Source organism: Notolepis coatsorum (genome assembly GCF_963971535.1).
Source record: "Notolepis coatsorum genome assembly, chromosome: 13".
Taxonomy (NCBI): Eukaryota; Metazoa; Chordata; class Actinopteri; order Aulopiformes; family Paralepididae; genus Notolepis; species Notolepis coatsorum.
In genome coordinates, this window is record NC_140177.1 from 47,707,537 (window position 1) to 47,779,625 (window position 72,089).

The following is a 72,089-nucleotide window of genomic DNA, read 5'->3' on the forward strand; positions in this document are numbered from 1 at the left end:
ACATTTACATTTACACATTTACACATTACATTTACATCTAGTCTAGTTTGCTTATTTTTTTTTGATATGGTACAGTACTGTAAATACAGACACAGACACACACACACACACACACACACACAGAAACACACACACACACACACACAGGCTAGGCCTCCTGCTGGGTCCATTCACTGGAATAACAAAGGAATGACTGGGCCTTTGCTCCAGGTGTGAAATGGTTCTAGTGACAATGATCACATTGAATTCTGGGAGTGTAGTTCTCTCATCAGATAGCTGAATGAACTTGGATCTACTTCAAGTCCTATACTGAAAAGGTGTTAGGATTTTACCAGAATGTTTGATAGGACATTGATTGAAAACTATCGTCTCAAATTTGACAATTGATGGCTTATTTTGAAGGTATGAATCTGTAATTTTATATTATGTAACAAAAAAAAAGGGGAAATTCTCAGGAGGAGGAGCTCTTTAGGTTAGACTCCTAAGGGTTCAATCTCAACACTCAACAGTCACATAAACATATGGTCCCCAGTACTGCTCCCTCCATACACAATGTCTCTGTCTCTTAGGCAAAGAAAGCACTACGTTACTCAAAATGCATACACAGTGAACGTTCCCTTTAAAGGCGCCCCGTCAGTAGTGGCACGTGTAGCAATGTATGTCCTTGATATACCTTTGCCCTGTGGCGGCACACTAATAATACCCTGCACAACTGTGCTACTGCACGGATGAACACTCACAGCACACACTTTCCATTCTGACAACACTGGTAACACAATTGAAATAAACCAGAATTAAGTGGGGCCCACACTTTAAAAGGAAAACTATACCTAAGCCGGCTGTACCAAAATAACAAACCCCCACGTTGGAGCGCCCTGTCGTGGCTGGGGAACGAGGTGGCCGCAAACGCTATGACCCCTTCACTCTCTCGAGCATGAACAAATAAAAGGGATTTGTAATCCAACAGCAAGAAACAGGGGTGTACCTTTAGCGAGCACGCTATACTTCTTCAGTTCACAGCCACGGCGCTGAGGTCTCGCACATACAATGTCAAAGTCACGGTGAACAGTCTAGCCATGGCTGGCTCCAGCACGCGTGTTCATAACGTCTGTGCTTATTTGACGGTGAAATCAAAATGGTCTCTAGCAACCGTCACCTGGTACACCCCCGCTTGGGATGATGCAGACAGTCAGTTGGTGGTCTCCGTGGCTGCCAGCGACGTCCAGTAGAGCCCCGGCGAAATGTCCTTCTCTTTGACTGCGGGACTCGACGAGCTAAGCTAGAAAGGCTAACTCACAATGCTTGGTATTAACTAGTAGCCGGTGTGGCTACAATAGCTACCAACCTATACTTCTAAAACGCTAAACTCCAGTAGTCTTCTCCCGTAGGTCGGCGACCGTCGTTCCAATAACATAATTAGATATTATTTAATTAGATATCATTTATATAATAATTGAATGTGTGTGTTAAATTTTTTATTCAAACTTACCCTGTTCTCTTCCTCAAGCTTTGTCTTCCTCTCTGACTCTCTACCAGCCTCATTTCTCTGGTTGGGAAGGGTGGGGGGGGGCGCTGGTTCTGGGCTGCCTCTGTGCTAGCTACAAGCTAGCTCGGCTAAGCTGTGCTGGCCGCCTGGAAGCTTCATATGGTATCCTTGACTGGTATTTCATAACAAATCCATGTATGTATAAATTAGTTGGAACAAACAGTAGCAGGCGTCAGTATTGTGTGACATTCCTGGGGAGCCTTCAGGCAAACCCCCTCAGGCTAAGACTATTTACTCAACTGTATTTAGGACACAGCCATTCCAAACCCCCCCCCCCACGCAAGCAACTGCTAATCTATAGAACAAGAAACACCTTCTAGGGTGTGACGGTTGAACCACAGAACAAGAGGCTAAATGAAGCTGATATGCCTCTGTGAAACAAGACCAATGTGTAAAACTGTTTGAATCCATACAATAATAGATTAGAGACAAGACACACAGTTCAAATAATGCCTTAAGTCTGTAGGAAACTAAACCATATCAATTTAAAAGGTAACTTACTCATTAGATTTGAATATCATTTAGGAATGTCAAGCTGGTTAAGTAATAAAGCTATTTCACTCTGGTTGTAAAGCTTGCTAGAATCTAAAACCAAGGAACTATTAATTCAGTATACTTTATATAGGAAATCTGGTATTAAAATATGGACAACTCCACATTGGGTAAATGCTGAAAATATATGTAACTTATTACATTAACCATACAAATATAGAAAAGGTTTTAGAGTTAAGACTCTGTGCTCTTCAAGAAACCACAGCCCACACGATGAGGACACAGGGGGCGGACCGCCACCACCGGAAGACCGCCCCAACAGAGGAGAACGCCATGTATGGAATCAAGAAACCCAATTGGACCAAACGTATTATTAGACTGCTAGGATTGGTGGAAAATCAAAGTATTTAAGAGAGAGCGCGGTGTTTGAGAGGGAGGCCAGCCAGCCAGATATTCCCACCCACCCCAGGGGGTCTGCTGGTCTCCACCGCTGCCACAGACTGTACTGCTATTTGCAGCTACGTGAGTAAACTGTATATGGAATAATCACTGTTTGTGATAAATAGAGTAAAATGCCTATCTTAGACCAGGTTTAATCATGTGGTGGCAAATAGTAAGATAGTCTATTCCATTGATAAACATGACTACTTTTATGTGCAAACCTGTCTTGATGTGAAGAGCCACCGTGAATGGGCTATATGATTATGTAAACCTCATCAATCCTTTTGTACAATCATGTCTTATGAAAAATGATGAATAATCCCTGTATGTAACTGATGCATTTTCACCTTTTGGCCTCTCTGCAATAAATACATGAGTTTGAATTCGAACTCTGTGGTCTGGACTGCACGTTTATTCCTTGCTGGATATATTGGAAGTCAGATGAGGAGACCATTCTATCACTTATGATCTTTCCCTCCTTCCAGATAACAACCTCATTGTACTGTGATTAATCTAATGCAGGGATCGGCAATAGGCGGCCCGCGGGCCGACATTGGCCCGCCAGCAATAATTTCTGGCCCGTCAGATTATTTTGAGAATATGATATTTATGTGACGCGCGGGAAATATTCACTCGGGACGCCAGGGTGTCTTTTATTGTGAAGCTGTATCTATCTACCGGTAGTCATCATGTCTGTCACTATAGCCAATTGAAATGCTAGAAATGGTCACATGGACTGGGAGAACCAATGGAATAGGTTGTGTATATTTCTCGAACGCACGTTCACTTCCGCGTTCGAGATGCGAGCGAGTTAAAAAGAAAACGGGGAAATATAACGCTTCTTTTAATAAACAGGAGCCATACTTAAAATACGGGTTTATCGCAACAGGTCGGTGATTCTTGCGTGCCGAGCCGACGTCCTCTCTGCATGTGGCGACAACAACAACAACAACAACAACAACGAGGCAATGATGACAACTGTGTTCAAGTTGGCAGATAAAGTTCAGATAAAGCATTCTACGCCAATCTGGAATTGGAGGGCGGCGAGTGGATATGACATGTTTCAAACATTAGCAGGGATTTTGGAGGACTTAACAACAAACAAGGTATGGTGAGTCGTGTTTTCATGCATTCTGATCTGTTCATCACCCGCCGCGGTGATCTGCAACAGCTGATCTGCTGTTCATGATGAATGAATGAATGAAGGTGAATAGGGTAAAAAAATGTACTAATAGATATCACAATGAAACTTCCCCAGTTGATTACTTATATTAAGACAATACTTTTTTGTATTACAAGTTTTCTGAAATTGTATGTTTAAATATGCAAATGAGGCATGATCTACTTAAATATGCACTAATTTGCATATAATTCCAGGACAGAAATCTGAACATTGGATAAAGCCGATGTCCGCCTCGTTCTCCCCTGGGCAAACACCGCTTGCGACCGCTGGACTCCGCCTCGTCGGCCGTCTCCGCCCCGTTGGCCGTCTCCGCCCCGTCGGTCATCTCCGCCCTGTCGGTCATCTTGGTTGAGGCTCATCTCCACCGCCGTCGGCCCTCTCCAGACTCTGAAAGCAGAAACACCACGCCGGCAGTTTTTCTGTACACTCGACCCTGTGTTTTCTATTAGTCTACCGTGGCTTTGGGCCTGCAGCTCGTTCTCTATATATTTTTTTCCTCTGCAAGCCCCTGCCATGGCCACGCCCTTTCAGACTGTTGGACGGTGTGAGTGTCCTACAGCCCATGGCGCTATTTGTTCTCTATTAGTCCCCCACCTTCTCAACACCCATATCTAATCCTACAGGGCTGTTCCCTATTTTGTTGTCTTCCGGCGTGACACCAGCAGCTAAACGATACCCACTCGGCGCTCTACGTTTGTCCCACGGGTGACCCCCAGCGCACGCCAGTTCTTTCTGGTGACGTGTCCCCTCAAGACTCTGCCTATTTATTAGGTGTGAGAAGGCCCCACTGGAGATCGAACTCCCTCTTATTTCATAATTAAACTTATTTAATTAAACCGCATCTCATCTCTCTGTGCAATTCTTATTTAACCCATTCAATAATTAAACTATTTAATTAACCTGTATATCGATATTATTATTATGATAATAACATACAACCGAGCATCGCTCTAACATAAAACAGAGCAGGTTGGTTCCCTGCCCCTAACTCACATACGTACTCGTACTATCATCTAACATACAACAGAGCTGTCCGTTGCTCTATACCCTACGGGGCTGTCTACCGTCGCCCTGGAGCTGTCACGTCGCTCTATACCCTACGGGGCTGTCTACCGTCGCCCTGGAGCTGTCCCGTCGCTCTATACCCTACGGGGCTGTCTACCGTCGCCCTGGAGCTGTCACGTCGCTCTATATACCCTACGGGGCTGTCTACCGTCGCCCTGGAGCTGTCCCGTCGCTCTATACCCTACGGGGCTGTCTACCGTCGCCCTGGAGCTGTCACGTCGCTCTATATACCCTACGGGGCTGTCTACCGTCGCCCTGGAGCTGTCACGTCGCTCTATATACCCTACGGGGCTGTCTACCGTCGCCCTGGAGCTGTCCCGTCGCTCTATACCACACTTTGAGTTCCTTTACAAAGTTCTCACATACACCACCGTGTATACACACAAGCAGTTGGTAATTTAGAAAAAATTAAACTCCTTAATTAACTTAAACTCTAAATATTCCCCTATGGGTAATGGAAACTCCCCAGCACTACCCCCCCCCTCCGCAATTAAACTCCTTAATTAAATTAAACTCTGAATATTCCCCTATGGGTAATGGAAACTCCCCAGCACTACCCCCCCCTCCGCCACTAGGTGGCGACCTACTCCTCCTCCATTTGCCTGTATTATCCCACTGCCCCCCCTAGATAGTGGCCAAACTAGAGGATTGGTTGACGTGTCACTTCCCGGTTCTAATCTCCTCGTGGCTCTGCGGCCAATTTCTTCCTTATTTTTTTTCCACCGTCCCTTTAATGCCTCAAACATTCTCTCGCTACCGACCACACCCGTAACGTTTGTTCACTGCTCCCTTCACGCCACAGTCCCGCTTCCCGCTTCCTGCGTTTTGAACAGTAATCAAACTAAATACGATGTTGCCCCTTTAATTGAATGAACATCTCCCCTTTGCCTCCCTTCCCATCTCCTATACAGTGGCTTCTGTGCTCTGTAGATAAGACTCTCGATTTTCAAAACAAAAACCGGTGCCGCTCTGCTGTTATTCAAACACACTATTATAGCTGGCATTCTCTGTGTCAAACTAATTACATTTACGGATACACTATTGTTCGTTTTCTTATTGGCTTGTGAAGTTGTTGAGACTCACTTTATCTTTTCACCGTCAGTTGTTCTGGTCCATGGCGCTGTTTATCTCTCCGGCCTTGCTCGGCTCGCTCGCTGGGTCCATGGCGCTGTTTATCTCTCCGGCCTTGCTCGGCTCGCTTGCTGGGCTCGCGTCCATGGCTACCCCTTCACGCCTCGGCACTGCACACAGTCTCTTCCTTTCAAGCAACTTCAAAGCAAGCAATAATCCGGGTCCAAACGGCATCAACTGTAAGATCCTGATCAAACTGGCCAGTATCACGTCTTCATCTGTTTTGGCTCTCCATCCAATTCCTCTGCGTTGTGTCATTTTAATGGTCCTGACGTCTACGATACCGGTTGATAAGATCCTTATCTCCCCCGTTAGTGCAATCCATAAACCATCCTAATTCTCCACCTCCGTAAGAATTCGACACTCCGACACCGTGAGATACCTTATGAGGAAAAGCGTTGTTTTATTGCTATAAACAGAACCTCATAATCAGATGTTATCAGATGTTATCAAATTGTATCGTCCTTGAAGAGTCTATTCTAATGATCTTTCGGTGTGTTCGTCTATCGTCCTTTTGTTATTCAGTCCAATAGTGGTCAGGCCTGTTCGTTAGCCAAGACCATCCTTGTGGTAGCCGAAGCTAACGCTGATGTGGCATTCTTCCTCCCCCCCCCCCCTCTCTCGTGAGAGGAGAGAGTGTCCTCTGTGTGATCTCAGTCCTACTCGCTCTTGGTCAGATTCTAGTCTGCCTTACACCCAGAAACACCGTTCGACTCATAGATGTTCGTCGTCGCAACGACGGCCCCGCCTTCTGGTTGTCATGCGACGTGTTGTCATGACAACTGCGTTAATAACCTTTACACACATTAAACGTTTCATTCACTGTGAACCGCTCTCCCTCGCTCTGGGAGACACTCCGTCTTATCTCAGATGTTCTTCCAATGAATGTCAACAAACACCCTCGCTGGCAGTGTATTCAATCCACTGGTCACCGTTCTGAACCAACCTCTGCTAAGCCAAACACATTTCTGCCCTCTCTGACCTGGCACCGTTAGATGCTACCATCTTTCCCCAATCTATACATCACATACATTGAAAAAGCACCCCAAATCCCTCACTAGCGTTCTTTGCTAATGGCTAACGTTAACTAGTCGAATTGTTTAGAGACTTGAATAAGGGAATGAAACATTGTTAACTTGGCTATGTCACATATAAACACAATGTAATGTATCACGTTGGCTGCTGGCTGCTAATGCAGCCTGCAGATAATATTTATGTGCACTGTGTTAGTGGTGCTGCCTAAATGAATGAATGTTTGCCGATAGCTTGTGGCTAGGCTAGCGTACGTTGCACTGATCAGATCTAGTGACTAGTGCCTCTGTGGAGGAGGAAGTAAACATTGCCAGGCATTCTGGTCATTGTAGTTCTCCCTCTTTTCACCGACAGTTAAGGGAGACATGACATGCTGGTTTGATGAAATGTATAGTGTAAATGAAATGAATAGTGTATGTATATTCAATAGTAGTATTGATAGTATATTAGCCACTGTATACTGTACATGGTCTGCTTGGTTTGATCGGGCCGCCGAGCCATGGTCTGCTTGCTTTGATCGGGCCGCTGAGCCATGGTCTGCTTGGCTTGATCGGGCCGCCGAGCCATGGTCTGCTTGGTTTGATTTAGGGGAGTGGTCTGCCCTGCGGGGGGGCCCCGACATATTGCGCAACACCACTGCATATCATTGACTCAGAAAGGTCTGTTTTATTGAAATCGTCACAGCAGTATAGTTTGTTTATACTTCAGAAGGATGATATTTAAACATGATCCCCAAAATGAATGGAAGCAAATGAGGAGCCTGACACCTGGGAGAAATGGGGGTGTTGCAGCGTTGGGGATGTTTAAAAAATATAATTTAATATATAATATAATAATTTGTGCTTCACCTAAAAATTTGGTCAGCAGCCTCCACTGAGGTCCAATACTATAGTATCCTACTACCCAGTGTCTGTGTACTACTACTCCCACAAGCAGGGATAATCCACCCTTCTACACATACACACACTTAACTAATACAAACGTAACACACACACATTACTGACTCTTCCACTGTCAAAACAATGTTGAATAAATGCAATTTGCTGCCTAATCCACATTAGGGACAAGCTCGCGAGTCGGGATGGAATGTCGCGCGGCGTTCGCTGTCGCAAGGGTAAATCACGGCTAGAAGCATCGACAAGTAACGTTAGCTAATAGCTAGCAACATACTAGTAACTAGTCACCAACTAACAGACATACGAAACAAACCATTAAAATGCTACACAAACAAACAATCACATGACTGACTTACGTTTCCACTGTCAAAAGACTGCCTCCTGAAATTTGCTTCTTTGCACAGGAAAAACTCTTTTGACTTGCCAAGATGCTGAGGATGCTTCGTTTGGAGATGTCTGTCCAATTTGTAAAATGTTAAGCTCTCATTACTGAGCACCTCCCCACATAAAACACATTGAGGCTGTGAGGGCTCGAGGGGCGAGCCAAATCAATCAACGTCACGCACCTGAGATTGATTCCCAATCAGCCCCCTGGGAGGGTTCATATACGCTGACTGCCTGCCACTCGTCGTCGGGTCGTTTTGTGTTCACTCATCCTTCTGCTGTTACTCCCGAGGTCTGCTGTTACTCCCGAGGTCTCCTGCGCGAGACGCTCGCTTCCCGGCCACCCCGAAGAGGTTTTAGCTGTTAGGTCTCCTGCGCGAGACGCTATCGCTTCCCCGTTGGACCTGTGCTTTTGTTTACCTTTGACGTTGCCCCTGGTGAGTCTTTGATAGGACTTTTTCCCCTGAACATTATCCTGGACTCTGGGCTTTCGTCCGCCTTCGTTTGTTATTCCTAAATCCCTTGGAGGAGGTGTTTAATTTCTTCGTCACTGGACTGGGCCCCGTGCTATTGACATTTTCCCTTAAAGGGGACGTTCCTATTTTTCTCCCCTCAATTCTCTGGACGGCTGTTTTTTCTCGAATGCATTTTTTGTCCTTAAAGGAACTGTTTTGCACATTTCTGTTGTAAAAATAAATACGCCCTTTGTGTTTGGCTAACTCTGATCTACCTGTCTGTGTTGTGCTGTTGGGGTCTCATACAAACCATAACAGAGGCCTCTCCTCTGCATTTCGAATGGCTTTGGTGAAGCCAACGTTTATAAACTCGTCCTTGTATTTTCATTTCGACATCATGCACGCGACAGAAAGTGAGGAAATAACAGAAGTCACACCGTTACAACACACTGCACATGCCCCAACCGGGTCCCATGCAACGTCTTAAGAACACCACTAGGTGTCCCTCTAACACAGACTATAAACATATGCCAATATCATAGAATTGTTATGCATTTTACTCTGCCAATTGGCGACCCAATCAAAATGGGTCCGCGACCCATTTTGGGTCGTGACCCAAAGTTTGGGAAACGCTGAGCTAGACGAATCAGGACACAACAAAAACTGAACACAATACACACAATAAGGGTCACGAACACAAACAACATACTAAGAGAACCAGCTGAAATAGAGAAGATATTTGAAGAATACTATAAGAAACTATACATGCAACCGATAGCGGCAGGAGAAGAGGAGATAGAGACATTCTTAGAAAAATTAAATCTACCATCGATAGGGAAGGAACAGAGCGAAATATTAAACGCAGAGATTACAGAACAGGAAGTGGGGAATGCGATCAGTAAAGCAAAGAACAGTAAGTCATCGGTAGCGACAGATTCCCCTCTGAATTCCACAAAACATTTAGACAGGAACTGAGCCCCATATTAGAAGCAGCATTCAGACACACGATGAAAGAAGGCACAATGTCACCTTCATGGAAAGAAGCCATAATTACTACAATTCCAAAAGAAGGGAAAGATAGAGAACTATGTAGCAGTTTCAGACCAGTGTCCATACTTAATGTAGATTACAAGATGTATACATCAATAATATCCAAAAGATTTAAGACATTTATGACAGATATTATAGACGAAGACCAGACCGGATTCATTAAAGGAAGACAGACACAGGATAACATAAGGAAGACAGTGCAGATAGTAGAGGAGATACAAAAGGAAGGAGGAAGTGCAGTATTAGTTAGCCTAGATGCAGAAAAAGCATTCGACAGTGTAAGCTGGATATTTTTATATAAAGTATTGGAGAAATTTGGATTAGACAAAAACGCTATGAAAACAATTAGGGCATTATATCAAGAACCGACGGCAAGGATTAAGGTAAATGGTAGTCTTACGGACCGGATTAAACTAGAGAGAGCTACCAGACAGGGTTGTTGTCTTTCGCCGACGCTCTTCGATGTATTCATCGAACCACTGGCTCAACTAATTAGACAGACTAAAGACATCAAAGGGGTGAAGATAAGGGGAACAGAACATAAATTGGGACTGTTCGCAGACGACGTGATAGTATATATGAGACAACCAGACACAAGCTTTCCGATACTGATGGATTTACTGACAGAATATGGATATAACTCAGGGTATAGACTCAACGTGACGAAGACACAGACTTTAGCACTGAACTACACTCCAACGATAGAGATCAAAGAAAAGTACAAATTTAAATGGGACATGGACAGGATCGAGTACTTACAGTAGGGGTGAACATTTCAAGAGGGGTGGAGGGGTTATACGCGGCAAACTATACACAGATTAATCAGAAAATCAAGCGAGACCTAGAAAGATGGACAGTAATGCCCCTAGATTTCAGCTCAAGGATCGAAATCATTAAGATGAACATATTACCAAGATTATTATACCTATTTCAGTCTTTACCTATATTAATACCACAAAAACAATTCAGAGATTGGGATAGACAGATATCAAGATTCATTTGGGGGGGGGGGGGAAAGGCCAAGGATCAGATATGTGACTCTACAACTACCAAAGGACAAAGGATGAATGGCAGTACCCAGTTTAGAAGACTATTACTATGCGGCACAGTTTAGAACAGTAGCATGCTGGTGCAATGTGAATTATGAAGCCAAATGGAAAGACATAGAAACCAAAAGAGAGGGATTCAAAGTGCAGGCACTAATAGGAGATAGGGAGCTGTTCAGAAGACAGGAACAACTACTAGACCCAATTACCAAATTCACTATAAACGTATGGAACACAATAGTAAAGAAATACAAGCTAGAAAAATAATCCAAGATACTGAGATGGATAACACACGACAACAAATTCAAACCAGGGATAGACGACCATGGGTTCAAAAGATGGGAAATGGGGGGGGATAACAGCAATATGTACAATGATAGAAGGAGGGGAGATGCAGACTCTAGACTAGAGAATAGAGACCACTTTAGATATTTACCGATTAGAGATTACTATAACAAAGAAATAAAACAAGACAGAGACAAAGAACAGAATGGGGTAATTAAGATAATGGTAAAATCATATGAAGGAAGGAAGGAAGGGGAGGGTTATATCAGCACTATATCAGGCAATAATGGACAGTAAGGGAATTACAACCTTGTATATAAAAGAAAAGTGGGAGAAAGAATTAGAAATAGAGATAACAGAGGAAGAATGGTATAACACATGTAAGATACAACAATCAACCACAGGATCAAGGATATGGAGGGAGTTTGGGTGGAAAAACATAATTCTTTATAACACCAGAAATACAGGGTAATTACACGCCAACACAAAAGCCATGTTGGAGAAAATGTGGGCAAGAAGTAGCAAACCACACACACATATTCTGGGAATGTCAGAAAATAAGAAACTATTGGGAGGAGATAGGAGGGATAATAAATGAAATAGTAGGATATGAAATACCCCAGACAGGTCAAGTACTATACCTAGGGAACTTGTCACAAAAAGAAATTCAGGGAGAAGACAAATATTTGATTAAGATGCTATTAGTAGCAGCCTAGAAAGCATTGACAAAACTGTGGTACAGGGTAGAAGCACCGATGAAGGAACAATGGACAGAGATAATAGAGGGGATACAGGAAATGGAGAGAATCGCACATATGCTGAGGCTGTAAGAGGAGACATTTTAGTAAAAATGTGAAAAGTGGGAGGAATATAGGAAGAAAAGGAACGACATCACAGAAGAATGAAAAGGAAACAGGAAAATAAATTGAAATGTATATAAACAATGTAAAAATAGAATGGACCGAAGGACCCATGTCACCCTTTTTTCTTTTCTCATTTTTGTCAATCTTCTATTTGTTTGTTTTATTTTTTTTATTTTTGATATTATGTATTTATAGTTTTGTATGTCGAAATGTATTGTCTATGTTGTTTACAATCAAAACTGAAAATAAAAATGTAAGTTTAAAATAATTTAAAAAAAGCAATACTCCACTATCCTATGGACAATTTAAAAACATGATCACAAACCTCCCTACCTCAGTATGTAACTGTTTTTAATTAAATTTGATCTCTTTGGGGTTTTCTTCTCTCTCTTTCTACCTGTGTTTTGTCCTATTTATGCAAATGTATTTTTCCTTTTCTTTGAACTTGTAATCTCGACAACTATGCAATTGAGGGTAAAACATCAATGTTTATTTAGAGGTTTCGATCAATCAATCAAGGATCTCTCGCACTCTGGCCCATGTTACAAAATTGTAAGACTAAGAATCCAATTATAGAAAGTATGAACGGCAGCATCATCTCAGTGGAACAGAGCATGCACATCATAGATGTATAGGCCCATCAATTGCTATTCATGAATTTTGATTATGATGGAAATCACAACTCTTAACGAGCAGTATACATTTACATCACTGAATATTTTCAGCATTGATTGATCTCAGTCTATTATGCTACCGGGGGCGGTACGGTGGCACAGTGGCTAGCCTCACAGGAAGAAGGTCCTGGGTTCGAACCCCAGCAGGGGACCTTTCTGTGTGGAGTTTGCATGTTCTCCCCGTGTTTGAGTGGGTTTACTCCCGGTACACTCCTGTTTCCTCCCACACCATAAAGACATGCATGGTAGGCAGGGACTACAGATGAAAACAAGCTCATTAGCTAATTCTGGCACATTTACATTGATGTGGAAACTGAATATGTTGATTCATGTGCATTGTCTCTTGGTAAATGTCACAAACGGGTAATTTATGACAAATAGGGAGTCCACACATGATAACAATTTAACAAAATAATTTATTTATTCCATCTAACACAAAAGCATAATGACAAACAACCAAAATAGTTTGTATAAGAATCTGTGGTGAATGCAGTGTGTGGATGAGTGAGATAGTATGGTGTGATGTGTGTGTGGTGTAAGCAGGGGCTGCGATATAGGCGAGGCAGCCGAGGCAACCGCCTTAGGGCCCGAGGGGGGTCTGGGGGGAGGGGGGGCCCGGGCCCGGGACTGAATGGAGTTGCCGTTCGTGGGACTGGATCGACAGACTGCATTGCGCCATGCCCCGGGTCCTATGTTCCCCCTATGTTTCCCATGTTCCAAAAGGGTTCTATGTTCCCCGGGTCCTATGTTCCCCCTATGTTTCCCTGGTAGCGATAAAGGCTCGCCCCAGGCTCGCCCCAGGCTCGCCACAGCAGTGGATTTCAAAGATAGCCACTTTTATAGATAATTAATTTGTATCGCAACGGAGTCATGGATCTAGTCGGGCCACGTAGCATTATGTCGACAAAATTCAAATAGAATAAACAAGTGTAAAATAAAGAATTTTAAACGAAGTTTAGCCTATTAAATCATTTTATAAGCGTTCGTTTATTTGCGGTCTGTGTGAGAAGCATCCATCTGCAGAACAACAGCCCAGCTCTCTCTGTCCCCATGCTGTCAGGCCGCCACAGGCCCGCTCAGCAGCGCCACCCACCCAATGGCTGAATTGCCAATGGCTGAATTGGAGTATTGCACTGTGCGGGATTGATTGATTGATTGATTGAAAACTTTATTAACAGATTGCAGAATGGGTACAGTACAGTTTCATCTTGTTTACATCAGGGTCCCCCATTTTCAATTCATAATGACATTTATGACATACTCAATGCAGTACTGTTACATTTGTGACATACAGTAAATATATACAAGGGGGAGGGAACTACATTTATGATGAATTGAAAATGGGGGACCCTGATGTAAACAAGACAGAAGTCTTTCTCTGGTCTGCATCCCCTTAACAATTGTGTGTATTGAGCTGTACTGTACTGTACCCATTCTGCAATCTGTTAAATAAAGTTTAAATAAATGCATCGTGGATCTGCCCGCAGGAACGCCCTACCCAAAGCTGTAAAGGAATGTGAATCACTACCCACTTTCAAAAACACTCAAAGAACACCTACGGGAGACTGCAATTCGAAACTGGCCCCCACAAATGTCCTAACCCAGTTGTACAGTAAATGACCAAGTATGGCTTTGTCAGTATTCCACTGTACAGTGTACAGTGTCCCCCACCCACCCTCTACTCATCCCCCCCCCACCCCCACCCACCTCCAATGTACAGTCCCCCCCCCCCACCCACCCAACCCCACCCCACCTACCCAACCTCCTCCAATGTACAAATGTATATACACTCTTTTCTGGACACTTTGTATCACAAACAGTACTGTATTTGCAAATCTGGTATGTCATAAATGTATAGATGTAGCAGTACTGTCTATCTGTATGTCATATGATTAATTGAAAATGGGGGACCCTGATGTAAACAAGACGAAAGTCTTTCTCTGGTCTGCATCCCCTTAACAATTGTATGTATTGAGCTGTACTGTACTGTACCCATTCTGCAATCTGTTAATAAAGTTTTTAATCAATCAATCAATCAATCCCGCACAGTGCAATACTCCAATTCAGCCATTGGCAATTCAGCCATTGGGTGGGTGGCGCTGCTGAGCGGGCCTGTGACGGCCTGACAGCGTGGGGACAGAGAGAGCTGGGCTGTTGTTCTGCAGATGGATGCTTCTCACACAGACCGCAAATAAACGAACACTTATAAAATGATTTAATAGGCTAAACTTTGTTTAAAATTCTTTATTTTACACTTGTTTATTCTATTTGAATTTTGTCGACATAATGCTATGTGGCCCGACTAGATCCGTGACTCCGTTGCGATACAAATGAATTATCTATAAAAGTGGCTATCTTTGAAATCCACTGCTGTGGTGAGCCTGGGGCTTTATATACCGCCGCGGCCTCAGTGATTGTGGCCCAAAGGATCAAATGGTGCTGGTAACCTGTTCCTAGGAGTGGAGAACAGAGGGGATTAGACAAGGAAACATATATACATAATGTGCAGGCAGCTGCACAGATGAGACCAATTGGGCTAACGACCCACCCACTCCACCATGCTCTCTGGGTCAGCAGACTCACCCATTTGCAGGTAGAGTGGGGGGGGTCATCACACCCTCCCCCTAAAGAAAAGGGTTCCACCCTATTAACAAAACATGTACAATAAAACCATTTATTACATGGCGTTTTAACATTCGCCAAAATGCTTGATTGTGATTGGTCAATAGCGCTCGGTTGCCCCTGACAGCTGTGAATTATTTCTCGATAACTGACCGCTGCTATGGGCAACGCGCAATAATGACCGCTGATACGGGGAACAGAGCGCTATTGACCAATCACAATCAAGCATTTTGGTCGCAGTCACGAAAGCTAAGCATTACCATTATGCACAGCTGCACTCATCAGTGCAATCAGACCACAGACCTGCCGGCTGCCAGCGATTACAGCGGAGCCACAGAACAACTGCGTCTGCATTTGATCTCGTCTTGTCGATGGTGTAAAATGAATTAGGTATATTGTTAGTAAGTTAGCCATGTAATAAGTGGGATAATGTATAGCTATACTCGGTCATTGTTGCAAAATAATTGACCTTCACTGCGTTTAGAACACCTTGGCGCGGCGCCTCTGTGTTCTAAACTCTGTGTCGGTCAATTATTTTGCGACAATGACCTCGTAGCTATACATTATCCCTTACACATAGACCACGTAACACTAATACCCCCCCCCCCCTAAATTCAAATCAAAATAGTTTATACTCTTCACAGATACCCCTGGTAACTACAAATAAACAACATCAATATAACAAACAAAGCAAATCAACCAAATCCACCAAATCAACTCAAACAACTCAGCTAACCAGTAACCCTTTCCCCTCACCCTCCTGCATCCGCTCTCAGCAACCGTGGATCCTAGGAAGCAATTTAAGAGAGCAAGAGACGGAAGGGATTGGGGAACAAACGAGATGAGAAGAACACAGATGTCAGAGGATGATTTGTATTTCAAACCAATGGAGTCAACTCTATCATTTAAATCTACCATTTATGGTCAATGGTCAACCACGCTCAGATGCATGTCATCAGGTGCTGGAAAGTTGTGGGCACAACAACATAATTTATCTCAGCACAATGACCATAAAGACATTTTATCTTCTTTTTTTTCCGTTCTCTTTCCTTTTCCGGTTTTCTTTATCTTTTTCTTCCTTTTTTTCCTCTGACTTGCTCTATTCTCTTCTGTTTTCTTTTCCTCTTTCTTAACAATCTCATTCCTGACCGTATCACTCTGAACAGTCTCATCATGAACAGCATTGGGACCACCAACTTTTAGACCAACCACCAGGTCATTGGGGCTAAACCCTGTGCTCTCCTGGACTACCTCTCTGGAAGCCAATGGGAGCCATGGCAGTCCCTCCTCAGGACTGGCTACTGGAGAGGTGGAACAGAGAGAAACATTATTGCATTTCCCATTATTCCCCCCCCTTTTGATGGGCAAAAGTTGGTGGGCTTTAGGAGGTTGTCAATAACATTTGTCTAATTTATTTGCTCAAACGGTACGGCTGTCTCTAACAGCTCTCGCAAAGCCGGATCAATTTCCTCCTCTGTAGCCAAATCAGCCTGCAATGTGGACTGACATTTCTCAAGCAGAATCAAACTAACATGAACAGCTTCAACATCTGTGCCCTGGGTATTACCCTGCGTGTCACACGCTGCTGTCATGGCACGTGTAATGACACAGGCTGGATATGACAACATCAGACGAAGTGTCTTCTAAAATTGGACTAGGAGATTTTTGGGTGACTACATTTGGGAGAGGCCCATCGGCCCACACTCGCACCCTGGCAAGATCGTTACCCAAGATGATGTCCACACCATCAATAGGAAACTGAGCGCGCACACCTATCTGCACATCACCATTCCCCAAACGTGAAACAAGATAAATGTTATGTACAGGAACAGGGAACAAAGACATTCCCATCCCTCTGATCAAAATCACATCCCCAGTGTTAGACTCAGCTGACAAATGCAACACTAACTCACGCACAAACGAATCAATTGAGGCAGTGTCTCGCAGTATCTTGACCGGCACCTTATCGTCACTGCCCTATAAAGACACAAAACCATCAGAGAAAAGCACCATACTTTTTCAGGCATTTCTGTTCTATGATTTTAGCAGATGGTACCGATGGCAATATCACTTTTTTGAGGGCATCGGCCAGAAGAGCAGGTTTGACCTCTGCTCGAAATCTACCTTTTGTTTCTAGAATTGGGCACTCATCCTTCCAATGTCCAGAACCTCTACAGTAGTTACATGTTTTGAAGGATGCAGATGGCTGTCTATCCCATGAGCCATAATCACTCCTAATGGCATTTCTCTGATCCACAATTTGGAAGAGGAGAAAAATAAATGCTCCCTGCTATGAGCCTTCTCTGTAACTGAACCATTGAAGTACATTTTGTGAATTAACACATACTCATCTGCAAAGGCTGCTGCCTCACCCGGTGTCTCCACTCTCTGCTGTGTAATGTAAGTGGCAACATTGTTAGGAACAGAGTTTTTAAACTGCTCCAATATCACCAGATCACAGAGCTTTTCAAATGTATCGACCTCAGACGCTACACACCAATGGGTAAATTGGATAATCAAAACACATGAAAACTCAGGATGAGACTGTTTGTCTCTTTTTTCCCACGTTTGGAACCGCTGTCTGTAAGCCTCAGGTACAAGCTCATACACTTTAAGCACCACCGATTTCACTCGTGCATAAACCCTACAGTCTGTGGGACTCAAAGCAGTGTATGCCTCCTGGGCTCTACCAGTGAGAACACACTGCAACATCAAATAACAATCTTCACCACTCCAGTTCCTCGCTTCTGCCAAACGCTCAAATAATGAAAAAAATACATCGGGCCTTTCTCATAACATTTGGGAAGCAAATGCAGGTCACGTAAAATGTCAAATGAGGTGACCGCCCCCCGAGACGGATCACCAGTACCATCAGCAATCTCTGAACCTGGCCACTTACCCTCCCCGACTAGATCTAGCTTCCTATTCTGCAGATCTAATCTGGCAAGCTCAGTCTTCTGCTTAATTTCCTCTAAAGCTAACTCTTGTCTCTGCCTTCCTTCTTCTCGTCTCTCCTCTATAAGCAGAAGTTCCTTCTGTTGCTAAAAACCAAGAGTTGGTCCCCCAGCTGGCTTGAGAATACCCTTCTCTACCAAACCTGCCTTTAAACTGGTTTTGACAGCCATCTTTGACTGTTTAACAGGTACTTCAATTTCATAATTATCAGCAATTAACAACAACTGCTCCTTAGTAGACTGATCTAAAAGTTCCACTGATGGTGACTCTTTAAAGTCCTCTACAACAGAGGCCATAGTACACTATTGAACAAGACAGTCTGATCAAATGGAACCTCCCCACCCTGACTACCTACAGAGACTAAATAACTATCTAACTAACTCAAACCCTAGTCTTCATGCCGCTACTTGTAGGGGGTACTTATGCACTGGAACTCTCTGGGAAGAAGAAGCAACTGTTATACAGCCACCCTCTGTGCCCGAGACGTGCTCCCGAGAGGACACAAGTGCCTGGCTCTACCTATGTTCGCAGCCGCCTAAAGGTCACACCAAGACAAGCCCCCCTATTGGGAACATGCCATCTTAGCCTATCAGGGGATTAATGGTTCCCAAGACACACAGACTGTCTCATTAATGGTACCAAAACTCCAAAGCCTCAACATGAGCAATAACTAAATGTAACCAAAAAAATTAACAAACCTCTTGATTACAAGACATCTGCACAAAAACTGCTACTTTTCCAAATCCCAAACAACCAAACACCCAAGAACAAAGACCAAATCACATGTGGCGCTCCCCACACTGGCATATAAATAAATAGGCTACAAACAAATGCTAGCCAACAGGCTACAAACACTAGCTCCAAACCCTCAGGTCACAGACACTAGTTTAACTAATTAACCTAATTCTTTTTTACAATTAGCCCTTCCAGAATCAGACAGAGCCAACAAATTGTCCCAACAGGAACTCAAATACAAATGCCAGTCAAATTACCAATCACAAATGCCAGCCAAAGTACCAATCACAAATGCCAGCCAAAGTACCAATCACAAATGCCAGCCAGAATCTAACAAAAAATTCAACCACACTAGGCCAAATTACAACAAAGTAAATTTCTACAAAAGGTTCTCCAAATGGAACGAGCCCCCAATTTGTCACAAACAGGTCATTTATGACAAATAGGGAGTCCACACATGATAACAATTTAACAAAATAATGTATTATCCTATCTAACACAAAGAATAATTGACAATCAACAAATATGTTTGTATAAGAATCAGTGGTGAATGCAGTACAGTACAGCTCAATACATACAATTGTTAAGGGGATGCAGACCAGAGAAAGACTTTCGTCTTGTTTACATCAGGGTCCCCCATTTTCAATTCATCATAACATATATGACACACACGACATACAGATAGACAGTATTGCTACATCTATACATTTATGACATACCAGATTTGCAAATACAGTACTGTTTGTGATACAAAAAGAGTCCAGAAAAGAGAGTATATACATTTGACGTAGACACTGTACATTGGAGGAGGTTGGGTAGGTGGGGTGGGGTTGGGTGGGTGGGGGGGGGGGACTGTACATTGGAGGTGGTTGGGTGGGGGGGGGGGGTTTGGGTAGGAGGGGTGGGGGGACACACTGTACAAGCAAAACTGTACATTGGAATATTCACAAGACCATACTTGGTAATTTACTGTACATTTGAGGGGGTTGGGTTAGGACATTTACAGGGGCCAGTTTCGAATTGCAGTCTCTCGTAGGTGTTCTTTGAGAGTGGTTTTGAAAGTGGGTAGTGATTCACATTCCTTTACAGCTTTGGGTAGGGCGTTCCACATTGATGTGGCATAATTGCGAAACGTGTTTAGTCCCTTGTTTGAGCCGAATCTGTGTTTAACATGATTTGTGGAGCTCCCTCTGGTGTAGTGATTGTGGTATTCACTGACATTTGGGAAGTATTTTGACATGTACATGGGTACCTTGATCGTGTAGTGTATCTTGTAGACCAGGCCCATTGCAAGTTGCTGTACTCTGTCGTCTACTCTAAGCCATCCTAGGTTGTCAAAGTGGGCAGGGGTGAGGTGGGTTCTAGGAGTAAGGTCAAGCAGTAGTCTGACCAGTTTGTTTTGAGATGTTTGTAATTTAGTTTTTAGCGCCTTTGAGGTGCTTTGGTACCATGAGGTGCAAGCATAGTCGTAGTACCCTTGAATGAGTGCTCCTGCCAGAGTCTTCAGGGTATTCTTGTTTACCAGAGAGGAGATCCAGTACAAGAATCGAGTTCGTTGGTTGACTTTTCTTATTACATTGGATGCCATTTTGTCACAGGAAAGATTAGCCTCTAGGATGGAACCCAGGTAGGTAATTTCATCTTTCCTTGTGACAATATTGTCACCCACTGTAACTGAGAAGCCGTCGGTCTTGCTGAGTTTGTTATTTGAACCAAAGAGAATGGACTCTGTTTTGCCCATGTGTAATGATAGTTTGTTATCAGCGAGCCATATGCAGATTTTGCCTAGTTCCGAGCTGAGGGTTTTTTCAACCTGTAACTTGTTCTTGTCAGAGACCAGCAGGGCTGAGTCATCCGCAAACAGGAACAAGTTGCAGTCACAAGCTGACGACCTGTCATTTGCATAAATCAGGAACAATAGCGGTCCTAGTATGCTTCCTTGTGGAACACCACAGCTCACTGTGAGGGGGGGGATAAGGCCTAACAAAAATAATGGTTGGTTTCCAGTTGCCGACCGACCCTGCCGATTTAGGTGCGACCCAATATATTTTATGATATAAAAAAAAATAAAAAATAAAAAAAAAATATGATTTTTTCTTTTTTTTAGAATAAAGTTTCATAGAAATCTTAGTCAAACATTTAGTATTATGGATATTAAACATGCTGGCAGAGTACATGCATCCATGTTGTTGTGAACATTTTAATTAAATAAAGAAATTCCCTATCCATAGTCGCCGTGGGAAAGAATAAAATAAAAAATTAAATAAAATAAATTCCCTACCTACCCATGGCCAAACTGACAACCAACAGGAAACCAACAATATTTTTTATTATGCCTAGGGTACCGTTTACCTCCACCATCTGTTCCCTCCCCTCAAGGTAGGATTGCATCCAGCTCACTGATAGACTATCAAAACCAATTGCTTTTAGCTTGTCAATCAGAATGGAGTGATTGACAGTGTCGAAGGCCTTTTGTAGGTCCAGCATGACCATGCCGCAGTATTTGCCCGCGTCCACCTCTTGTTTGATGTGGTTGTTCAAATAGAGAAGGCATGTGTCAGTGGAGTGGGATGTTCTGAAGCCAGATTGGAATTCGTAGATTAGATATTTTTTCCGCTAGGTACTTTTCGACCTGTTCGTAGACAATTTTTTCCATGACTTTCGAGATGGAGGTGAGAATAGAAACAGGGCGGTAGTTGTCTGGGTCTAATTTGCTGCCCTTTTTGTGCAGAGGGGTCACCCTCGCATTTTGAAGTCCTTGGGGACGTGTCCCTGTTTTATGGAGAGGTTTATTATGTGTGTGATGACTGGGGTGATGGCGGCTGCTGAGTCTCTGAGGAATTTGTTGGGGATGTTGTCATGGCCAGTGGCCTTGTTAGGTTGGAGGGCGCTCAGTTTTTTGAGTACCTCATCTGTTGTTACCATTTTCAGCTTGAAGTCGTCCTTGCGGACCCCTAGGTTTTTGTAGTAAGCTACTATGTGTTCTACCCCATAATGCCCTGAGTGTGAGGGTAGTTTGTTTACCAGTGTTGTGGCTATGTTTGTGAAGAAAATGTTTAAATAATTGGCTACATCCAGCTTGTCTGTGATGAGCGTGTTGCCGTTGTTTGAGAATCTGGTTTTAAGTTTTTTACTGCAGCCTAGTTGATTATTGAGTAATTTCCAAAGTTTCATTTTAGGGTAGGGGCCACGTCATCATGATGGATTTCAAGATGGCCGCCATGTAAAATCAAGGTTCTGCCCATTAATAAATATCTTGGTCCATAGCGCGCTCAATATTTGAGCGAACACAAAGGTATTGGTATCCCTGTAAACTAGAGAAGCTAAGCTTTCCATTAAGCCCAACTGTTGGGAAGGTTTTAATAGGCAATGATTCAAAATTATGTTAAATTTTCGCCTAGAAAAAACTGCCATGCTCATCTTCCAAAAGGTCCCTTGGCCGTTCACATGAATATATCAGAGAGAACATTGGTTTTATAGGTACCCACAAGCCTCTTTTTTCCAGACATACCCACTTTGTCCAACTTGCATGCTATTTGGGGCAATAATCAAGCAGGTTTGTGCATGTGGTACAAATGTGTCGAACATTCTAACAACTGCCAAACATGTGAATGTTGGGTTAGGGTTTGTTGTTAGAATGTTGAACATAGAAGATCAATTTTGGTGTCAAACTACAAATTGTCTGGGTCAATAAATGTGCTAATGCTATGAAGAATGTCACCAGATGAATATTTGTACCATTCTAACAACATATTTACATCATTTTTTACTTGTTTAACAGTCAGACATGCATGAATGCATTTGATATGCTGTCAAGCTCCTGCATGTACTCCACGTCAGCCATAGCGTTGAGGCATCCAGTGAGATAGAGGCCAAAGGAGTGGAGTGCCTCTCCGTCATCGGACTTGATAGTAGGCCAGTTCAGTGCATTGTATATACGCCATTGAAATCTTGTATCCATTTCCAAAATGTTCTTTCAAGAGCCTCCTTGCCTCGCGATAGCCTCGCTCTGGTTCCATGTGAAGACAACTTCTTATCAGCTCTCTTGGCTGTCCATCCGTGTACTGCTCCATGAAGTACAGCCGATCTCTGTTACTATCTGTCTTGTCCTCCACTCCGTGTTCAAAGGCCCTGATGAATAGCCTGTACCCCATAGGGTCTCCCTTGAATATAGGAATCTGTTGAGGGGGCAGAGTAGCATGGTTTTGTTGCTTCACTAGGAAATCCACCATGGCTCGTATGGACTCTTGTTGCGGAGACTCTTGTTCCTTCTGTGTAGCACCACCAGGTGCTCTGGAGCTGCTACTGTAAGCAGGTTCTCATTTTATCGCTACAGCCTGAGGAGTAGGCGTAGCCTGCTCGTGAGCTTGTGATTCGAAGGGCTTCTTTTTCTTTTTTTCTATGTAAGAGTTCATTCCATCCCTACGGGACAGTCGGGACACTCTGGATGAGGCTCGCTGGCCCTCGTACTCTTCCAGTACTTTGAACGTACCTCTGCGGCAGCTAAAGCAGCATGAACCTGTAAATCCTCTCTCTCTGCTCTTAGCTTAGATGAGGTAGCTAAGAGCAGAGCCTCCTGTTCCTCTTTCTCTGCTCTTAGCTTAGATGAGGTAGCTAAGAGCAGAGCCTCCTGTTCATCCCTCTCTGCTCTTAGCTTAGATGAGGTAGCTAAGGGCAGAGCCTCCTGTTCATCCCTCTCTGCTCTTAGCTTAGATGAGGTAGCTAAGAGCAGAGCCTCCTGTTCCTCTCTCTCTGCTCTTAGCTTAGATGAGGTAGCTAAGAGCAGAGCCTCCTGTTCATCCCTCTCTGCTCTTAGCTTAGATGAGGTAGCTAAGAGCAGAGCATCCTGTTCATCCCTCTCTGCTCTTAGCTTAGATGAGGTAGCTAAGAGCAGAGCCTCCTGTTCATCCCTCTCTGCTCTTAGCTTAGATGAGGTAGCTAAGAGCAGAGCCTCCTGTTCATCCCTCTCTGCTCTTAGCTTAGATGAGGTAGAGCAGAGCCTCCTGTTCCTCTCTCTCTGCTCTTAGCTTAGATGAGGTAGCTAAGAGCAGAGCCTCCTGTTCATCCCTCTCTGCTCTTAGCTTAGATGAGGTAGCTAAGAGCAGAGCCTCCTGTTCATCCCTCTCTGCTCTTAGCTTAGATGAGGTAGCTAAGAGCAGAGCCTCCTGTTCATCCCTCTCTGCTCTTAGCTTAGATGAGGTAGCTAAGAGCAGAGCCTCCTGTTCATCCCTCTCTGCTCTTAGCTTAGATGAGGTAGCTAAGAGCAGAGCCTCCTGTTCATCGAGTTGTCGTTTTTGCTTTAGAGCGGAAGCCTGGGCTAGCAACTCAGCCCTCTCTAATTCAACTTTCAGACGCACGCTTGCAGATGATGTTCTGGAAAATGTAGTGCATGGTGCTCTAGACCCTTTCCTTTTTACGACTATCTTCAGGCCTGACCTCATCTTGGTGCTTCCTAGACTCCGCTATACGCTGATGCACCTGTGTCAGCCTTTACTGTGAAGTTGTAAAATCCTGATGTAAAATCCTTCTTCTCCTCTTCTGATGTCTTGCTTAGTACCACCTGGACTGAAGTTTAAGCTCACCGAACTCTCCAAATAGATTGTTGAATTCTACCAATCTTGTACACCTTCCAAGTTACCGTCGTCGTCCTCATCCATTAATTGATTCATCTTATTCATGTGACCAGTTAGTTGACCTAACTTAGCTCTCCTCTTATTGATGGCCTGATGGACATCTTCCTCATAGACCCTTTGTGTCATCTCAACCGTCTTAGGTTCCGACATTTTGTTGTTATCCTTCTTTCAGCGCTCCAGTAGTTTGTGTTGATTCCTTTTTCCTCTTGGAACAGTTTTCTTACTAATATGAGGGCCCACGTTCCACTCTACTGGTTAAAGTTGCTTACTTGTGAGTAGTACGTTCGTTGATAAAGAAAAATAATGTCCACAGCCGCTCCAGTGTAAAACAAAGATATCCAAATGGTTTATTTCTCTTCCACAGCGAAGTCTTTCTTTACAGAAGTGGTCCTAAAGCTACTTTCCTAAATATTCACGTCACTACTACAAGGTAAGAAAACTGTATTTTCCCAGTCTCCAAAATCACTGCCGACTCCACACTGGAAAGCCGTAAATCAACTTGCCGGCTCTTTCCACAGCAAAACGGTAGGCTTGGCACCTTGGTTGAGAAATGCAGGCTTCAGTCTATGTTGTTTAGTCTATCTGTTCAGTCCTGTTCAGTCCTGTTTCAAGCTACACACTGCCTGTTCTGAGAAAATTGTGGACTATAGAGACACAAATGTTCTAGAATGTTTGGTTATGACATCATACAGTGACATTACAAATGTTCCAGAACGTTCGCTCATGACATCATACTGTGACATCACAAATGTTCTAGAACGTTCAGGCATGACATCATACTGTGACATCGCAAATGTTCTAGAATGTTCTATTATGACAAATAAGACGGTTCAATGACTTTATCTAAATCCAATCAATATTCCTAATGCCGTTTCAATGTAAGGTTATAAATATAAACATATAAACATTCATATAATACAATAACCTAAATATAGCTTTGGCTCCTCCACCATCTGCCATGTTCTTGGGAAAGACAAGTCCACAGCACTTCCCATCTTCCATTCATACACAGGCTGTGACACAACTTCAACATTTTGCGGGAGGGGGAAGAAGTCTGCATGGGTGGCTTGGAATGCCTACCCTCAAGTCACAGAGGACTTCAACTTCATGGCAGAAAATCCATTTACTCCTGTGACCATAGAAGCCCAGCACTTTCACCTTCTGGAACGCTTTACCATCATCCTCTATGACAAGACTAGTGAATTGAAACCTGTCGATGAAGCACGGCGAGTGTTGCTGTCAAAGAAACAGATCCATGGAACACATTCCACCTACCCAAGATGCACTTCTGCAACATGTAAAGCGAATTGCTTACCAGTCTGGGATCTGGGCGATGTCTGACCTGGCCCAACAGCCAGCACCCAGTCCTGAAGGATGGGGATGGACCTTGGATGGAGAGGTCTGGCTTCCTGTATGGAGCAATCTACCCATGGCATCAAAAGCCTGCAATGAACTTGTGAAGTGTAATTGAAGTGGTTGTGGTGCAAGGTGCTCATGCAAGAAGGCACATTGGAAATGCACAGATCTTTGCAGCTGCCATTGTGACAGATATGTCACAGCTTCTGTGCATTCACCCGGAGATTCCCTGGACCTCTCTCTCGTGCTTCCTGGACTCCAGCCTTCCTACCGCCTGCCCGCTGAGGAAGATTCCGACCAGGATCAAAGCCAGCGTGCCATGGTTCCCAGTGCCAGACCGTGGCCACATATGGTAGGCTACAGTCTAGTTCTCTAGTCTATTCTATTAAGCTTCTTTTATTGTTTTGTATTTTGTGCTGCCTTACAACCTACAATCCACGCTTACCACTGTTTGCTTTTGCTCCTCAGTGATTCCCCTGGACCTGTCAAGACACCTTGTGACCCCTCTCAAGCCTCACGTAACCCCCAGATGTTCCCTGGACCTCTCCCTCATGCTTCCAGGACTCCAGCCTTCCTACTGCCTGCCCGCTAATGAGGATGCTAACCAGGATCAAGGCCAGCATGCCATGGGTCTAGTGCCAGAACCTAGACACATATATACGGTACAGTCTTGATTCTATTAAGCTTTTCCAGTGTTTTGTATTTTGTGGTGTAAGCTCGTACTTACTCATATTTCCTCTCGCTCCCCAGTGACGCCTCCAACCAACTTTCCCTGGACCACTCCCTTGTGCTTCACAGACCCCAGCCTTCCTACCTCTGGACTCTTGCTCACACACATGCACACATGCTGGACTCTTGCACACACTCTTGTGTGTGTGACTCTTGCACACACCTATGCATATTGGTCATACGCAACATCATTCCCACATAGTCTTTGCACCATATACTTAGTTCCACACTCCATAACAGTTAAATACGCCTATACGGGCTAAAGAGTTATGATAATAATAATAATAATAATAATAATAATAATAATAATAATAATAATAATAATAATAATAATAATAATAATAATAATAATACATGTAATTTATTGAAGTTCCTACGTCTCTGTGCCACCTCCCTCCGCGATAACTTTACGAGATAATTTGTTCTTATAGAGTGATCCTAATAAAATGTCTATTAGATTCATGCATGTCTGACTGTTAAACAAGTAAAAAATTATGTAAATATGTTGTTAGAATGGTACAAATATTCATCTGGTGACATTCTTCAAAGCATTAACACATTTATTGACCCAGAAAATGTGTAGTTTGACACCAAAATGTATCTTATATGTTCAACATTCTAACAACAAACCCAACATTCACATTTTTGGCAGTTGTTAGAATGTTCGACAAACCTGCTTGATTATCTCCCCAAATAGCATGCAAGTTGGACAAAGTGGGTATGTCTGTAAAGAAGAGGCTTGTGGGTACCTAAAAAACCAATGTCCACTCTGATATATTCATGTGAACGGCCAAGGGACCTTTTGGAAGATGAGCATGGCAGTTTTTTCTAGGCGAAAATTGAACATAATTTTGAATCATCGCCTTCCCAACAGTTGGGCTTAATGGAAACGATACCAATGGAAAGATTAGCTTCTCTAGTTTACAGGGATACCAATACCTTTGTGTTCACTCAAATATTGAGCGCGCTATGGACCAATATATTTATTAATGGGCAGAACCTTGATTTTACATGGCGGCCATCTTGAAATCCATCATGATGACGTGGCCCCTACCCCAAAATGAAAGCTATGATGATGAGGAACACGTGGGAAAAATTTGGTGCTTTTGTCCGGCACGTCCACATTACCGGCACGTCCACCACAATAGTAGGATTGCATCCAGCTCACTGATAGACTATCAAAACCAATTGCTTTTAGCTTGTCAATCAGAATGGTGTGATTGACAGTGTCACAGGCCTTTTGTAGGTCCAGCATGTCGTGTATGGTGTAAGTATTAGTAATAATATGTCAAAGGATCAAATGGTGCTGGTAACCTGTTCCTAGGAGTGGAGAAGCAGACAGAGCTGATTAGACAAGGAAACATATATACATAATGTGCAGGCAGCTCTCTCACTGGACAGGTGAGACCAATTGGACTAACGAACTCTCTGAGGCCATGTCCACACATATCTGGATCTTTTGCAAAACGGATATTCTCAGGCTCCGTTTAAAAAAAAATCCTCGTCCACAAGACAGTGTTAAAAATAAATATAAAATCCAGACGCAAACACATAAACGCATATAAATTGCTCCAACAAGCATGCCGGCCAGTAGGTGGCGATAAGCGATATCTCAAATACCATAGCGGTACAGAGCGGACAGGACGACTGAGAAACGATAGGAATTGTCCATTGGTTCACCCAGCCCACATGACCATTCCTAGCATTTCCATTGGCTATATTGACATACATAGATGATAAATAGATAGATATAGCGGAGGATTAGATGCAGTCCAGAGGAAACAACCAATCTAGATATGTCATGATTCAATGCTTTACTTCTGCGCACTGGGCGACGGAGAGATACAATGTCAATGTTGAGATCATTAATCTCCCGAATATGAAACAAAATATGGTGAGGCTTAACACAAACTTTTCCAAAGATATTTAATGTTTTGCTAAACATGTCTAGTGAATACATGAATATAGCTTGCCCGTGGACACAAACAAACCTTCATACGCATTAACAGCTCCGTCTTTTAATACACACTTATATCATACAGTAAAAGACGGAGCTGTTAATGCGTATGAAGGTTTGTGTCCACGGGCAAGCTATATTCACATATTCACGTAACTCGCATATATTCAAATGATTCCTGTACAGTAACTATTCAACTAATAATGTTATTAGGTCATCCTGGGACCACTTACGCATAATGCCAACATCCTCAACTATCCACAACATCAGAGCATCAGGTGCAGACACGGCTCTTCTGTCTGGTGTCTATTAAATTTAGAATGCAGTTTGGCTTTTAACTGAAGCCGGGCTCAACACTAGACATGTTTAGCAAAACATTAAATATCTTTGGAACAGTTTATTTTGTTGCGGAATCGGGATATTGTGTGATCTCAACATGACATTGTATCTCTCCGGCGAGAAATAAGCGGACAACGAAAATAACGTCACTCGCCACTTAAATAAATCAAAAGCGTGTATTTAACAACCTCAAAAACGTTCGAAACACGGTTTATATTAACTTAATAAATAAACAAAAACGAAAAGTCTACTTATGTCAACGAAAATGTCCAGTAGGCCTAACTAAATAACAGATACATCCCTATTACACGCAAGCAGCGTCTGATGGCACTGGAGTGGAGTAGATATATACAGTACTACTGTTACATCCAGACATTTATGATACAAGATATACAAATATACAGTACTACTTAACACATTCCCTGCCATGCACTTTCAGCATCTTATACCATTCTCTGCCACTACTGTAAGTCTATGGAGATGTTCACCTTCTTTGCAGGGCTATAACCTTTTACATTGTATTGCTAAATTGACATTACTATGGCCCATTCAACATCGATTATCTATCGTTCAGGATGTAGGAACGTTTTACTTTTTCATTCACACATTCATACGAAAATACCGTCTAGAATATAAATATGTTTTAATCGTTTTCTGCAGTAATTCCTAGAACGTGAGATATAGGCATAAATGCATATATAGATTATCAAATGCCGTTTGTTACCGATCCACGCTATATTAAACATTTCAACTGTACATGGTCCTTTATGACTGATCATGCGCGGGTGAACGGGGGGGGGGGTCGTTTATAATTCCGTGATCGTCGTTAAATGCTTTATGTAGCATGGGTGATATATAGATCAGAGCAGTTTGTATGGATAATAATAAACACTCACGCTGAAAATGACCGTTGGGCAATGTGACTGGAGCAAAAAGATCCCAGTTATTTGATGGGGATCGAGTAGATCCATTTCCGGTTTGTATAATACTAATACACGCCCAAATCATGTCTATTATTGAGTTATGGCAGCGATCCATATCCACGATGTGTGGCTAGAGTCCCGCGACGATATGCGAGTGGCCGGACGGATTTAGGAGATGCACCGATATCCAACCGGCCATTTCCGGTTTGGCAACTCGCCGATCATCCACCAGGGGGCAGTATTGAAGCGTTGCAGAGTTGTGCCGGCTCACACAGCATCAGACCAGGCTGCGTGAGGGAAATATGAATACCATGGCAAAAATATGAAATATGATCTCAATAACGTCGTACGCCGTGGATTGGCAGAATTCGCATGAACTTGAAACACGTCGTACAACGTGATTGGCGGGGAAAGAGTTAACACTATCAGTGCCGGCATTGTTTACCTTTTTACCCTGTTGAATGCCATCATCCACTTCAATGTTAGCGTTAAAAACGCATAATCTATGTTTTAAATTATGGCTATGCGTCTAATCTGCCCGTCGCTTATCAATGACTTGTTTGCAGTCAACATTGTCGAAACGGATTGTTTTTTAATCTGTTCATATCCTTTTTATAGCATTTCAAAAAGCTATCGTTCTCTCGAACATTTTCGGAAAATGTTACGATTCCCCCATAAACGGCATTTATTGGAATATTCTCGAATACACTAGACATGTTGTCATTTGTCGGCCTATTTATGAATCGTTTTCAAATACACGCTAGATTATCGATAGTATATGTGTACTTTATGCACGCTATAGAGGCGGGCTGAAAAATCTATTATCCATTTCCTCAAGATCACACACACACACACACACACACACACACACACACACACACACACACACACACACACACACACACACACACACACACACACACACACACACAGCACATGCTGATATCTCAGTGAATACAGGTCTGATTATCCTAAAACTGGTAACATAGACTCCTTACCTTAGATCAGATGTTCTCCAAAAAGATTATTCCAATTCCTTATCGCCATTCCAAATATCGATCGTGTTTATTGATTGATTACAGGCTGCTTTCCAACTCGCGATCAGATCCCTCATCATCAGACGGCTCGCCAGCACAATGGAGCCAGTTGGCCACCCCCACAGGGATCTCCCAGTATAATCGACTGACCTGCAGTTACACAGGGATAGACGATAGGGGGCGGTTTTTTCCCATCTGAGCTCCTGGAGGGTCTGCTGTACCAACGGGAGACTCGGTTGATGAAATATGAATTCAGATCGTTAATGAAAAAATCAAACGACAATACATGTCGTCGGCACTCAGCGGGGGGTCTGATAAGACGACAATACACATCGTCGGCATTCAAAGTGTTAAGAGGCAGAGATCAATAAAAGAAAATATATACATTCGAGGGGGAAGAAACTGTACATGGTGGTATTTCATTCTGCCATTTCAGCACCAGGCGCTGTCCATCGTTATTACCTTCATGCGCTTCAAGGCTACGGGCGCCTATTGCATTAGAACAACAGTCTGAGCATGCGTTGTGAGCTGTGACGTCATCATTTATCTAGACTATGCGTTTACTGTGGCTACACGGATCCACTGAACCGATATTTTGGAAAATCTTCACTTTAAAATGCGTTTTTTAAAGTCTCCGTTTATGTTTCTGAAAACACCGTTTACGTGTGGATGAAAGGCCCAAACGTGGAAGAAAATGTGCGTTTTCCAAAAGATCTGGATTTGTGTGGACATGGCCTGAGTCAGAAGACTCACCCATTTGCAGTGGGGGGGGTCGTCACAGTAAAAAATAAACTTAAAAACGAACTAACTACTGTGATGAGAGATTCTTTTTACAGTGGATTGGATTAGACTCAACTGTATTGTCATTGCACAAGGCACAAGTACAGAGTACCATGAAATGTAGTTGGTATCTAACCAAGCACAGGCTCTTTCGCTGCATGGTGTATAAGAAGAGCTGCATGCTCATGTGAGTTCTACTGATATGGCCGTCTTAGCCCAGGCTTGCCTGCATGTTCCATCATGGGATGTACAGGGAGAAAATGTCACAAATAATATTATTTTGGGAAAAGAAAGGCCATTCAAATGTGGCTCCATCAACAAGTGGCGTATTTCTAATATTACCCATGATGAAAAAGGAGACGGCTCTCTTACGGCCACATAAATCATTTGCACGACGAAGATGAATGAACCCCCATACTCCCCCTGGTGCTTGATTAACATACTGTTGCTGCACATCAGTACTGTGATGGAGAACTTGAATGTCAATCACAGTCTCTGACATCAGGCGATAAGGGGATGTTGGTGGTGCTCGTCTGTATTATTTCAGTGTCACATGGCTTCACGATTTTATAGACAAGCTTCATTGCTGTATGCAAATGCAGTCAATTGTTGATTAACCTAGGTTGACTTTGATGTCCACGTTATCAAACACGGGCAGCAGTTAACCAGCCACAATGGACGAGTCAATCGGAGGCAATTACTAAGACATTAAGTTGAATACTAGTCTAGAGAGTATGCATGGAATTAATCATTATCTTTTATGTGTCCAGGGTCCATCATTTACAGGAAGCAATTTTGCCGGTTTGCAATGAAGCAATAACATTATATGCCTACAGTATATTGTTATTGGCACTATCACACATAATCGTCTCAAACATTAAAGACCCCATCTGTGATTTTCTTTTGACTATATAAATGTGGGGTATATTCTTAAACTGTCAATTATTGACGATGAAAGAAGAATGAGAAAACATGTCTCCATTGATATATATTGTTTATGGCAATATTTGTGGCTATCCATGTGTTTGCATTTGGATCACTGATTGGGCCTTTAAACAAAGACATACTTTTATTTTGGTGCTATGCCAAGAAAGAATTGTTCCCTGTTGCTATATTTAATAATAAAATGTTTACAAACTTTACATTACTACATTTACAGTTAAAAATGATAGCAGCTACTCATCCTGGGGTCCACATATAGAACAATAAACAAACAAACACACAATAATATGCAAACAAACACACACAAAGCAAAATACATGGTAAACGTAACAGAGGAAAAACATATATATATATAAGAAAATACTGAATACTGGTGATGCATATGCTCAAAGTGCTTCCCCTCCACCTTTGGAGTTGATCTAGGCCTGGGCACTAGTGAGCCGGATCTTTTGGCTCTGTTCCTTTCCAAGAGCCGTTCAAAAGAACAGCTCATCGTTCTCTTTTTGGGGGGGGGGGGGGGGGGGGGGGGGGGTTACTCTGTCTTATATCAAAATATTTTATTTATCCGCAGAATAATCACTAGGATAATGATGGGATAAGATTTGGATCAGATTCAAACTTAGATACTAAAAGCCTGTTCCTGTAGGCATGTTGTACATGTTTAAAGCCTGTTCCTGTAGGCATGATGTACATGTTGAAAGCCTGTCCCTGTAGGCATGTTGAAAGCTTTCCCCCGTAGGCACATAAAAAATGTGCACATCATTATATAGTATGACATACTCCTTCTAAAAGTACTGAGCAAATTCATGTTACCAGCTTCAATGAAGGATGAATCAGTATTAGAACCCCTACCCAAGGCATTGTTAAATGTTATCCACAATCACTTAATATTATGATTTCAATGATCCTTGTTTGATAATAAAATTTCTTTCTCTCTATTCAATTTTGTCACATAGTTCCATAACAATAATTTTGCCTGTCTGCCAGACATCCAGATTCAATTGCCTTTTCCTTAGCAATATTACTTTGTGCCATGCTATTTTTCACCTCATTGTCCCTCCAGGGTGCTCTCATCTCACTGTTTTGACAGTATATTTTCAATCGTATTCAATGCAATGAACATCTGTGCCATATCATCCAGTATTATGAGTGACAGTTTATTCTAGCTTATAGACATTTATCTGAATGTTTCTGCTCAGTGTGCAATTACAAAAAAAAATTATGACCAGCCATGTTGGTGGAGTCACTGGAGTGCGTGTGTGCTTGAAGTGTTTGAGTGTCTTGCCTTGTACCAAACAGAACGGTTAAAATGCAAGAGATTGCAATTAAGTGAATTGCAATGAAGCAACAGTGAAGTAGAGCAGTGGGAATTCGGAGGTTCCTGGTTCGATTCCCGCTCCTCTCAGGCAGTGTGTCGAAGTGTCCTTGAGCAAGACCCTTAACCCCAAATTGCTCCTGATGAGCAGGTTGGCAGTGCACCTTGCATGGTTGCCTCTGCCGTCAGTGTGTGAATGTGTGAGTGAATGGGTAAAATGTGGAACAAATTGTAAAGTGTTTTGGATAAAAGCGCTATATAAATGCAGCCATTTACCATTTCATTAAATGTAACCAATAATTAATAATTTTTAATACTTATTTTTTTAGTTGCATGGTTCCTATATTGCAGTTGTAAACATGCATCACTCATGGAATATCTCCTGTCCAAATTACAATGTGTGGCCAGAACTTGTGTTTTATAATTATCAATAACAAGTACAAAAAAAGATTATTTAAACAAAATAAAATACAATACAATTCTGAAAGAGCCGTTGGTGTTGGTGGCTGACAGTGCTAACAACTGAAGTGTTATACTGAAATAGTATATATATATATATATTTTTTTTTTATTAATTTATTATTATTTTCTTATTTTTCTTACAAAATGTAACCTTTATTTATGTAACCAGGCAATTTGACTGAGAGCATATTGCTATTTACAGAAACGGCCTGGGGAAGTAGTTGAAGGGGGAGGGAGAGCTACACACACACATGCATGCACACACACACACACACACACACACACACACACACACACACACACACACACACACACACACACACACACACACACACACACACACACACACACACACACACACACACACAGGGTGTGCGGAGACGTCATTATCTATATATGTATATGTATATCTGTTCAACAAAATGATCTGTATTCGGATTCGGAAATATGCGTGGTTTAAACCGAATCATTATTATTATTATTATTATTATTATTATTATTATTATTATTATTATTATTATTATTATTATTATTATTATTATTATTATTATTATTATTATTATTATTATTATTATTATTATTATCTTTTGCAACAATTATTGTACAATACAAGATGGGAACAGATGTAATTCAATTCACAAATTAACTAACTAACTTTAATTAGATTAAAGGAAGTCACGTTAGATCCAGCAAGTGTATTTTCTAACTTAATATTCATTAGAAATGCAATTGTTGTGTCTTAATTCTTAATACGGTTATTAATATGGAATAAAACAATAACAACTTGCCACGGCTATATACGTGGCTCTGGTCCACAACGCATGGCACCGAAACACGTATATATACGTGGCCGGTCCTTAAAGTGTTAACGTCCCCGATCGACTATGGGGACCTACCCGCATATTTGATTTCGGCAACATGCAATACCAGCCAGATCCTCTTAGGGGCGCCATCGCTCCACTGCAGTATCATTGAGGCCGATTGGGAATTTTTTTTTTAATGTCTGTGGGCGTTTCATTTGAGCCTGGATCCCAAACGAACATCATCCATCTTTGATCACATTACATTTACATTTACATTTCATTTAGTCATTTAGCTGACGCTTTTATCCAAAGCGACTTACTGTACAAGTTCTATACGACAAGCCATCAGGAAGGGCACAACTCTATCAGCTGAGCAACAATGTTCATCAAAGTGTTGAGTGCTACAGTGTAGGTTAGTTTATTAGGACAAGTGCATGACAGTACGGTTAGTTAGGGTTATATATATTCTTTTAATTCAGATAATGGTTGAAGAAGTGCGTCTTTAGTCGACGGCAAAATATTGGACGTGATTCGGCTGTCCTAACTGGGGTGGGTAGTTCATTCCACCATTGTGGGGCAAGGACTGAGAATAGGCGACTTCTCTTTGATGACCCTCCCGGAGTTTGGATAGGAGTAGGTCTGAGGCGGCCAGAAGATGCAGAGCGTAGGGGTCTTGAGGGTGTGTAGTTAGAGACCATTGACCGGAGGTCTGGTCGTCGCTGCGATGTGAGCAGAAAAGTTCAACTGGTCGTCGAGGACAACACCAAGGTTCTTGACGGTTCGGACGCAGTCACAGCTGCATTCTCGACTGTGATTGAAAGGTCGGTTAGGGGGGAGGATTTGGCCGGCAGGTGGAGCAATTCTGTTTTGCTTAGGTTCAGTTTGAGGTGGTTGGTCGTCATCCAGGCGGAGATGTCGGACAGACAGGCCGAGATCCGCTCAGAGACGTGGATATCTGAGGGAGGGAAGGAGAGAGGGAGGGAGGGAAGGAGAGATCACGTTTGGAAGCGCAGATTTCAGCCTGAAATAATGGGATTTATGATCAGCCAATGGACATATCGATCTACCAGATGCCGATGTATTATGACAAAATGCTGCCGGCGATCACATGGGCTGACGGTAGGATACTATTCACCCAAATTACAGCCGGATTGGAGCTTGTTTTAAAACGCAACGTGATCGATCAGTGAAAATGGCTACTTGAACGCACACTGTATTGCTAATCAATAATAGTAATCTGCGTCCCCCGCCGCCCCCATTTCATCCATAGATGCTCTGTAATAGTCCAGATCCTACGCAGTTTGTTTTATTTCATTCGTATATATACAACAGAAATGGCGTTTGATATAACGTGACTAGCCTTTAGCCTTTAGCCTCATAACTAGCTCCCCAGAAAAAAGACGAGGCGAAAACTGCAATAAACCTTATATTCACGGCGCTATAAAATGACAACCAACCGATGGATTTTTCTTTTTCTTTAAGCCATTATGAAGGCACGGTTTATGCACTCAAGTGACAATGAGAATGGACAGATAGCAATACTATAAAGTATATATATAGCTGTTAGAAAGTACATCGGTTTGTTGACAAACCTCGGTCCTCTGGACTATAAATCGCTGCAGGACTTTGGTCGCCAAAGTGTTAACAGGTGGGCAAAAAAGTGGCAATTTTTTTACTTGATTTTGAGGACTGCATACTTTCTTTGCAAAGCTTAGCTTTATAGTTTACTTATAGCACATACACGAGCCTGGTCTCTTTTGAAAGGTAACATTCTGAAGTTATTATTGCTATTCCTTTCACTATTTGGGCAACTTTACACAATTCCTGTGAGTGTATGGAACACATCTGTAAAGTTTTTTTTCCAAAAAATTCATTGTATTGTATTACACTAAAGCAGCATTTTTTCCACTTCAATATTTCAAGCTGTTTTGGGCTGGGCTCCGCCCATAAGCACTTTGAGTGACAGTCACCCACAGTCTGACTGGCAGACAGAGAGAGATATAGAAAGATTGAGGGGGATACTAATTAATTTCGCCGTGGGGGGGCATAATCCCACGGGACAATGCATTGGTAACTTGTTTCAAATGACAATATATACCCCTGTGAATATTATTGCACGGATCGGAATACGGATATTTTGACAGTGATATGCGGAGAAGCCCCATCTCCGCACTGCACGGTGTGTGTGTAAATGCGTGTGTGTCATGTCCCTCTCTCTCTCTCTCCCTCTCTATTGCTCTCTCTCTATCTTTGTCTCTCCCTCTCTCTCGCTCGCTCGTTCTCTGCTGTCTCTGTCGGCACCTGCGCTCGTCAACCCATTTGAGGAAGTAATTCCACTCGCTCTGTTGTGGAGCGAATTGTTGATTGTGGGCGGTGACTACAACCAGTGCCTTACTCACGTCAGCAAAACAGTCAAATCAGAATGGCTTAGTTGAGTGAGGGAGACTGATGAGTCAAAATGAGAATTCGAGAAACAGACGCCATTGATATAAACCCCCATTACTAGGAAACAATGCTAAACACTGGACAAGGCAATTTATAAGACACGGGACCTTTGAAAATCCACAATGGCTATCCACTTCTGTGCGCTCTAAAGATTCAGTCACAACTAATTTTTGCTCGTAAACTTTCACCTACTTCCTCTATTTGCACCCCCCCACGTGGGGTATCGTTGGAAGCGGACACTGGTTGGCTACAGAGCTGAGTAGACTATCTCTCAATCAATATAGACTGGAGTTTAAATGTGTTAAATTCAATGTAGCAGGGCCTGTGCAGGGAGCAATAGTGGTTGCTATAGGGACGAGATAGGAGCTCATCTCAGGGAAGAGCAACAACATTCCATTAAAGGTCCCCTATTGTAAAAATTGCCTTTTCCAGTGGTTTGCATTGTTTTCTAGCAATGTGGGGTTGTACCAACAGTGACTAGATGTTAAATCTCTACCCAGTCCCGTTTCTGCTGTTCAGCTGAGACAAGAACTTCCCCCACTGAACCAAGCCATTCTGAATGTACTCTGATCTGTGACGTGTATGAATTCTGATCGGCCACCACCCGCCCACAATCAACTGTGATACGTTGAAATTATGAGCAGCGAGTGGAAATAATGCGGAAGTGGTTTTGACAGCAGAGACCTTCAGCTGTTCCACTGTCAGCACTTCCTCAAAAGTGTTCGACAGCATAGTTCCAGAGTGCTTATAAATCCCAGCTTTCCCCCACGCTGTTTCTATGTGCAGTGAATGAATGAATGAATTATTTTATTTCGAATGTTTACAAATAAATAAACAAACAAATAATTTTTCAAACATTTTCACAAATAAACAAACGAAAAGGATAGGTTTGAAGCCGAATGCTTATAGAGCAACCTACCCCTAATTCAAAAAACAAATTCAAAAAAGTTTTCAAAATATAACAAACAAAAAAATAAATCAACAATCAACAATCAACAAAAAACTTTCCTGAAAAGAACATAAGCCAACATAGGAAAAGTATATATACAAGAGTATCCGGATGTATTTTTTTTATTACCAAACAAAATAAATGTTGACGTACTTATATTTAAGGAGAGTTTGTTAGTATCAAGCCAACATTTCAGCTTCCCCAGTTCACCTGTAATATTTGTTAGCAACTGTTGTAGGTCTGCACCTGAACAAAAAATGTTGGTATCATCTGCAAAAATGACAAATTTATGTTTATCAGAAACATCAATGATATCAATATAAATAATTTCGGTCCTAAAATGGATCCTTACGGTACCCCACATGTTATCACTTTGCAGGATGATCTGGTCTCCCCCATCTGCACACATTGTTTCCTATTTTCTATGTAACTTTCTATCCAACTGAGCCCTATCCCTCTAATTCCATACTTTTCATGTTTTCTGAGTAAAATATCATGGTCAATGGTATCGAAAGCTTTTTTCAGATCAATAAAAACTCCAACTGCATACTGTTATTATCGATTTAATTTGTTAACTCTGCATGAGAGCCATTGATGTGGATCTGTTAGTTCTGAATGTGCAGTGAAAACTTCAATGCTTCTAATAAGCTTTGCAATGCATCCTCATAACGTTAACATAACGTTATATTATCGTACTTGGCCATCGCGTCCCGCTCTTAAAGCCTATCGAGATATACCTCATCTCATGTACCTATTGTACTCCATCAACGAAAAAACCACGTACACCTACACCTGCCGGGTCCCGCCCCTATGGAGGCGTAGCCTATAAGACAGTGGGCCTGGTCACCAAACACTCTTCCTCTATTTTCGTTTCCATCATAACGGATGCAGTGCACCTTACTAGTTGTTATGAAAAGATTAGAGAAATTGCGTAATGTTGAAAGCTTACCGGAGGTTTGCTTACCCCTGGCATCTTCGAGGCATGTTTCAGCGACACGTTGGGCCTGTGTTGATGTTTCCTCGTCTGATGGCAGCAGACCAAGGGGCAGCGTACAAGGTTTGGCTATCGAGCCGGCTTGTACAAAGGTAGGCCCTGTGTCATCAGGCATCAATGTTGGTATTGGTAATGCTGTGGAGTATGTTCCGGCGCCAGGGCCGGGGTGGCTTGGTGAACGTTCCACTGCAGTGGACGTTTTCCTGGCGATCCTGGAGCACGCTGCTAACGCTAATGCTACTAATGCTACTACTGCTAATGCTAATGTTGACGCTGAAATGGGTTGTTGTTCTAATAATCCCCGCCGCGGGACATTGCCGCTTTTCCCTCCTCTTGCCCGCTTCATTGATGAAGGTCAGTCGGTTGCTAATGTGGGGGGTTTCGCTGAGTCCTATTTACCTTTTTTACGGGTAAACGGGCTAACAACAGGGTGCAGGCCGGGTGTACCGTGGCTACGTAGCCAGGTAGCTTTGTTCCTGTGCCCCGGCGGGGATGAACGATGTCCCACCCGGCCGATGCTTGAGAGCGAATCGGCTCGGAGGGTGGCAGTATGGACGGATGAGTGGTATACTGCTGCAGGATGGTTTGTAGCGGCGGCCAGTGTTATGGCTCAGCTGGCTAGTTTCCTATCCACATTGGCGTCGGGTAGTAGGGCTATGGGTCCAGCCGACATTGTAAACATGTTGCATGTTTGTGGTGTTATAGAGATCTTGACTCAGTCGCAAGCTATAACTGCGGGGAGGATTAGGATGCTATCAACGTTTGTTGTTAGGCATGTTTGGTTGGAGCACTCTCCTCTTGGGGAAGAGGATAGGTTTTCTCTCCTCACGACTCCTTTTTCCACGGAAAGTCTTTTTGGTCGTTCTGTGGAGGCGCAGGCGGTTGTTGATCTGGGTCCTACACCGCCTCACGCTGTGCAGCCAGAGGTGGGAGCACAGTCTCGTCAACGACTGTGGCGAGATCCTCGACAGGGGGCCATGTTTCCCCCGCCAGTGGTGCCCTGGGCGGAGAGTCAACAGGGTTCCACAAGGCCGACAGCCTTGGCGGCCGAGGGATCGGCCATTTTGGGTGAATTCGGCTTGAATAAAACAAGCCGTCGTCACTTTGCCGTGAGCAGCCCGCTCCCCGTTCAATCCTCTCTCTATTACCCACGGAAGCGGGGCTCTGATCGTTCTCCTTTGGCTGCGGGCCGCGAACCTTCTTTGAAGCGCATGCGGCCCCATTCTTCACTTCTCATGGGGACAGGGGCTGACACCCAGTTGATGGCTGAGCCTGGGTCTGTCCGTGAGAATGTTGTGCTGTCGCGTGGCTCCTGCACCACACATCAACATGGCGAGACCCCGGTCAGTCTCCTCTGGTTTAGCTCCGCGACGATTGTGCACACTTTTAGCTATTATGTTTGTTTTTTCTACTTTTTTTATTAAAGCATCACTGGCGGGTACGTCATACGACCGCCAGACACTTATGGACCTAAACCCCGGACTCAAAGAGGAGTTTGGAGACACTTTATGCCTAGAATGGCCAACAGAGATCAGGCGGGAGAACGGCAACAAATAAAAAGACAAAGGAAATGGCAAGAAGAGGCACAGAGGGAGACGAGGAGGTTGAGCTTAAAAATATCTGCTTACCGCCCAGCAATTCCATCCATCTTTCTGGCGAATGCACGTTCGTTGGAGGGAAGGATGGATGACCTGAGGGCGAGGGTCCGCTTCCAACGGGAGATGAGAGACGTCAACATCATGTGTTTCACGGAAACATGGCTCAAGCCAGCGACTCCGGATAATAGTATCTCTCCTTCACCGTCCTACGAGCGGACCGCACGGCAGCCTCTGGCAAGAGCGTCGGCGGTGGGGTCTATCTCATCACGAACAATGTCTGGGTGAACCCCAAAGAAGTGCATGTTCTCTCAAGCTCGTGCTCCCCAGACATGGAACATCTTTCAATTCTGTGCCACCCGTTCCACCTCCCCCGTGAGTTCACCGCGGTCATCATGACCGCCGTATATATCCCTCCACAGGCGAATACTGGCAAGGCGCTGGTGGAACTACACGACCATCTCAATAAACACCAGATCAAACACCCAGACGCGACGACGATCGTGGCTGGTGATTTCAACCAGGCGAATCTGAAGAAAGTGATGCTGTCCTTTTTTCAGCACATCGCCTGCTCCACAAGAGGGAGGAACACACTCGACCACTGTTACACCCCGTTCAGAGCCGGCTACAAGGCGGTAGCGGCTCCGCCATTGACGGGGTCTACAAGCTCGAGCGATCACGACTCCATCTTGTAGTTCCCTGCCTACAAACAAAGATCACGTGACGCCGTCGTGTCACGTGAGACAAAAAAATTGACTGACGAATCAGAGGCCACGCTCCAGGATGCGCTCGCAGACACGGATTGGAATATGTTTCGAGGAAGCGCCAGTGACGTCAGCGAGTACCCGGACACCGTTGTGAGCTTCATAACAACACTCGCTGATAGTATTGTTCCCATGAAAACAGTGCAGGTTTTCCCAAACCAGAAACCGTGGGTGGACAGTACTATCAGAGCAGCTCTGAACTCTTGCACCACTGCTTACAACCTGGGCAGAGTCAGGAAACATGGAGGAGTACAAGGCTTCAGTCTATACTCTGCGCAAGGCTGTAAAACTTGCAAAACGGACATATGCTGATAAACTGGAGACACAAATGGCACAAAACGACACAAGAGGCTTATGGCGGGGACTGAAGACAATAACTGACTACAAAGTCAGCGCCCCCTCAATGGGGAGCGACGACGCCTCTCTTGCGGACAAACTCAACTCCTTCTACGCACGGTTTGGTGCAAACAGTGGCGATGCTAGCTCACCGGCTAGTGACGTCACTGGCGCGCCGGCTGTTGTGGAGGGGGGGGGGCAACCGCGGGGGGGCGGGGATGCTCTCTCGTTGTCGGAACACAGTGTGAGAAGAGCATTTATGCAGGTGAACACCAGGAAGGCTGCTGGCCCAGATGGTATAACAGGACGCATACTTAAGTCCTGTGCCAACCAGCTAGCCCCGGTGTTCACCGCCATATTTAATCATCCCTGGCGGAGTCAGTGGTCCCTGCCTGCTTCAAGATGTCTACCATCATCCCTGTACCGAAGAAACCCTCCCCAACATGTCTCAATGACTACAGACCGGTGGCACTCACCTCTGTGGTCATGAAATGTTTCGAGAGGCTGGTCAAGGACCACATTTGTGCCTCCCTCCCCAGTGATATGGACCCTATGCAATTTGCATACAGGACAAACAGGTCCACTGACGACGCGGTCTCCCAGGTACTGCACAGCACCCTCTCTCACCTTGACCGTCAGAAGGGGGGCTATGTGAGACTGTTGTTCATTGACTACAGCTCAGCGTTCAACACCATAGTCCCCACCAGACTGGTGGACAAGCTGATCGAGCTGGGTCTGAGCTCCGCCCTGAGCGCCTGAGTACTGGACTTTCTGAGTGAAAGACCCCAGGCGGTCAGGGTGGGGGGTCAGACCTCCAACACCATCACCCTGAGCATCGGGTCCCCCCAGGGCTGTGTTCTGAGCCCCCTGCTGTACTCAGTCTAGACACACGATTGTGTGGCCAAGTTCAGCTCCAACTCCATAGTGAAGTTTGCAGACGACACAGTGGTGGTGGGGCTGGTCTCGGACAACGACAAGAAGCCCTACCGGGAGGAGGTTGAGGTACTGGAACGCTGGTGCCAAGACAACAGCCTGCTCCTGAACATTGGTAAAACCAAGGAGCTGATCGTGGATTATAGGAGAGGACAGCAGGAGACACACACACCACTGATGATAAACGGGGCTACTGTTAAGACAATGTCTACATTTATGTTTGTTTCATATTATATATTATTTATATTATATATATACAATGTGGGGATGGTTCATTTTTCCTGATACATTCCAAGGGGTATGATTTGTGACAAGATGGCCGCCAACCCTGAGCTGCTGTGATGATGAGTTGATTGCTGCAGGGGGTAATGAGCAGCAATGCAATTCAGGTGTGAATGCCATCTTGGGGTGGAATAGGCAGAGGAAAAAAAATCTTTGCAGTGGAAGGACTAGTTTCCTTCAGTGGGAGAAGAATGCCCATTTAGAATTAGAAAAGAGGGAACCAAGTGAAAGAATCACTCCAGAGACGCCATTGGTATGTATGTTTGTAGTTGTGTAATTGTCAATTTAAATCACTATAAATTGTACCTGTGGAGGGCTGGGTTGGTGGCAATTTTGTGGGAATCATTCCAATTAATGAATGTTTGGGTGTACTGTGTAACTAGATAGGAGGGGATGCCTTTTGGCAAGTTGTTTTGTTTACTTTGGGTTGGATCTGGTCCATTGTGATCAAGTAACAATTGTTTGGTTAAATGCAATTCAAACATAATTGATTTGGTCTGGTTAAATTTTAAGTAAAATGTATTTGGAAGGTTGGTAGACTAATTTGGTTAAATTGAACTAATTGATTTGGTCTGTAAAATAGCCAAAGAATGTATAAAATGTAATTTGGTTAAATTGAAATTCAAACTAAATTGATTTGGTCTGTAAAATAGCCAAATGATGTATAAAATGTAATTTGGTTAAATTGAAATTCAAACTAATTGATTTGGTCTGTAAAATAGCCAAAGAATGTATAAAATATAATTTGGATAAATTGAAATTCAAACTAATTGATTTGGTCTGTAAAATATCCAAAGAATGTATAAAATGTAATTTGGTTAAATTGAAATTCAAACTAATTGATTTGGTCTGTAAAATAGCCAAATAATATATAAATGTGTTTGGAGGGAAGAAATAATCATATACTGAAAATACTACAATGGAAGTGTATTTGATTATTTGGCATGCACTTGTTATTTGTAGAGTGGCAAATTTTTGTGTTTTTCTTTAAAGGTTTATAACCTACTTCTGATGATGCAACAAATGATGATGTGTTGGACCAAAAAGTCATTAAAATCTGCAATATCGAAGTTGAGTTGTCCCAGCGTCCTCTGTTGAGATTCAAGCCGTTTTCAAGTTTGGGCAGCACTGGTACCAAAGGGGCAAGTTTGGTACCAGTGAATACCGTGAAGGTGGACACTGAAAGATATATCCTCAGAGTCAGAGTCAAGACTCCTAAAGGAACAGAGAGATCTCATCAGCTTGTCTGCTATGGCCTGGATGAGATCGCTAAAATCCACAAAGTGATTGAACCTGAGAAGCTGCAGAAATTCTTGCCAGGGGTCAAGCTTGAAGAATTGAAGAGGCCTGAGGAAGTTGAACTTCTCATCAGTCACAGAGAGGGAAGACTAGCTCCACAGAGGGTGAGAGTTGTTGGAGACCTCGTTTTGTGGGAAAGCCCCTTGGGAAAGACAGTGGGCGGAGCACACCCGGACTTGTTTGAGGAAGTGGAGGTGGGAGCTCATGAGTCCAAGACACACTTTGCCCGCTCCATGAGAACAGCTGCTGTCAAGTATGAGGAGATCATCAGAAGCCCCACAACTGAAACAGCCCAGCAACAGGTGACTCAGGGAAAATTTACAGTAGACATTTTGAAGGCTGGGGGATTCTTTCTCAAACCTTGGGTTCGATCAGGGCAAAGTGGGAGGCAAGACACTGCAGCAAAAGTCATCCCAAGCAAAGAAGGACCAAAAACATTGGTTCTCCCCAATCAAATGAGGGAGGAGGACAACAAAGCCCTGGGAATCGGATATCAGGTGGAGGATGACAAACTCTACATGATGACCTCAGTAAATCTTTCCAAAAAGAAAAGGAAAATGAGAATAGGAAAGGATCTTCTCCAGGAGGAGGTGATATCTGAGACACCCAACCCCCTGACTAGGAGGGCTCTCCTAAGTCAAGTAGCTGGACTTTACGACCTAGTTGGGCTAGTTACACCTGCCAAGCAGAAGGGGGCAATCGTTGTCAGGAAAGCATTCCAGGAAGCAGGGGGTGGAAAACTGACCAGAGAAACATGGGATAAACCACTATCAGAGGGCCTCAGAGAAGAAGCTATTCATCTGTTTGAAGAGTGTGCAGCTTGGTCAAATTAAATTCCACAGGAGCCTCACACCACCTGACGGAAGTGACAAAACCTATGGCGCTGTGATGTATTTGAGGTGGGAAACGACAACAGGAGTTGAAGTCTGATGTGTGGAATCAAAAGCCAAGCTGACACCACTTGATCAAAAGGGAGAAGAAAAGTTCAGCAGCTTGTCCAGACTGGTCTGGTCATTGCCTGGGTGTGGCGAGCTGCCAAGAAGTGTCTGGAGAAAAAAGGCCAAGCCAAAGACTAATCAAAGTGGGAGACAAGAGTGCAGTGTGAAATGTTCAAGTTCAAGTTCAAGTTCTTTAATAGTTGTCATACAGAAGTACAGAATACTTTCATACAAAATGCTTCTTACTGTTACGCTCCAGAGACTGTGCTAGACAAGATAGTATCAAATAACATAATAACATAATATAGCATGAATTTAGAAGAAGAAAATGAGGTCACAGTTGTTCGGTATAGACATATGTACAATGTTCTGAGTTACCATATAATATACAATACACAACTATGCAGTGTACTAATGTACAGTACTATCTAGTGCAAAGCAGAAATGGGATGAGGTACAATTTTAGGTACAATTTACAGTAAGGTGTACGAGTTGTAGTGCAATCCTTCATCCATAAATATAAAGTGTGGGGAGTGGGTGCTACAGTGTGTTTGTTTAAAGTGGGTGTGTGCTATAAAGTGTGTGTAGTGGGTGCTACAGTGTGTTTGTTTAAAGTGAGTGTGTGCGTGTGGATGTGTGTGCTATGTGTGTTTGGTGGTTGTTGTTGTGTAGTGTTCATTCATTGTTCGTTTAGCAGCCTGATGGCCTGGGGATAGAAGCTACTTCTGAGTCTTTCTGTGCTCGCCTTGAGACTCCTGTATCGCTTGCCTGACGGCAGCAGTTCAAAGAGGCAGTTGTTCGGGTGGCTCGAGTCCTTAATAATTCTCTTAGCCTTCCCCTTGCAACGCTTGTAGTAAATGTTCTGGAGGGTGGGGAGCCCCCCTCCGATTGTGCGTTCGGCTGAACGTGTCACTCTTTGTAGTCTGCTTTGGTCTTTTGCAGTGCTATTCCCAAACCAGGAGGTGATGTTGCCGGTCAAGATGCTCTCTATTGTACATGAGTAGAAGTTCTTAAGGATCTTCTGGCTGACTTGGAACTTCCTTAGGCGCCTGAGGAAGTAGAGGCGTTGTCGTGCCTTCTTCACCACACTGTTAATGTGTATGGTCCATTTCAAGTCCTCGGATATGTGGGCTCCGAGGTACTTGAAGCTGTTGACTCTCTCAACCGGTGCCCCGTCGATGCTGAGGGGGCTGTAGTCCTTGACCCCCGACCTCCTGAAGTCCACAATCATCTCCTTTGTTTTGCTGACGTTCAGGGAGAGGCTGTTTTCCTGGCACCATCCCGCCAGGACCTTGACCTCTTCCAGGTAGGCCCTCTCGTGCTGTGGGAGATGATTCCTTGAAAGGTCAATACAAGTTGTAAAAGTGTAAACGGTTACAAGGCATCGTAAGAGATGTACATGTAAGAACCTTCCCCAGCTATCCTGTACACATCGGAAAGCCAAAGAAAGGAGGGGGCACAGAAACAAACACTAAAGGAACCGATAAGCTCTCGATTAAGATCCCAGCCACCATTCTTCACAGGGATGTCGGACGTCTGGTCATCATACCCCCTCCAATGTACAGTAAATTACCAAGTATGGTCTTGTCAATAATCCAATGTACAGTGTTGTTTGTACAGTTGTACAGTGTCACCCACCCACCCCTCTTACCCAACCCCCCCCCCCACTCCTACCCAACCCCCCCCCCCCCACCCACCCATCCACCTCCAATGTACAGTCCCCCCCCACCCCCACCTACCCAATCCAATGTACAGTTTCTACGTCTAATGTATATACTCTTTTCTTTCTGGACTCTTTTTGTATCACAAACAGTACTGTAATTGCAAATCTGGTATGTCATAAATGTATAGATGTAGCAGTACTGTCTATCGGTATGTCATGTATGTCACATATGTTACGATGAATTGAAAATGGGGGACCCTGATGTAAACAAGACGAAAGTCTTTCTCTGGTCTGCATCCCCTTAACAATTGTATGTATTGAGCTGTACTGTACTGTACCCATTCTGCAATCTGTTAATAAAGTTTTCAATCAATCAATCAATCAATACTTCCTGCTGAAGAACAGCGAAATGCTTAAAGGACTGGTATGACCTCCTTGGGTTCAGTAACCAGGAGCTCAAGTGGGAGGTGTTAAGACAATGTCTACATTTATGTTTGTTTCATATTATATATTATTTATATTATATATATACAATGTGGGGATGGTTCATTTTTCCTGATACATTCCAAGGGGTATGATTTGTGACAAGATGGCCGCCAACCCTGAGCTGCTGTGATGAGAGTTGATTGCTGCAGGGGGTAATGAGCAGCAATGCAATTCAGGTGTGAATGCCATCTTGGGGTGGAATAGGCAGAGGAAAAAAATTCTTTGCAGTGGAAGGACTAGTTTCCTTCAGTGGGAGAAGAATGCCCATTTAGAATTAGAAAAGAGGGAACCAAGTGAAAGAATCACTCCAGAGACGCCATTGGTATGTATGTTTGTAGTTGTGTAATTGTCAATTTAAATCACTATAAATTGTACCTGTGGAGGGCTGGGTTGGTGGCAATTTTGTGGGAATCATTCCAATTAATGAATGTTTGGGTGTACTGTGTAACTAGATAGGAGGGGATGCCTTTTGGCAAGTTGTTTTGTTTACTTTGGGTTGGATCTGGTCCATTGTGATCAAGTAACAATTGTTTGGTTAAATACAATTCAAACATAATTGATTTGGTCTGGTTAAATTTAAAGTAAAATGTATTTGGAAGGTTGGTAGACTAATTTGGTTAAATTGAACTAATTGATTTGGTCTGTAAAATAGCCAAAGAATGTATAAAATGTAATTTGGTTAAATTGAAATTCAAACTAAATTTATTTGGTCTGTAAAATAGCCAAATTATGTATAAAATGTAATTTGGTTGAATTGAAATTCAAACTAATTGATTTGGTCTGTAAAATAGCCAAAGAATGTATAAAATATAATTTGGTTAAATTGAAATTCAAACTAATTGATTTGGTCTGTAAAATAGCCAAAGAATGTATAAAATGTAATTTGGTTAAATTGAAATTCAAACTAATTGATTTGGTCTGTAAAATAGCCAAAGAATATATAAATGTGTTTGGAGGGAAGAAATAATCATATACTGAAAATACTACAATGGAAGTGTATTTGATTATTTGGCATGCACTTGTTATTTGTAGAGTGGCTAATTTTTGTGTTTTTCTTTAAAGGTTTTCAACCTACTTCTGATGATGCAACAAATTATGATGTGTTGGACCAAAAAGTCATTAAAATCTGCAATATCGAAGTTGAGTTGTCCCAGCGTCCTCTGTTGAGATTCAAGCCGTTTTCAAGTTTGGGCAGCACTGGTACCAAAGGGGGGAAAAAATCCACATAACTTGACAGCTACCGTGGACAGGGTGAGCAGCTTTAAGTACCTGGGGGTCCACATCTCAGAGGATCTGACATGGTCAACACACATAGACACAGTCGTAAAAAAGGCGAAGCAGCGCCTCTACCACCTGAGACAGTTAAGGAAGTTCAGAGTATCGGGGAAGATACTCCAGTCCTTCTACTCCGGAGCTGTAGAGAGCATCTTGACTGGAAACATCACTGCCTGGTATGGAAACAGCACGGCACAGGACAAGAAGGCCCTACAGAGAGTGGTGCGCTCAGCCGAGCGTACCACGGGTATTGCACTACCTCCCCTGCAGGTTCTATACAACAAGAGGTGCAAATCCAGAGTCTGCAGAATAATGAAAGACCCCCACCACCCCAATAACAGCCTGTTCCAGCTGCTGAGGTCAGGCAGATGCCTGCGAACCCCAGCTACTAGGACAGAGAGGCTTCGGCTCAGCTTCTTCCCCCAGGCCATCAGAGCCTTGAACAATGAACACTGAGTGCCACAGAACACTGAACTTCTCACACACAAGCACACATGAGCACACACACGACACGCACGCTGTGCACGCTCACACACTAGCAGCCACTTTAACATGAGCAGGCACACACTCATTGCGCACATGCCCACACTTATGGCCAAAAAGGAAAGGTCACTTTAGAAATAGTATAACAACAGTAACAGTGTATTGCACTACCAAAGGACCCAGCATGTCCTATATGCTCTGTAAATAACTATGTACAGATACCGAGATGTCCCACCATGTTACCCGTTACCTGTTTATTGCACAATGTTGTTTTTTTATTGGATTCTATTATATGTTGTACCACTGTATTGCACATCGTTGCGGGCAAGACCACCCGCATTTCATTGTATACTTGTATGCCGTGACAAATAAAACTCTTGACTTGACTTGACTTGTGTGATGGATGAGCCTGGTGTTACAGCTGCCACTAGCTACGGTGGTCAGCAGGGGAACTCGAGACCTCTTCTGTTGAATGTACAGCAAGGGTTACCCCGGCCTCGCCTTCGCCAGGCGGGGTATCGCGCTGATGCCTCCCAATCCCGTGAGAGCGGCAGTGGTCTGCAAAGAAGAGGCGAGCGTGATTTGGGTGGTAGCAATATCACTGCAGGGCTTCGGCGTGTAGGAGCCCATGGGGTCCTCATGCCTTGCGTGTCTAGCTGCGGAACAACTCCTCAGCATGCGCTAGAGGGGTGTTCAGGGGGGGGTGTGTGTCAACCAGTTTGATGACAGCTTTTCCCGTATCAAACCGGCCTTTTCTGTCGGGGTCCCCCCTTGGGTGCGTCACACAGCGGGAGGGACCGGGCCAACTATCTACTGTTCCTTGCGGCCCAGCGTCAGTTGACGGCGGGTGCGCTGTGGGATTATTTTCACATATGGCGACAAGAATGCCGTTTGGAGGGGTGGATAGAGAGAACGTTGAGGGAGGGGCTTGTTTTGCAGTTCGCACAACCCTACCCTCCGTTCTCAGGTTTGGTGCCGACCCTATTGTCAGGGTCAGAAGCAGTGACAGCCCTGGCCGACGAGATCCAATCTCTGTTGGCGAAGCAGGCCGTCGTCGTGGTTCCGAGAGAGGACGCGATGTCAGGCGTCTACTCCCGTTATTTTCTGGTACCCAAGAAAACAGGGGGGGTCATGCTCGGTATGATGGCATCTGCTCACACGGTGGTTCCTCTTGGCCTCCTCTTCATGAGGAGGATACAGAGGTGGTTTTTCTCTATGAGAATAGATCCGGTGAGGGACAAATGGAAACGGTTGACGGTTCCTTTGTCGATATGGGGAGATCTCGCCCATTGGAAGAGGCTGGGTATCCTCACCATTGGGGTCCCCATGGGCAGCAGGCGCTCACACGTCACGGTCTTCACCGACGCCTCTCTCACGGGATGGGGAGGGACGTGTCGGACCCACGCAGTGGGGGGCAGCTGGACGGAGGTTCATGCTGGCCCATCTACCCCGCACATCAATGTGTTGGAATTGAAGGCGGTCCTCCTGGTCCTCAAACGGTTCGACCACCTGGTGGTAGGCGAGCACGTTTTGGTCAGGACAGACAGTATGACGGCAGCGGCGTATATCAACAGGCAGGGTGGGACTCGTTCCATCCGCCTGCTCCGGGCGGCGGTCGAACTTTGGCTATGGGCATCTCGCAGGCTGCGCAGTCTGAGGGCGCTCCACATTCCTGGTACAGAGAATATGGGCGCGGATATGATGTCTCGGGGCGGTCCTCGTTACGACGAGTGGGAACTCCGCCCCGACATAGTCAGACAGATCTGGGATCGGTTCGGGGAGGCCTCGGTAGATCTGTTTGCGTGCCGACGCTCTCACAAGTGCCCCTTGTGGTTCTCGGCCAGTCGAGCAGATCATCCCCCCTTGGGGGTGGATGCCTTCTCGACCTTTCCATGGCCGTCCGGTCTTCTGTACGCCTTTCCTCCTGTACAGCTGTTGGGTCAGCTGTTGTTGATCCTGGTCGCGCCGGACCGGGGCACGGCAGTGTGGTTCCCGGTCTTGATCCAGCTTCTGGTCGCTCCTCCTTGGGTCATTCCTTGGTCGGCGATGGCCCTCTCACAGCACAACGGGTCACTGTTCCAGTACCCGATGTTGGGCCAACGACTGTTGGTGTGGCTGGTGGGAGGGTGAGTCTGGAGAGGATGGACCCTTCTGTGGTTGATACCATCCGGAATGCACATGCTCCCTCCACTCTCGCGCTTTACGTGGGCAGATGGCGTATGTTCCAAGAGTGGTGTAAGGCGGGGGGCCAGGACCCAGTCTCCTGCCCCCTGGATGCTGTCCTGCGTTATCTCCAGTCTCTCCTTGGTAGACTGTCGGCTTCGACGGTGAGGGTATATGCGGCGGCTATATCCTCCTATCATGAGGGGTTTGAGGGGAATGTCTTGTTCAGCCACCCTCTTGTGAAGCGTTTCCTGCTTGGCGCTCGACGCGTTAAGCCGGTGCAACGCTATTTGGCTCCGACTTGGGATCTTCAATTGGTCCTAGTCGGTTGTCCTTGGCCCCGTTTGAGCCGCTCGAGCAGGCGCCGTTGGGACAGCTGTCTTTCAAGACCGCGTTCCTGCTGGCTGTCACCTCCGCTAAACGCGTGAGTGAGCTCTGTGCTCTTTCGGTACGTCCAGAGTGCCTGTCTTTTCGCGATTGCGGTGCCACTCTGCGACCTAATCCTGCTTTCATGCCTAAGAATATCCGGAGTTCCTTCCGCTCCCGGGATATTGTGGTTCAGGCGTTTCGTCCTCCTCCTCACACTAGTGAGTTAGATGCGGGCCTTCACCTGTCATGTCCGGTCCGTGCTTTGGGAATTTACCTCTGCCGTACTCAGGACCTCAGGGTTACCGATCAGCTTTTTGTCTGTCACGGTGGTTCTCGTGCCGGTAAGGCACTGTCGAAACAGCGCCTGTCCCATTGGTTGTGCGAGGGCATTGCCCTCTGCTACACGTTGGCTGGGCAGGATCCCCCTGGGGGCGTCAGGGCGCACTCCACTCGTGGGGTGGCTGCCTCTGCCGCTCTCCTGGGTGGGGCCTCGGTGGAGGACATCTGTGCTGCAGCTTCATGGTCCTCCCCGGGCCCCTTTGTAAGGTTTTACCTCATGGACATGACCAGGGGTTCTGTCTCCCAGGCGGTTCTGGGGTCTGTGGCCTTTCCTGCTTCCCGTCCTTGGTAGGGTAGCAGGAGTGTGCGGGTATGGGCCACAGTGTGTAGGTCACACGTGGTTCCGCCTGTGCTGTGTGTTCAAGGGGTTCTAGTTCCCTCTTGCTCGCACTCAGGTGGAGTTGACTGCGCCCCCCCTTCATTAGGAAGGATGGGGTGACTGGGCTCCCCAAACCCCTTGATGTGGGCTTACGGGTCCTCAGGGGGTGCATCTGTCGGGCCTCGCGTCCGCTCTAACCCATATCTCGATAGGCTTTAAGAGCGGGACGCGATGGCCAAGTACGATAATATAACGTAAGGTTATGTATATAACCTAGTTATATGTGTACTGGCTAAGCGTCCCGCTCTTAAGTGGCCCTGAGTTCCCTTTTGAGGGATCTTTTACTGGAAACGGGATTTTTGGCGAGGAAGAGTGTTTGGTGACCAGGCCCACTGTCTTATAGGCTACGCCTCCATAGGGGCGGGACCCGGCAGGTGTAGGTGTACGTGTTTATTTCGTTGATGGAGTACAATAGGTACAAGAGATGAGGTATATCTCGATAGGCTTTAAGAGCGGGACGCTTAGCCAGTACTCATATAACTAGGTTATATACATAACCTTACGTTAGCCACTAGCTAGCCAACCCAGTCACACACAGAGAAAACAGCAGCTTCACTAGTAAAAAAGGGTGGGAGGGATTGGGATTCGGGGGGGGGGGGGGGGGTCTCGCTCTCTCTCTCTCTCTCTCTCTCTCTCTCTCTCTCTCTCTCTCGTATCTGCCAGTGCAGGTGGGTGACTGTCACTCAAAGTGCATTGCAAGTATGGGCGGAGCCCAGCCAAAAATAGCTTGGACTTTGGAAAAGGAGAAAGTGGTGCACCAAAGTACTTGATTAAAAATACAAAACAATGAATTGTATTGAAAAAAAACGTTAGAGATGTGTTCCATAGACTCACAGGAATTGTGTAAAATTGCCCAAATAGTGAACCTCTTAACACTTTCAGTGCCCAGCAGGGGGCGCACATTTAGTGCTTGAATGCCCACCATCCACTTCAATGTTAGCATTAATATCGCCTAATCTATGTTTTAAATTATGGCTATGTGTCTAATCTGCCCGTCGCTTATCAATGACTCATTTCCAGTCAACATTGTCGAAGCGGATTGTTTTTTTATCGGTTAATTTCCGTTTTATAGCATTTTGAAAAGCCCTCGTTTTCACGAGGGAAAAAAATTCCATGATAATCGCCCTATACTGTAATATTCTAGAACGTTGTCATTTTTCGGCCTATTTATGAATCGTTTTCAAATAAATGCTAGATTATTGATAGTATATGTACACGCTGGTGCCGCGCGCTGAAAATCGATTTTCTCAGTTCCTGATCGCTCTTACAGTCAAACAGCCATATCACATTATAGGGGAAAAGCTTATGAAAACGGGTCTGATTATCCTAAGACTGGTAAAATACATTCCTTACCTGAGATCAGATGGTATCAAAAGGGATTATTCCAATTCCTGATCGCCATTCCAAAAATCAATCCTTTTATTGATCCAACGCGTATACTGTAAAACACATATTACACGCTGTGCTGAGGGTCCAGAATGAATCTGATCGGCTCCGGTTACATGCGTGAGAAGTAAAATGTGGATTCCGGAGTTTTTTTTTCTCATCCATTTTCATTGAGTCCAATCCAAAATGGTGCATTACCATCTGGGAGACGATAGGAGGCGCTTTTTTCACATCTGAGCGCCTGGTGGGGCAGGTTTACCAACGGTAGATTCGGTTGATGAAATATGAATTCAGATCGCTAATAAAAAAAATAAAACGAGAATTCTCGTGATGGGCATTCAACCCGCGGGCTGATAACCCGAGATATCTCGTGATGGGCATTCAACGTGTTAATGCCGGAGCCCTATTTTCTGAAAATCTGCCTAAAATACATACCGAAGTAAATGGAATATTGCTCCACTTCTACAAGTCCATTTGCATATTCTTGGTATCTAGGGACATCTATGGACCTCAGTGAATGTATTCCCAGTGTCAGAAATATTGTGTCTATTACTAGGCTTGCTTAAATTGTGATGAAACAAAGGAGAATATGAATTATGATTTTTCTTTGCATCATTGACAGTGAATAACACCATGCTAATAATGACCAGACATGAAGAACTGCCACTGATCTCGTTCAGTACCTTCTTGGGATCATGTGTACAGAAAATCTAAGGAAATTAATAAAGGGAAGATGATTTAACAGAAGGTTCCGTAGATACAGTACTGAATTCTCCCATCCGGACCAATGCAATTTGAAATATTATTATAGAATATAGAATAGCAGGCTTATAAATTACCTTATTATAGCCAATTCGCACATTTATATATATACATATATTATCTTTCAAATGGCAGAGTTCAATTTGGATTTAGTATCACCAGGCATGCATAAGAACAGATAATGAAATCTACTGTAATCTACTGTACTTTTTTTATTTTGATCAGGGTGCAACAATTTTTTTTTATCCACTTTTTCTCCTCCTGTTTTTCTGTGCTTTTCTCCCATCCCAATTTTAGTCGTTATGCCAATTCCCCCCTCCCCTTCCTGGTCGTTGCTCGCATGTGCAACGACCAGGATGCCACGTTGCTCGCATGGTCGATCTAGGGAGCCCTGAAGTCTAACAGATGCTTCCTCCGACACATAGGAGACAGCCAGCAGCATCTTTTTACCTGACAGCGCGGACTCTCATTGGCAAAGTGTAATGCGTGGGAGGTGACACTACCTCCGCCATTTCCCTCCCTCGCTGTGCAGGCGCCCTGACCGACCTGTAGGAGTCGCTGTTTACAACGACCAGAATGCCACCCCACTGGCTTCCATCCCGCTGACTCTGCCAATTGAGCCAGTATGACGGCCGGCCAAGCCGGAGGCACCGCTGACAGCCGGATTCGATACCAGTGTATCTTGCGTTGGTGACGAGCACTTAGTCCGCTGCGCCACCCAGCCGCCTCAGGGTGCAACCGTTTTGAAACTAATTTCAAATCTAATTGTTGCTGCATGCAAAAATTAGGGAAGAGAAACTAACTGCGCTTCAATTATGTCAATAACGTTAAGTGTTGTGGTTTATTATCCCGAATAATAAGAGATATAAAAAAAATTCATACAGAAGTATGATGCTTGAAACCCCATAGAGCCCTTTGGGAAGTGTCGTTCTGAAAAGTTCCACCGCTGATTGACAGCTAGCGATGTCCTTTACAAAATGGCTGCAAAAAACTACAATTCCCATGGTTAAAAATTTCCAAAATGGTCGCCTCTCGCGAAATAAACATGACCAAATTGAAAAGTAAAATCTATCTAATAACACTTTAACCTATTGCTAAACTAACGTATTGATGATAATATACATTATAAATGCTGTTGTGACATTATGATGTTGGTTATGATGTTTATACTTGAATACGTTTGGAGAAAAAAAATACGATACTTTTGTCAAACAGTCTGGAGAGATTGATTTATGACATGATGTCATTTTGGGACCGGTCCCGTCGGGCTTAAGAGGTTACAAAAAGTTTGCTAAATAGCTCTAAAAGTGGTTATTTGGCTCATAATCATCTACAGGCTGCTGTTAGATTACAGTGTTGACAGCTTCCTCGTTGATCGATATCAGCCTTTTGAGAGTGTAGAACCACAGGCCTCTGCTCACACCCACCTTCCCTCCCCTGCTAAATCAGGTGTGTTCTTTTTACGCGGCTGCCCATACATTTGAAATTGATTTATTCATAGTATAAACCCCTTGAGATGAACCATCTTGTTTTCAAGGGGGTCCTAAACACAGAGTAACAAGAAAATACAATACATAACACAATACAAGACAATACAATCATGCATACTGACAGGAGCTCTCCCAAGCACAACCCACCCAGTCCAACACCCACAGATTCCCCCTGAGAGGATAACAAAATACATGTACAATTATTTTTTAATTAAAATTACAATAAAAAAAACAGGAGCAGCTTGTCTGGAGATGAGTGAAGAAAGATGACTTAAAGCGGAAAAAAGAGGTAATAGATCTGAGTGAGCTGGGACGATGATTCCAATCTGATGGTGCTTTAAATTGAAAGGCACGTCTACCAACTACCTTGGAGATTCGGGAGTGAAAAGAAAAGGTAATCCATATGCATTACGCCATATGATGAGCTAGCTGTATGGGATTACAAATGGTTTCAGATAAGGGGGATATAGTTAAAGAAAATGCATTTGAAGATGAATTGCAACCAGTCAAAATGTCTTCTCGATTTAGGTGTTAACCAGTTTAATGACTCATACAACGAGCAATGGTGGGTTCTATAAGGACATCTCAAGATGAATCTACACAGGCTGTTATATACAGTGTTAAGTGGACGAAGAGTTGTATCTGAGGCATTCTGATAGATGATATCTGCATAATCAATTATTGGAAGTATCGGCTGCAATTAGTCTTTTTCTAACATTTCAAGAAAAACAATTGATGGAGCGATATAATAATCTCAGACTGCAATTAACTTTCTTTACTACAGAGTATAAGATTTTGTTGTTCTCTGACAGTAAAGTTGAATGTAATCTATTTCTGTGAAGTTCTGAAAACAAAATCAGCTTAATAGAGCAGAATAAGTTTAACAATGATAGTGTCGGAAACTAATCATTAAAAAAATTATCACGTCTCGTCTACAAATTCAAATTGGCCCATGTTCAAGATTTCGTTTCTAAAGTCTATAATCTAAAAAATGATTCATACATAAGAATCATAAATAGCCTAAATATGAAATACGTGGGCTATTTTCCATACATGAGGATGTAACGTTTGGGGTTCGCTCTGCTCAGTGAGCGAACCTCTAGCGTTACCTGGTGGGTAATTGCTATGTCTACCTGTCCTAATTACACTCATTGGTACCTGGTGTGGCTCGTTAAATGTCTCTTCATATTCTCCCCTGTGTCACACAAACCCTGTCAACCACTAAACTCTCCGTGAGTATACCTACATGTGTAAGCCTTATCACTCCTTGCCACGGAGGATAAGGTAGTTCGCCATGTCACTTTGATTGCCGATTGCATTAGTTGTTGAAAATGTATATTATAATTAGTGCTGTCAATCGATTAAAATATTTAATCTGATTAATCGCATGATTGTCAATAGTTAACTCGCGATTAATCGCAAATTAATCGATTTTTTTTTAATCTACCTTAACACTTTAATCGCCATGGGTTAAATTCATAATTTACCATCCCTCGCCAGCTCTATTTGTCTATGGAGAAGTTCCCCTTCTTTGCAGGGCTATAACTTTTTTAATTCTATTGCTAAATTGCCATTATTATGGCCCATTCAATGTCCTATATGTATTGTTCAGGGTGTAGCAACGTTAAACTTTTTCATTCACATATTCATACTAAAATATGGTCTAAAGTATAAGTATGTTTTTATCGTAGGGCGGCTAGGTGGTGTAGTGGGCAAGGCACTCGCCACCAATGTGGAGACGCTGGGTTCGCGTGTTCGAATCCAGCTCTCCACATTGTTTTCAGTTTAGCTGGTCGTCCGCAGTAATAAACATTGGCCGTATTACGGGGAGGGAAACTGAAGGGTGGGGATCGGGCGTTGTGAACAAGCGACTCCTACGGTTGGTGCGCCTGCGCAGTAGAATCAGGAAGTGTCGGGGGCAGCGTGAGCCTCCCACGCGTTACTCCTCGACACTGAGAGATCGAGCTGCGCAGGTGAAAAGATGCGACTGCTGTTACCTCAAATACCGGAGGGGACTTGTGCTATGTATGACTTAGTCCACATTGCAGCCGGCTTGTGGGAGGCAAGAAACAGCGTTCGTTTTCTGCAGCTTTCTCCAGAACTTGATTTATAGCTCCAAATGCATTATATTGATGATGAAATACAGTTTGATAGCAATCGGCGCGAGATAAAAAATTTCAACTGGACATGGTTCTAGAAGTTACTGCATATCATCTGATGATGACCGGATGGGCGGGGGATCGTTTATAATTCCGTGGGCAGCGTTAGATGATTCATCCAGAGTGGGTCATATGTTCATCATAGCAGTTTATATGGAACACGTTAGAATATAACGCTGAATCTTACCGTGGCTTCCTCGCGCCGCTGGCAGATGAGCGTGGAACAGAATTTTTTCTATTATGGGATGGAGAAATGCCCGATCCATTTCCAGGTTGTATAATAGTATATACGTCCAAATCATGTTGTTTTTTCGAGTTATTTGCACCGATCGATGTTCACTGTATCAAGACGGAGTCTCTCTAACGATAGCGAGTGCCCGGACCACATATGGATGAGCACTTCCGGTTCAAAGGCTCATTTCCGGTTGGCGATCTGCCGATCGGCCACCAGATGGCGCTCTTGAACCGCTAGAGAGTTGAGTGGAGCTTTGCAGTGTGTCTCAAAGACGAGTTACGGCGTCTTCGGCAGAATGAGCATGGCTAGGAATGACGTCTTAACTCGTCCCCGGCGATCATAGTGTTAAACTGATATTTTTCAAGTTCCAAGTTTTAATACTCTTATCAACATGAGAGTCAACAAATGCTTGCTTTATGCAGCCATTTAACACAAAAGGATGACCCTCATGCATTGCAAATTTGCATCAAATTCAAAACAGAATAATAATTTAAAACAATGAATAAAGTGTGCATGAAATAATAGGGGAAATAAAATGTTAGGAATACTGAGTACTCAAACCCCCCCCCATAGCTCTCTCTCTCTCACACACACACACACACACACACACACACACACACACACACACACACACACACACACACACACACACACACACACACACACACACACACACACACACACACACACACACACACACACAGGGGCGTAGCTGGGGGGGAGTAGATTAGGATGATTCTAAAGGCCCAGCACTGGGGGGGGGGGGCCCAGAGAACACTATTATTATCTTTTTATTAATATGGTTTTATTATTATCCTAAAGTAAGTTAATGTAGATGACTCAGAAGTATAATTGCCTGTATTAAAAGAAAAACGTCACAAAAGAAACAAACAGGTGCTTTTTTAAGTTTCCATAGATTGTGACTCCCCTGCATTTCTCTAACAATGGTTTGATCTACTGCCTCACGAGTCCCACCCACAACAGTCCATCATGCAGCCAGGTGCTGCCGGATGAGTGCGTGTGTGTAAAGACGGTCTGTCATTGGTGGTGGTGGCAGGCAGACCTTTCATGTAAGTTACAATGCTCAATACAATAAAACACATTTATAATCATCATCTTCTCTTAATTTTCGCTGCTTTGAATTACAGGTCACAGTCTTTATGTTAGCTAGCTCAGCTGTTAGCTAACGGTGTTGTCAAGATCCAGACCCTCCTCCCCTGCTCGCTCTCTGTCTCCGATGATTCTCTCTCTCTCTCTCTCTCTCTCTCTCTCTCTCTCTCTCTCTCTCTCTGCACTAGTTGCCTCGGTCTCTCTCTCCCTCTAGCTCTCTTCCTCTGTGCTCGCTCTCCCTTGCTACCTCTGATTACAGATGTGCAAACAGCTGCCACTCCTTGTCTCATCAACTCACAACTATCATTTTCCTTCAAGCATTGACTTTCATATTTTCCATCATATACCACTTTCTGATTTCATTTCATTGGAAAGAAAATAATGATAATAAAATAAGAATAAAGTACTTATATCTGTTTTTGGAACCCTATAGCAATCCTTTAGGATCCCATAGGATTTTGAGACAGTTCTGTGCTCTATATTGCAGGAAATTGCACGTACAGGTGTTCATTCAATTAAAAACATTCTGCCATGGAGGTGGTCGTGCCGGACCCACTCCAAACCACCCCTTGCCTGCCAGTTACTAATCTTGCACCCCCACTTTCAACTATAACTAGGCGGCACAGCAGCGCACCAGCAGCTTGCAGCTTGAACAGACTGACAGGAAAATGTCCTCAGTTTGAGTCAAATTTACTCTGCGAAATGTACTGTGTATATCGAAGCAGGGAGTGATTGTATACTACAGAGCACATCAAAATGTAAGTGTCTGTCAACCTAATAGTGTGCTTGAGTAGTCTTTGTGTGGGAGATGGGATTACAGAGAGACAGGACAAGTAACAGCATTTGTATGTTGAGTATCAGAAAACATTGTCACAAGAATGGGGAAAAATATGCCTAGCCTAGTGCGACTCAAGGTTCTTTGGTAAACTATTGCATTGGTTCATTCATTGAAGATGAACGCAATGCGACATCCTTTACTAGGCTCAACTGCTGATCCGAATGTATAGGTAAAAAACATATGTGGTAAACATTGACTGTATTTCATAACTAATATGTGTGAATAATTAGAGAATCATAATGTAAAAGCAGGCCTCAGCCAAAGGTGATATTATTGGAGTTACAAGAGACAGACATTCCAAACGAACCCCCACTCTAACAGATGTAATCAGTGGAGAACAAAGACTGTATGTAAATATAAGTCACACCCAGCGTCTAACAGAATACAGGCAGAGAAACACAGACCAAACTTGCTTTTGCTAAGAGTTCATGGAAACTAATTCACAAACAAGTTATCTATTAATCAACTGTTTAGGATCAAAATGTAAGCCAAGAGTAAAACTGTGATAATATTAGAAGCGTGTAAATTCATATACACAGGATACATCTTGTAAAATGTTTATTGGAACATGCCTCTGTGCTCATCAAGAAGGCCACACCGACAGGGGCTATGAGCCCCCCTCTGATGAAGGAACAGGCCGACACCCACACAGGAGATCGATTTGGGGACAGCCCCCACAGAAGAACCAACCGGATTGGACGAAACGTATTATTAAAATGTGCTACTATTGGTGGAAAATATAGTATTTAAGACTAAACATAGTGTTAAGTCAGGAGCCCAGACACCCCGTCTGCGGCTCCCCGCTCCCAACCCAGAGAATGCTGTCGGCTGATTTTCATGTGAGTAAGCTGGATGGAGGAGTCACTGTTTGTGATATATAGATTTAGATGCTTATCTTAAAAACCAGGCTTACTCATGTGCAAAGTGCTTACAGTAGATTCTCTATTTTCATTGATGTTAACAATGACTGTTGTATGTACATGTAGGGGTTTGATGTGCAAACCCTATTAAACCTTTGTACAAACATGTGTTTAATGTACTCTGATAATCCTTGTATGTGAAAAGCAACTTCTAATTCACTCTGAGCCGCCGAGGCAAATAAATGAGTTTGAACCATAGTTCCTCCTTTGTCTGGCTGCACAAGCTTATTTCTCATCTTACTAAGTCAGGTGAGGAGATCATTTGAATCATTGATGACCTTTCCTCCTTCCAGATAGCAATCGCATTGTACTGTAAAATAACCTTAGATATTGAGTAAGGATATACGACACATATTATGCGTTTTCATCAATAAATACATGGCCAAAAAAAAAATCGCTCGCGCACTGACGCGCGCTCGCTTGTATTAGGGGCCCATAAGGATTATTTCAGGGGACCCAGAATCTACAGCTACGCCCCTGCACACACACACACACACACTCACACTTTTTTAAGATGGCCGACGCAACTGGTTGTGGGAGCATGCTGCTCTCAAACAATTGATGTTTGACTGACTAAAATTCAACTTACGAAAGCAATTGTGGTAATATTGAGTTGAATTTCATAAACAGCCTTGTATACTGTTTAGCAGAAGTGGTGGCAGGGATAGTTGAATAGACAAAGGTCACACCCACTATGTGGCCAGATTAGTACTGTATGGTAATAAGGCCCAAAGGGTCAAAGCGTATTCACACCCCCCACCCGAGGACATCATGTCACACCCCCCCTCGTGAGACAAGACAGGCCCCTTCATCTCAGCAAAAGATCACACGGACGTGGGCCACCGATGGGCCCCTTCTGTCTCTGTCCCATCACGTCGCCACAACCCAGGGGGGAGGGGCTGCCAGCGCCCACAGGAGACCGCTCACAGAAGACGCCCACGGACCAACTGTATTATGTAAAGCTATTATTGGCTAGAAATTGTAGTATAAAGGAGGGGACATTTGGGTAATTCGGGAGCTCTCAGACCGGACCAACCCCAGGGGGTCTGGGGGCTCCACCGCTCCTTCCACCAGAGAGACTGTGCTGCTGCATTTTATGTGAGTAAAATCATGGACCCATGGTTGGTTAGAATAGAATGTATAGATACTTATGTCTGAAACCAGATTTACTCATGTATAATGTGTGCAGTATGGTTAATGTATGTTCAGATTATGTTAACCAAGTGACTGTTTTATGTACATTATTGAGGTTTGAGATGCAAACCTGATTGTGATATTTCTGTACACAGGCAGCCCTGTTAATGTTCTCTGATAATCTTTTGTATGTAGAAGGCAACCTTCTATTCACTCTTGGCCCTGGCTCAAATAAATCAGTTGAGTTGAACTACAGTTCTGGTTTGTCTGGCGTACACGTTTTATTCCTCATCTGCTAAGTCAGATGAGGAGACCAACAATTCTATCCTCCTCCTTCCAGATAATCAATCTCATTGTATTGTACTACAATAACCTCAAATTATTGTAGAAAGTCTGTGGGAATTTACCACACAATCATAACTACAGAAAGCAAAATGGAAAAGAACATTAAAGAAATGAGCAAAACATTGGAGAGCTTGGCGAGAGAGGTGAGAGAAGTAGCGAAAAAACTAACTGAACTTGTGACCCTCTTGACCGAAGTAAAGGAACTCAGGAATATGCTGGAGGAAAGAGAGGAGAAAATAAAGAAACTAGAATCGAAAGTGAACAATCTGGAGAAACTGGAACGGAGAGTCCAGGAACTGGAACTGTAATCATAAGTGGAATGGAAGTGAAGCCGAGGTCGTATGGTCATCAAAGAGAAGCCGCCTATTCTCAGTCCTTGCCCCACAATGGTGGAATGAACTACCCACCCCAGTTAGGACAGCCGAATCCCGTCCAATCTTTCGCCGTCGACTAAAGACGCACTTCTTCAACCATTATCTGAAATAATGAAGAAAAAAATAATAATAAATAATAATCTAACCCCAACTAACCTTACTGTCATGCACTTGTCCTAATAAACTAACCTACACTGTAACACGCAACACTCTGATGAACATTGTTACTCAGCTGATAGCGTTGTACCCTTCCTGATGACTTGTCGTACAGAACTTGTAAGTCGCTTTGGATAAAAGCGTCAGCTAAATGACTAAATGTAAATGTAAATGTATGCGGCAGCGCTATCAGCAAGGGGAGGTGAGGAGCCTCGCCATGAAGACCAACAATTGCTGGAGACGCAAGTCGCTACCTTCCTGAGAAGCAAGGACATCCACCTTGACAAGAACAACATTTCAGCTTGTCACACTCTTCCGAGAAGAGATCGAGAGGCCAAACCTGCGATCATTATTCGGTTTGTAAACCGCAAACACAAGACGGAGCTGCTAATGCAAGGGAAAAAGCTGATGGGAACCAACGTTTATATAAATGAACACCTAACAGCAAAGAATGCCGAGATTGCCAGAGAGGCACGTCTGATGAGAAAAAACAACAAGATTAAAGCAACGTGGACCAGAGACTGCAAAGTGCTCATTAAGCTGAATGGCGATACACCTGACACAGAGAAGGCAATCATGATAAGAGAGCTAAAATACCTTGACCCTTATGAATGTGTTCTGTTTTGGACTTTCTTCTGGGTAAAATTTCTCTGCATAGCTCACTGCTGCGTGAACTCTATAGTCCTATGTTGGCTTTTTTTGGGTCTTGCAAGCCTAATGCTTAGACAAAGGGCTGATTATGAAATATTATGCTTTCCACATGCTGCTACCAAACTCACGTGTGTCATAGGCTCTGCCTTGTTCCTATTTTAGTTAAAGTATTTGCCATACTTTTTTGGGTCTGTAAACAGTCACTCCACTGGACTGCGTTAAGCAAATTGTCTGATGATGATGAGGATTTATTTTTAGGATTAATGGTTATTATCATGATTATTATTATAGGCTATTATTGTTTTAGGATTTGTTTTGTTGATGATTTAACTTCTCTTTATGCATGATTTCAATGTAGACATCGACCCTGAGGTCAATCTCTTTAATAATATTGATATAGTGTGTGCCTACTATACAGAAGAGCAAGTAAATGGTGAAGTAGATTATGCAAATCGATTTTCAATCATACACTTTAACAGCAGGAGTATGTACAACATTTTTTCACACATCAAAGACTATCTGAGTCAATTTTCTACACAGTTTAGTTTAGTAGCAATTTCTGAGACTGGATTGCCCAAGAGAAAGAAGAGTTCTTTTAGTTGGATGGGTATTATTTTAGATGTATAAACAGAATCCACAAAGGGGGAGGCGGGACTGTTTTATTCATTGATAAAAATATAAGGTTATTGATCACATGAGTGCTGCTATTGAAGACCTCTGTGAGTACATTACAGTGGAGATTGAAAGGGAAAAGCAGAAAAACATCTTGGTTAGCTGTGTTTATAGGGCGCCTAGTTCAAGCATTGAGAATTTAAGAGAAAAGATGGAAGAGCTTCTTACTAACATAGAGCAAAAGGTTACATTCATTTGTGGTGACTTTAATATCAATCTTTTAAACCCAGACAAAAAAACAAGTACAGATGATTTTACATCAACCATGCATAGTCTAGGCCTCTTCCCGATAATTAATAAGCCTAGCAGAATAACCTCTCATTCTGCTACTTTGATCGATAACATTTTCACTAATGTTATAAATAATAGAATTGCGTGCGGACTGCTGACAAATGATATAACAGATCAGAAAAACAGATCAGAAAATAATAATCAGCCAAAGAGGGAATCTCAGAAAATTTGTAATAAAAGACACCTTTCAGATGACTCAATAGGGGCACTCAAAAGGGAGCTCAGCAATGGGTTGAGGTGCTTGAAGCAACTGATGTGGACTCAGCATATGGCTGCTTTCTGAATATATTCATGACTTTATATGATCGTTTCTGTCCTATTGTGCAGCAAAGTAGCTGACAAACAAGGAAGCAGATAAACCATGGGTAACAAAAGGAATTTCAAATGCCTGTAAAAAGAAGAATAGGCCTACTCTTTATAGAGATTTCATCAAGCATAGAACTAAACAGAAAGAAATCAAATATAAAATATATAAAAATAAATGAACAGATTGTAGTGATTGTACATAATTCACACATAATTCACACAATATTCACATAATATGGGAATATTGGTTCCCCACGAACGATTTAGGGTGTGGCACTTCCTGCCACCGGCATTCTAGCTTTCCAGTAACGTACTGTAGCTTGTGTTTTGTTTGTGCTGCTGATGAATATCAAAGGAGTTACATTCAGCTTTGCAACACCGCCTCCGACTCCCGTCTCTCAGCACTACACTGGTGACCCCGACGTTAGTCTCGAAGAAGTTTCCGAGACCTCGACCAACATGGCAAACGCCGTTTTTCTCAGACTGACAGAATTTTTGGAGCAGTCGGCAGCGGCATGGTTTGCCCAAACGGAGGCGCAATTCCCCCTGCTTGGAATTGTTGATGACGCCGCAAAATATTTCCACGTCGTCTCGAGCCTTAACAGCACTACGGCGGCGAGGACGGTAGGATTCATTACAGCTCCACCTGCCCATAATAAATATGAGGCATTTAAGACGCACCTTCTCAGAATTTTCGAGTTGTCGCAGTCAGAGCGGGCCCGACGCTTGTTAGCTATACGAGGCTTGGGGGACAGCAAGCCGTCGGAGCACATGGAAATGATGCTGAACCTACTGGGCGCCGTGTGTAACATGTGGGGTACCGCAAGGATCGATTTTAGGACCGAAACTATTCATATTGTATATCAATGATGATCATTGATGTTTCTGATCAACTTAAATTTGTCATTTTTGCAGATGATACAAAAAAAATTGTTCAGGTGCAGACCTTCAACAGTTGCTAACGATAGGTTATGAATATAACCGTAGTTCTATGAGTATTAGTGACGCTCAGCGTCAATCTGCACATATCTCACTCCAGTGACGTGCACTGAATAAAAACTCACAAATGTACCTTTACATACCAACATCCGCCTGGCCACACCCCTGCTTATGTAGGTAGCAGATGGGGGTGTGGCCAGACGGATGTTGGTATGTAAAGGTACATTTGTGAGTTTTTATTCAGTGCACGCCACACACTCATCTCCTTCTCAATCATTTCACCACAAGGTAAGATCAAGGGCCGCAGTGGCGTCCAGACGCTGAGCGTCACTAATACTCATAGAACTACGGTTATATTCATAACCTATCGTTCTATATCGTATTAGCTGCCGCTCAGCGTCAATCTGCACAACGGGAGCTGAGCGGGAGCTGAAGCTCGACAAATGTACCCCACTGAGGCCCCCCACAACCATCAGAACCAGGGACGACCGAGCCCCCCGACCCTCCCTACTATAAAAACCACCTCAACAGCCCCCTCTCAGCCATGCGTAAGCGGGAGAAGAGAGGAGCGAAAAGAATGGAGAACGAACATCTCCATAATATCAAACCCTGTGACACCCGGGCCGACCCAGCATTTTCCCCCTGAAAAAAGCACAAGTTCCTCAGGGTACCAGAACAGAAGATCTGCGTCCATGGCGGACAACGGGTTAACTGACCTGGACCAGCGTGACCAGAACCAGTCCCGTGCCCTAATCACCCCGACATCCCCAACTCCAGGAGGGGGGGTAGGTACGCGTGTCGATCTAAAACATTATAGAGGGCGCCACCCAGACGGTCCCATTCGTACCGTGCTCAGTAGCCCACCCCAAGGGCGTGAGACCCCTCTACCTATGCTTTGATCTATTCCGTTAACATCCCCCAGATATGAATGAGAATTCGTCGAGACAAACCTAGTAAACTGGCGCTCGGAAGAGAAAAACTCCATCCCAGTTGCCCTATAAAAATGCCGTTTTAATAACGAGCAACCAAGGCGCACCAGCCTCATGCGTGATTCCTATCAGAAACACCCAGAGCCAGCACTATGTACACGTCGAGACCCAAAACACATCAATGGATAGTCTAACAAGACACCAGATACCATTCCTCCAAGCCGCCTGGGGAACGACAAGAAGCCGCTTTTAAAATTTAAAATTTTTCAGAACAAATAATACGGACATGGGCCCCATGCGACGCGGCTGAGGGAAACACCACCCCGTCAACCACACTTCATAAGAGGGGACGGTGAGCGACGTACCCCTATGACGGGGGGAAACCCATGACTCAACAGACCTGTAAGGCGAGGAGTCAGGGAAACCCTAAACAATACCCCGTCCACCTACTCCAAAAAGGAGAGGACGGGGAACCCCCAGAGAGACTTCCCACGCGAGCTGTATAGATTGAAAAGAAATATTGCAACATTGAGCTATGTAACACATGGGTTAGGACTCTCCGAGGAGGAGGCTCTGAACCAATACACACTCAATAATCGAATTTAATCGAATACACATGCAATAGAGCAGAACTCCTTTTTGAAGTTCTACTCACCTTGACAATCTGAGGAGGAGGCTCTGAAACTCTGAGGAGGCTCCCTCACTGGGAAGGAGGGTCCGAACTCACAGAAGGCTTCGTGAGGAGGAGGCTATGACAACTCCCTGAAACAGATCCATAACATGGAACCTGAACAACTCACGGAAGTCTTACCAATAGAAACGCGCTCAGTGACGTACTCTATGGCGGGGGAATTTCCACGGTGCACACACCCGATCTTTCAGGGCGTGGGACCAGGAAACTCCCCCCCTCCCCCCCCTACCCTGTAACGTGCTGAAACAGCTACGTGACAGGTACCCTGAAGGACAGGGGGTTTTAACACCTGACCAATCAGAAAAGGGGAGGAAAGGTTTACCAGTTCACCCCTTTACGACCCCTCACCCCTGATACGATGTAATGACAAAGCAGAGCCATGACACCAGTCATAGCATGCTACATGAAGCATTTAACAGCTTCACATAGCTCATGTGCTAACCTGCTATCTGATTTTTACTAAGGAAAAAACACAGAACAGAGAGGGCCCCTTTAAAAGCCCCGGTACCAGACTTACACATGTGCTTCTGTGGGCCAAAACCGAACCCAGTTGTAGATCTCAACGACACACAGAACCCTTCATCACAACAAATGGCAAAAGTACACTCTTACTACAGAGGAACGCCGTTTTTCATAACGAGAGAGACATAAGTCCTTGATTACGTATTGGCCACAGGCCTTGCTAAGCACACATGACAGTGACCAAACAACCTTTTCCCTAGGAAAAAAATCGTTTCTCAAGCAGAAGCACAACCCCAGCAGTTTAAGCTGAGGGTTACATCGTATCCCCACAAACACAGTGACACAATATATTGTAAACAAACATGTCTGAGAGGAGGGGGGGAAGCCCAGGGAAAAACCGGGGGGGTCACCCCTCCTACCTTACCCTTGATATGACCAGGTTGAACAGGTACCCCTGTTAATATGTGAACATGCTGTTCATTGTCATCACAGGCTGAGAAAAAGATTCATTCCTCAATCACATGTCACTAAGCATAGCTTCACAGGTTAATTAACCCACTTAGTTGTGAGTTCACCCACGTTACAAACGTTACATGAACACACATGTTCTCATCACAACTAACCAGTTCATTTTTACACATGTAAAAAACAACGCCGATTTTCTATGTAGAGAGAAGCTATACCAGTAACAAGACAATTCACACACAACATGCGTCGTATCCTCAATGTATTGCAGCAACACACGCTTTGGAAAACATTGTTATTACAAAACATTTAGAAGGGAAGAAAAGAAGAAGTGTTTAAAGTCCGGTCAGGACCTCCACCCTGAGCGCAGGCCGAGAGGACTGCAACACTGGTTAACGGAACAGCCGAGTCGAACCAGGCGTCTCCTGCGTTGGTGACAAGGGTAATGTCCGCTACGCCACCCAGCCGCCGTTCTCCATGTTGACGAAGTCCTCGCTGGCATGGCACCCGGTGTAGGGTCGACTAACATCCTCTGTCAAAGATGACGTCGTAGTCAGAGTGTTTAAGGCATGTTATACTCACAGTAACGTTCAACAGTGTAGCATTAAGCTAACAGCCGCTCCCGACTGATAGCAACAAGCTAACGTTTCCTAGCCTAGTGAACACAACAAGCTAGCGCCGCAGCTAACAGCTGACTGGCTAACAGTAGGCCACAAACTAGCACGCAAGCTAAGCAGCTATCGCCTGAACTGTACACAACGACATAACAAGCCACACTTCAGACATGCCGCCGCCTGAAACCCTTCTCATCCTAAGAGAGAAGAGAAAAAGAAATGCCAACACAGTTTTCAACTGTGATTTACCAGACATACAGCAGAGTCGGCAAAATTCCCATACGGGCTGCAGCCGACTTGAGCATGGAACTACCGATAAAGAAGATCCATACCCACATTTCCTCGTGTGTAGGGTGTACTCTCACATTCATGTGAAAGATGGGGCCTCCACGGGACAGAGAAGCATCCGCTTGTCCAGAGAATCCCGGGTTCAAACCAGATCTCGGTCGCGGCCCACTAGTTTGACCATTATGGGCGTCAGACCAGGACCCTCCGTCCGCCGCCTAAGAGGCCGAGCAGAGGACCCCAATCTGGGGCCGGCCTTCGTAAAATTGTCAGCTAACCCCCATAGCATTAGCAGACAACTGGCGCTCGCAAGCAAAACATTACTCCCCAGCTCGGAAGCAACCAGTTTCTCACAACAGCCGGTGCCTCCCACAGTCCAGTTGTATAACCGGAGGTTCAATACCTATCCAGCCGCAGCAAGGAGGACTGCAGGTGGGGAGTATATCAGCGACGCAAGCCCCTAATACGAAAAAACCGGTGGAGGTCAGAATGATCAAAATCTTCCAGACACTCCAGTGACGAAGACATTATCGCCGTATTTTCTCGAAAATAGTGAGAGAGAAAATAAAGATATAACATCAACGTATCTCCTTGTTCTTCTGTTTTCCTTTCTTCAGCTAAACACCCCGTCAAGTGGTGTATACAGGCACTCTCTTGTGGTAAATTTTGAGAAGGAGATGAGTGTGTGGCCACACCCCTGCTTATGTAGGTAGCAGATGGGGGTGTGGCCAGACAGATGTTGGTATGTAAAGTAGGGATGCACCGAATGGGAAATTCTTGGCCGAAACCAATACCGAAAATTCGGAAAACCGAATGCCGAAAGGCCGAAAATGATTCATAGAATAGAATTTTTTTTACCAATGTTGTTCAGCTACCTGATTATGGAAAAATATATGATTATGGCAAAACTTAACTTAAATAATAAATAATCACTATTATGGGTCCATAAAACATTTATTCAGCACTTCTGAATGCATACAGTACATTAACACTTTGATCGCCATGGTTAAATTCATAATTTACCATCCCTCGCCATCTCTATTTGTCTATGGAGAAGTTCCCCTTCTTTGCAGGGCTATAACTTTTTAAATTGTATTGCTAAATTGACATTATTATGGCCCATTCAATGTCCTATATCTATTGTTCAGGGTGTACCAACGTTATACTTTTTCATTCACATATTCATACTAAAATACGGTATAAAATATAAGTATGTTTTTATCGTTTTCTGCAGCTTTCTCCAGAACGTGATTTATAGCTCCAAATGCATTATATTGATGATGAAATACAGTTTGATAGCAATCGGCGCGAGATAAAAAATGTCAACTGGACGTGGTTCTAGAAGTTACTACGTATCATCTGATGTTGACCGGATGGGCGGGGGGTCGTTTATAATTCCGTGGGCAACGTTATATCATTCATCTAGTGTGGGTGATATGATCATCAGAGCAGTTAGTAAAGAACACGTTGGAAAATAACGCTGGATCTTACCGTATCTTCCTCGCGCCGTTGGGCGATGAGCGTGGAGCAGAGATATTCCTATTATGGGATGTATAAATACCCGATCCATCTCCAGGTTGTATAATAGTATATACGTCCAAATCATGTTGTTTGTCGAGTTATTTGCACCGATCGGTGTTCACTGTGTCAAGATGGAGTCCTGCTAATGATAGCGAGTGCCCGGACGAAATATGGGTGAGCACCACTTCATCCACATGACTTCCTGTTGGGCGATTTGCCGATCGGCCACCAGATGGCGCTCTTGAACCGTTAGAGAGTTGAGTGGAGCTCAGCAGTATATCTCAGGTCCCCGGAGGAGAAATATGATTTCGATCACAGATTTTTGAAATATTGATATCAAAGACGTGTTACGGCGTCTTCGGCAGAATGAGCATGGCGGGCAATGACGAGTTTTGGCGTTTCCGGCGATTAAAGTGTTAATTCCAAGTCAAGTGGCGGACATCTGTGCTCTACTGAGCGCACCTTTCTAGTCCTCAGATGAATGTGCTCTCTTGACTTTGGCACAGTAGACGCGCAACGTGTATTCTCGAG